Below are 68,102 nucleotides of genomic sequence, written 5' to 3' on the forward strand. Positions count from 1 at the left end.
TTCCAGGACCCTCCAGGCACTGGGGTTGGAATTGCATCTTCCAGCTGTGAAAAAAGGTTGCAGGGCCACTCTCGCTGGCTCAAGTGTGCTGACCAGCTGACGCCATGCGTCCTCTGCTGGCTTCAGGCTCTGCCCTCTCTTGGCTGCATTTGGAGCCAAAGTTCCCACGGGAGGCTGAGTTAGCAGATTGCCTTTACCAGCGTTCCTGGGAGCCTGAATGTTTACAGGCACAAAGGCCTGCATTCTGCTAAAGTAAAACCTGGAAGTCTTCGCATTTCCTGGGTTCACGAACAAGGTACAGTGAAGAGAAGTGCTTGGCAGGAGGTGTCAGCTGCCCCAGGCCTTTACTGATTAATCCTAAAGCGGGCAGGGCCGAAATGGGGCTTTGTACACTTAGGAAGGAAGCCTGAGATTCTATCTGCTATCAAGGGACCCCAGGAATCCAGGAGAGAAAGGCAGAGGAAAGGGCTTGGGGCAGTTCTGCAGAGGTAAGGAGTAAGGGAGGGAGGTGAGGGAAAGGGAGTCCTGAAGCTGCAGCCACCACCCCCAGCCCGGCCCCCAAGGGGGCTGGTGGCCACACAGGGGCTGAGGTCTAGCTTTCTGGGAGGTGAGACTTGGAAGTCACTTTTCCTCTCCATGCCTCACTTTCTTTATCTGTAAAATAGAGAACATAACACATTACACAGTTACAAGGATTTAAGGAAGTAACATTTATAAAGCACTTTTCAAATGCTCAAGAAAATGACAGTTATTATCACTTTTCTTGTTATCCTGGCACATTATTATTGTTGTCTTAGTCATTTGGGCTGCTATACAAAAATACCACATACTACGTGGTTTAAACAACATTTGTTTGTCATAGTTCTAGAGGCTGGATAGTGCAAGATCAAGGCACCATGGGCAGATTGGTATCTGGTGAGGGCCTATTTCCTGATTCATAGTTCTAGCCTCAGCAAGCAGAAGGAAGGAGGGAGTTCTCTGGGATCTCTTTTATAAGGGCTCCACCCTCATGACCTAATCACCAATCAGCAGCCTCACCTCCTCACACCATTACATTCGAGGTTAGGATTAAATTACATATTGGGGGAACACAAACATTTAATCTATGGCAGTTATTATTACTGCATTCTATTATTATTACTACTAAGAGGAACTTGGCAGAAAGGAAATGAATCTGGGGATATAGTCCTGTGCCCACTGCTTCACTTCTTAAACTTTAATGTGCTCAGCTGGCCTGGGGTTCATGCTGAAGTGCAGATTCTAACTCCACAGGTCTTGGGTGAGGTCTAAGGTTCTGCCTTTGTAACCTATTCCCAAGTAATGCTGATGTCACTGGTCCATAGCCCACACTCTGAATATCCAGATACTAAAACTATTCTGGTCCAATACAGTAGAGACTAGCCACGTGTAGCTTTTGCAGCATTTGAATGTGGCTGGTCTAAACCAAAGTATACCTGTAAATGGAAAATGCACATTGGATTTCAAAGACTTAAGAACAACAGAACATAAAATATCTCTAATAATGTCTTCTGATATTGATTACATGTTTGAAATTAGTGTCAACTGAAAAATTAGTCACAATCTGAAAGTACAGAATTATTTTATTTGGTGGGAATGTTAAGGACTCCCAGCCTAGGAGGCAGCATCTCAGGAGCCCTGAGAAAATTGCTCTGAGGAGGCAGGAAAGGGAGTCAGGCTATATACAAGTTTGGAACAAAGCGGGGAGGCAGTCTGAACATCAAAGATAAGCATGGAAAAGCAGATAATTCATTCCTTTCATATGCCCCTCTGGAGGAAATGGCAACCCACTCCAGTAATCTTGCCTGAAGAATTCCATGGAGAGAGGAGCCTGGCAGGCTACAGTCCATGGGGTTGCAAAGAGTCAGGCATGACTGAGCAACTCTCATTCACTGACTCATATGCCCCTCAGCTATCTGGGGCCAAACCCTGTTTCTTGATTGTTTACATCCTTAATTCCTTGTTCACCGTAAGGAATGGCAGATGTAGTGGATGGTTGCTTCTTGCATTTCCCACCCCTCCCCCAGCTCCTCAGCAATCACCATAGGGAGCATCGAATCTCCTGGATAGCAGGCATTGCATTCCCTTTGGGGAGCCCTCATTCACATTTGGAAGCCCCAAAATCACCGATGACTGTGACATTTCTTGCCCACTGATATGGCAGGAAGTATTCCATTCCACAAGGGCTTCCCTTGTGGCTAGCTGGTAAAGAATCTGCCTGCAATGTGGGAAACCTGGATTCAATCCCTGGGTTGGGAAGATCCCTTGGAGAAGGGAACAGCTACCCACTCCAGTATTCTGGCCTGGAGAATTCCATGAACCATATAGTCCATGGGGTTGCAAAGAGTCAGACACGAATGAGCAACTTTCACTTCACTTCATTCCATTCCATTCCACAATAGTTAAATAAAATGTATTCACCTGTTTCTTTTTATTTATTTATTTTTTCAATGAAACTGCCAGAGAATTGTGCATTACAGGAGGAGGTGTGGTTCATATCACATTTCTTTTGGAAGGTGCTGCCCTGGAGCTTTCTTCAGACTTGTCAGGCCAGTTCAGGATTTGCCAAAGGCTTTTTGAGGGATTTAGTTTGAAGGACTGAGCCTTGGGAGGTGGGCTCTGAGTTCCTGCCCTCCACAGAGATCCAACAGGCCGTGAAAGGTGGAAGAGATGAACCTCAGGCCCAGAGAGGAGAAATTATCAAAATCACACCATGGAACTCAGATTAAAACCCAAGACTCGGCTCTACAAGCCAATATGTGCTACATTCATCCTATGGCTGACCACAGGTTTCTCTCCAACCTCAAGGGTCTCTCTAAAGCCCAAAATTCATGATGACATTCTCTCTCTTCTTTGATGACAGGCAGGAAGCAACATGAGGCTATGGCTAAGAGAACTGGTCCTCCAGGCACTGAGAAATGCCCGGGGTACCTGTGGGTCTCATGGGCAGCCACTGCCTCTTCCTGTCCCTCAGAAGATTGTGGCCACCTGGGAAGCCATCAGCCTGGGCAGGCAGCCAGTGCCTGAGTATTTCAACTTTGCCCATGATGTGCTGGATGTGGAGTCAGCTGGAAAAGGTGAAGCTCACGGTGTCCTAGGGTCCAACTTGGGCATCAGATTCCACCTTCACAAAACCCCACTGAGACTCGAGGCTACAAGACATGTGTACATTTTGGCTTGAGAGTTTTCCAAGTCTTAAAATGTAAACTGTGGGCATTTAAGCCTTAAAAAAGCTATTATTACCAAGGATTTGAGCCTTAGATACCCCTACCTAATCCCTAGTATTTTCACATTCCTAAGCCCAAATTACACAGGGAGAGAGTTACGCCCCAATTAAATCAATGATTAGATGTCCTTCAAATCATTCTGAGCAAGTGAAGGGGAAAGTTTTGTATTACTCCTAATCTGTTTTTAGTATCTTCCTCACGTTGGGCCCGTCCCTTTTAAATAAGGAGAGAGCTTGGCTCAGGCTCAAAGCTTTTCACTGCTGCTGCTGCTGCTAAGTCGCTTCAGTCGTGTCCGACTCTGTGTGACCCCATAGACGGCGGCAGCCCACTAGGCTGCCCTGTCCCTGGGATTCTCCAGGCAAGAACACTGGAGTGGGTTGCCATTTCCTCCTCCAATGCATGAAAGTGAAAGTGAAGTCGCTCAGTCGTTTCCAACTCTTAGCGACCCCATGGACTGCAGCCTACCAGGCTCCTCCGTCCATGGGATTTTCCAGGCAAGAGTACTGGAGTGGGGTGCCATTGCCTTCTCCAAAGCTTTTCACAGATCACAGCAAATACATAGGATTGACTTCAGATGATCTTGATTTCCTTGTGTATCTCAGTGCATTTGCTTCTTTCTTTATCCTCCCTTCCTTGTGTGTCTATTGTGCCTCTCCTTGTACTCTATGTCAAAGATACCTTTTGTTTATAGGAGAATATAAACTTTGTCTCAAAGAAATTTATTTATGTTAATTTTAAGAAGAGCTTGTTTAAAGAAAAAAGATGAAATAAGTAATATTGTGAGTAGATGTAGTAATAGTCTACTGTTAGTGGATATGGTCAAATGTATGGGGGTGGTATGAGAATGACTGAGGTGTAAAAGTAAGTTTTGCTGTCAGATAGATGTGCTTTATCTGCTTGAAGCGTGACCTTGAGCAAATCGCTAGGTTCCTTGGATCTCAGTTGTCTCATCTATAAAAATGGAGTCATACAGTATGCCAACTGGAGCTGTGAGAATTAAATGAGAAGAGATGGGGTCAGAGTGCTCCTTTACTATCTACAAAGTGTAAGATTTTTTTTAAAAAATAAAACCACTCTAAGCTCATCCAGTGCTTCCCTGAAATGACCTTCCTCCCAGGCTCTACAGTCCCCTGGATTTCATAAGCCCACAGGCTATGTGTACAGCTAAAGTGGCCCCAGCTCCTTGCCTGTAAGGTGGGGATGACAGCAGCTCCCTCCTGCCTTGGAGAAGGCAATGGCACCCACTCCAGTGTTCTTGCCTGGAGAACCCCATGGACAGAGGAGCCTGGTGGGCCACAGTCCATGGGGTTGCAAAGAGTCAGATGGGACTGAAGCGATTTAGCATGCATGCATGCAAGCTCATCCTTAGAAGACTTCTCCTAATGAAAACATCAAACAAAGAGGGCTAAGTCAGCAAAAATGAAGGAATAAGGACTTTCTGAAATTTTATTCTCCATAAAAGCAAAACAAAAACCGTAGTCATAATCAACTTTTCAGAACTCTAGAAACTAACTAAAGATTAGAGTAATCCAGGGAATGTATACTAAAGACACTCTGGTTAACATCTGGGTGTATCTCAATGAGAATGCCCCAGAGATATTACCTCATTATGCAAAAATTACATATCCTCCGTGACTATTCTGAAAATGTTAAAATACATCTGATGAAATTTAACTTTCGGCAGCCAATAGCTACCAGAAAATAATTATGTATTACATTATGCATACATTTAAAAGCTTACCTGAAGTCTCTTTTATAAAGGAATAGTATGAATAAGTTGATCCGTATGTTTTAAAAACTAAATTGTTATTAAGGCAGAAATTATAAAGTAGCAAAAAAAAAAATGACAATATATACCAAATTGATCTACATACTCAATGTAAGCTTTATCAAAATACCAGTAGACTTCTTTGCAAAAATGTACAGTCTTGTCCAGTCATGTGGAAATGCAAGGGATCCATAATAACCAAAACAATCTTGAAAAAGAAGCACAAACCTGGTGGACACTTTCTTATTTCAAAACCTACTACAAAGTTACAGTAATCAAGACTGTGTGGGAAAAAAAGAAGACAATCTGGTACTGGCATAAGGATAGGCATAAATAAATGGGATAAAACTAAGGATCAGAAATATACCCATAAATCTATGGTCAATCAGTTTTCAACAAAGGTGTCAAGAAAATTAAATGGGGAAAGAATTGTCCTTCCAATTAATGGTGCTGGCACAACTGGATATTCACATGCAAAAAAAGAAGGTGATCCCTACCTCACACCACATACAAGAATTAACTCAAAAATGGATCAAGGACCTAAATGAAGGAGAAAAAAAACTATAAAATTCTTAGAAGAAAATATAGGTGCATATCCTGGATTAGGTAATGGTTTCTAAAGTATAAGCAATGAAAGAAAGTAGATAAATTGAATTTCATGAAAATTTCTAGCATTTGTAGGTCAAAATGAAAAGACAACTGACAAAATCACATATCTGAGATATATAATTTGTGTATATACGTGTGTGTGTTTATATATATATATATATATATATATATATATATATATGTATAGCACATATCTGCAATGTATAAAGAACCCAATTAAATATTGGCTAAGTATTCAAATAGGGATTTATCTAAAGAATATAAACAAATTGCCAACAGACACATGGTAAAATGCTCAACATCTTTATTCGTTAGGGGAATGCAGTCCCAACCACAAAGTGATACAATTTCACACAGAGTAACATGGCTAAAAACAAAAACAGACAAACAAGTGTTGGGCAAGAAGAAATAAACAGAAAAAATAGGAAAAAAACAAAAACCAAAAAGTGTTTGCTAAGAAGTGTTAACAAAGATATAGAGAAATTAGAAACCTTATACATTACTGCTGGGAATGTAAAATGGTACAGATGCTGTAGAAAACAGTTTGCAGTTCCTCATAGAGTTATCATATGACCTAGCACTACTCTCATAGGTGTATATCCCAGAAAAGAGAAAGCACATGTTCACACAAAAATGTATGTACAAATGTTCATAACATTATGGAAGTGGAAGCCACCCTAATGTCCATCAGCTGATGAATGGATAAACAAAATATGGTCTATCCATGCAGTCGAATACTATTCGGCCATTAAAAGGAAGGTAACACCAATACATGCTACAACATGGATAAACCTTAAAAATATGCTAAGTGAAAGAAACCAGACACAAAAGGCCGCATATTGTATAATTCCATTCATGTCAAATATCCAGAATAGGCAAATCCATACAGAAAATAGATTAGTGGTTGCCAGGGGCTTGGTAAGGAGAGAATAGGGTGTGACTACTAATCTGTAAAACGTTATTTTTAGGATAATGAAATTTTTCTGGAGTTAGATGGTAGTGATGGTTACATAACTTTGTGACTATACCAAAAACCCTTGAATTGTGTGCTTCAAAATGGTAAATTTTATGGTAGGAGAATTACATCTCAATTTTAAAAAGGGGAGGACACAGAATAGTGTGAATCTTAGGATAGGCACAGTGTGGAAGAAGCCTTCTCAACGTGTATCTTTTCATATCATTTTGATTTTTTAACCCTGTGAATTTAATAACTATTGTAAAACAAATAAATTTTGAAAAAGAAGAGCAAGCAAACAAAATTCCTCACCCATGGTGGGGATTTTTTTCTTTTTTGCCTGTACAACTCTCTAGGCTGGGCACCGGCCCCCAATCCCTGCCTTCTGGTGCGTTGATGGTACAGGAGCAGAGGTCAAGTGGAGCTTTGAAGAGCTGGGAGAGCAATCCAGGAAGGCGGCTAATGTGCTGGAGGGTGCCTGTGGCCTGCAGCCTGGAGACAGAATGATGCTGGTGCTCCCGCGGCTCCCAGAGTGGTGGCTGGTCAGCATGGCTTGTATGCGGACAGGTCAGTGAGCAAGGCTGAGACTCCCAGTTGGGGCTGATACAACCTGCCCGAGTTTCGGCAGCATCCACAATGTCTGGGAGATGGAGCAAGTCGAACCTCATGTGGAGTTTTGTTTACTTCCCCATTACCCACCAATCACAACATGATTGTGTGCAGGGGCCAGATAGCACCGTAATTAATCAAAGCAGTATGTGTTTTGCTGAACACATTTCACTTTTCACTTTTGTCTCAGGCTCAAAGGATTTGTTAACAAAATAAGCCAGTGGTTAAATGCAAATAAAGAATACAGATATGTATTAAAGAATTATCTAGCTTACTTTCAACATACCAACATTAAAAGAAAAGAAAAATAGAGCAGAGAATACATCACCAAATTGGGTTTTGACCAACATCCAGACTTAAACAGCACTGGGAAGCGCCATGTCACAGCACATTTGGAGTCCCAGTTGGGAAAGGGTCCCAGGCAGTGTGTCAACCCCATGGGTGAGACTTCGAAGATTGCCGTTCAGTGTTCTGCTTATAATCCCAGGACTATGAAAACTGATATCATCATCAATCTGTGACCAAATTGCAAGCCTGGTTTCATGTTAAAGCTGTTTGTTTTGTCTTGTAAAACTTAGAATGTTGCTAAGCCTGGGGTTTGGTTGGCCAGACCCCCCTCCAGGGGCTCAACAATCTCAAGATTTGTCCCCCGTCTTATCTTTGGTGCTGCAAGTCTTGCATTCACAGCAGGCAGTCACTCCCAGTCAGTGCAGTGTCCCAGAAGGTTAGAAGCAAGGTCAGAGGACTGCTCTGCTTTGTCTCTGAAGCCTAAACAAGACTATTCATTTAATTTCCCTAACAGTGTGAGGCATCAGGGAGTGCTGAGGACTGTGGTGAACTGGAGCTCACATGCCTCACCCATCAGGGATGACTGCTATTTTTAACATATTGATCTTCAGATGCTTCTTTCCCCAAAGGAGGGGAGGCCAAAGGATATAGCCCTCAGAGCCCCAGAAGCCTCTGCTGGCTCTGTGTTATGCGCATGTTGAAAGGGCTGGAGTTTTTAGGCTGATTTTTCAAAAGCAAGACATCTGCTTTTGGTGGAGTGCTAGTTTCTCCATCCCCTAGGAACTTTATACCACTTAGAATGTCATCCACTCCCTTCCAGTCATATCTGTAGAACAATCTACCTAAAATTTGTTGTCACCAATGTCTGCAAATCAATACAAACTCATGTCAGAAAATTAACCTTCCCGTATGATCAAGCTTCATCCAACCATTTTGTGAATAGGTTGTCCTCCCCAAAATTTTATTTTTACATATTTTTGCACAATAAATAAAAGTGAGCACCATTACAGAGTATCCAGCTCTGAGGAAAAGAAACAGGCACACAGGTTTGGGGACCTCTCCATATTCTGCCATGAATATAAAATCCATTGAAATGAGGACTGAGGTAAGGGAGCTCCTGAGGACCTGCTGTGCTCCAGGCACTGTGTTAGGCGCCTTGCATGATCAAAACTTCTCTTTGCAGTATTATTATCATTTTTTTTCTGGAATGATAACTGGAAAATGTCTTCAATGTCCCCAGTTATACACATACCCTATTTCTTTGATGTCCAAGTAGCTCAATACCATGTTCTCCATCGCCACATCAAGTCTAGCATCCTGTTCATTTCCAAGGCTACACAACCTGAATGACCTAACATTCTCACATCCTCACATCCCCACGTTCTCCTGATAAGCACTTGTCATTTTTCTTCCAGGCTATGATATTCACCTCGTTTCTCTTGCTGACAGCTCCAGCTGTCCACCATCTGCCTGGGCCGCCAAAGCTCCAGATAGAACAGACTTGTATTAGAAACAGCTAAAACAGAGAGGTGGAGTGAAGAGCCAAACTGCTCAGCTCCTAAAGTGTTCATGCTGGGCTTTAAGTCCTGTAAAGTTTGGAAGATAGAGAGAAGGGAAATGAAGGTTTTGCTTGGACTCCACCCTATTTGGGATTGGCCCTTTCCTCTGTCTTCTATCCTCACTCACTGGGTGGCCGATTATTTTAGGATCTCTTTCTTCTCGTTTGTGAAATGAGAATGTTGGTCTCGGTGGAGTGTGGAGTGTTTACAGCCTGCATTCTGAGATGTTCAAGTGGTTTTTCAAGTGTCTGATTAAAATTTGCCTGCTTTCTGCTTCCTTATCACTTCCCCTTAAGAGTAAATGAACTCAACTACTAGAGAGTGGTTTTGTTTGAAGTAATATGGGGCCATGGAGTCCCCACTGCTATACCCTTGCCCCCACCCCAAGTGATCCACACCCAACGCTAAGATTCACTATAGTCTTTTGTTTGAAAGGCCTGAAAAAGCATAGGTAATCTCTGCGTGTATGCTTGCTAAGTTGCTTCAGTCATGTCTGACTCTTTGAGACCCTATCTTGCCTGGAGAATCCCAGGGATGGGGGAGCCTGGTGGGCTGCTGTCTATGGGGTCGCACAGGGTTGGACACGACCGAAGCGACTTAGCAGCAGCAACAGCAGACTGTAGCCTGCCAGGCTGCTCTTTCCATGGGATTCTCCAGGCAAGTATAATGGATTGGGTTGCCATTTCTTTCTCCAGGTAATTTCTAGGACAATGTAATACAGTGTTGAAGATCATGGAGAGTTAAGTCTAATAACTTAACCTTAACTGCCTGGGTTCACAGTCACAGCTCTACAACATTTTAGCTGTGTGATCCTGGGCTAGTTAATTTATTTAAGGCATAAAGGTCTAGGTCTTAGTGTTTTGAATCTGCCAAATGGGTTTAATGATAACATCTACTTTCCAGGGTTGTAAGAATTAAATGAAATAATGCATGCAAAGTTCTTAGCATGTGTAAATGCTCTGTAAATAGTCTCTGAATTTCAATATTTTATCATTAATAGTGCCTTTCCCAGTTCAGGCATTCTAAGTATCTCTGGTCCTTCCTGCTTCTATCTGGGAATATCTGGTCTGGACCTGTTCACAGGGGTCTTCCCTGTCTCCCAGTCAACATCCCCTCTCTTGTGGTATCAGGGGCCATCATGATTCCTGGCATCTCTCAGCTGACAGAAAAAGACCTCAAATTTCGGCTGCAGCATCCAGAGCCAAGGCCATTATCACCAGTGACTCCTTGGCTCCACGGGTGGATGCCATTAGTGCCGACTGCCCTTCCCTTCAGACCAAGCTGCTTGTGTCAGACAGCTTTCGGCCAGGCTGGATGAACTTCAGGGAACTCCTCTGGCAAGTTGGAACTCTCGAGAGGAGAGCATAGAATGAGGCCAAGGCATTTCCCCCTGCGTAAAAAGAATGCATTTCTAATTGCACATGGAGAGAGTGAATCATTTTGGAAGCCAGACAGACCTGAGACCTAATCCTGGTGACTACCTGAAGTTCTTTCAGTGTTACTCACTTAGTACTGGGCTTGTCACTAGATTTTTTTGTGCATTTGCCTCTATGATGTGGTAATAAATACAGATTATCAGCTGGAGTAAATGAGATGATTTACATGATGCACTTAGTACATAGTAGGTGGTAAATTAATAATCTAATTTCTTCCATGTATTGAATGTTAAATGTATTCTGAGCTGTGGTGTTGGAGAAGACTCTTGAGAGTCCCTTGGACTGCAGGGAGATCCAACCAGTCCATCCTAAAGGAAATCAGTCCTAAATATTCATTGGAAGGGCTGATGCTGAAGCTGAAACTCCAATACTTTGGCCACCTGATGCGAAGAACTGACTCATTAGAAAAGACACTGATGCCGGGAAAGATTGAAGGCAGAAGGAGAAGGGGACGACAGAGGATGAGACGGTTGGATGGCATCACCGACTCAATGGACCTCAGTTTGAGTAAACTCTAGGAGTTGGTGATGAACAGGGAGGCCTGGCGTGCTGCAGTCCATGGGGTCACAAAGAGTCAGACACAACTGAGCGACTGGACTGAAATGAACTGAATGTATTCCAGGTGTTGTACTGGGTTAGCATGCACCTTCATTCAATCTTGCAACAAAAATTTAGCGAACACCTGTTTTGTGACAAGCATGGTATTTGATACTCGGACAATAATGAATTAGCATTGTCTTATTTAATCCTTGAAAAACCTTATAAAATGCACTTTACCCTAATTTTCCAGATGATGAAACTGATACCTGGAAAGATAAAATGATGTGTTTGAGATGATGATAAGTAATGAAGTCAAGGTTGGGACAGAACCAAAGCCATTTGCCTTTCAGTAAGGACTCATGGAAATCTAACTGGGCATTTGAGACTTTGTCTTGACTGGAGGCCAGAACTAAAATGGGTCCCTCACCCAGGCCTGCACTGTTAAGTCACAAATGTTTGTCTTCATAGATCAGGGGCATCAGATTCACATGCTATTTCACTTTTTTTTTTTTGACTAATCTCAGTATTTGTGTCTTGTCCCTAGCTTAAAAGAAAACTTTGTGTCACTTGCATTTAGTTGTATTATCATTTTTAGAACTATAAGACTCACAGGCTTAGGTTATAAATAGTGTATCCTGTATTTTATAAAATATTATATTTCCAACATATGGCATTGTCTATACTTTCCTTATATTCCAATATAATCATAAGCAGCTGAAAGTTGAACGGCAAATCATCAATATATGTAAGAAATATGGTTAGATACAAAGATATATTTTCAAGTTTGAGGACATGGTAAATGGTGTTTTGAATGTCCTTTCCTACACTAGAATACAAATTTTCCACCATAAAATTATGGGAATTTATTTATTTATTTACTTGAGTGTGTGCTTAGTCACGTCCATTGTGTCTGACTCTTTGTGACCCTATGGACTGGAGCCCACCAGGCTCCTCTGTCCATGGGATTCTCCAGGCAAGAATACTGGAGTGGGTTGCCATGCCCTCTTCCAGGGAATCTTCCTGACCCAGGGATCGAACTCTCATTTCTCATGTCTCCTGCATAGGCAGGCAGGTTCTTTACCACTAGCCACCACCTGGGAAGCCCCATTTATTTATTTATTTTAGAGTGAAGTTTGAAATACAGATTTTAAGGTCCCACATCTGACCTACTTAACCAGACATAGCTGAACAAGAGCCCAGATCCTTATATTCAGTGATCTGCCCATGTGATTTTGATGAGATGTCAGGTTGGTCTGAATCAGCAGGCACTCAATTTTGGCGGTCATTAGAATTACGTAAGGAACTTAGAAAAATTAAAAAACAAACAAACAAAAAAAAACAGTGCCCAGGCCCACCAACAAAGATTCTGACTCCATTTTCTTCAGCTTGGAGCCCAGGGAATAGTATTTCTTTCAAAAAACCTATCGGGTGATCCCAAGACTCAGCCAGAATTGAGAAATGGTGAGTTAGAACATTATCCAGATCACAAAACTTTTAGGAATTACCCACATCTCAAAATTCCAAATTTAGGGAACACTTAGGAAAACAACTCTAAATTACTAGGAACTGAGGTAGAACTCATAAATGCTGGTTCTACCAGAAGGTCTCATGCCTTGATAAAAGCACAGGTTTCTTTTGAGTGAGTCATTTAATTATTCTGAGCCTCAATTTCCTTATGTGCAAATGGTTATAACCCCATGACATGATTGTAGGGGTCAGAGATAACTCAAGCTGGAGCTTCCAGCATGTACCTCTCACATGGTATTTATCAAATGTAGCCTTTCTTGTTGTTATAGATATTACTGTGACTGTTACAGATATTACTTGTTGTTATAGATATTAATGCTGGCCCTGTTAGCAGTACCCCTGTAATATTTTTATATTTTACAGGGAGGCATCCACAGAACACAACTGTGCAAAGACCAAGAGTCAAGACCCAGTGGCCATCTACTTCACAAGCGGCACGACTGGGACCCCCAAGATGGTCGAGCACACCCAGGCCAGCTACGGACTGGGTTTTGTGGCCAGTGGGAGGTACCAGGGGTTAGCTTGCCTGGTGGGTCCAAGGAACCGAAAAGTAGGTGGGTGAGCTGGAGGAGTGTGGGTGAGGGGGAAAGTGGCAGGAGTCGAAGTTAGGCGCTAACAAGGGGGCAAATCAGGTAAGGATCAGAAGGTTTGGGCTTTACTTTGAGTGAGGTGAGACGCGATTGGAGGTGTTTCTGTTTTTTTTTTAAGTGTGGTAAACTACATGTACCATTAAATTTACTGTTTTAACCATTTTAAGTATATAGTTCAGTGTCATTAAATAAATTCACATTTTTGTGCAATCGTCCCCACCGTTCAACTGCAAAACTTTTTCATCTTGCAAATCTGAAACCCTGTACCCATTGTACAAAAGCCCCCTAAAGCTTCCTATCCCCAGCCCTGAAACAACCATTCTACTTTCTGTCATAAAGAATTTGACTCCTCTGGGAACCTCATAAAAGTAGAATCATACAATATTTTTCCTTTTGTGTCTTACTTATTCTACTAAGCATAATGCCTTCAAGGTTCATTCATGTTGTAGCCTATTTAAGAATCTTCTTCCTTTTTAGAACTGAATAATGTAACATTGTATCTATACTAATATTGCTTATCCATTGCTTATCCACTGATGGACACTTGGATTGCTCCCACGTTTTAGCTGTTGTCCATAGTGCTGCTATGAACATGGGTGTACAAATATCTGTTCAATTCTTCTGGATATATAATCAGAAGTAGAATTGCTGGATAATATGGTAAGCCTATGTAATTTTTTGAGGAACATTGGAGTATTCTGAGCAGAGGAGTAACAAGATCTGATTTGCTTTTTTTTAAAAGGATAACTCAGAATATTGGGTTAAGAATAAACTGTAGGAGGCAAAGGTGAAGCAGAGGGCCACTTAAGAGGCCAGTGCATTGAGAGGCAAAGGTGGAGGCTTGCCTGGGGGAATAGCAGTGGAAGGAGCGAGAGGAAGTGTGATCCTGAAAGTATTTTGAATGCGGACCTAATAAGATTTGATGAGAGGTGAGAGACAAACCTCAAGGATGATGCCAAGTTTATGCTTATACTTACTAAACTATAAGCCCCTCCAAAAAAGATAAATCATTCATTTTTCTACCTCCAATGGTAAGGGCAGGATAAATACTGAATAAATATTGACTGAATAAATAAAGTGCCCTTCCACATTATTTTGAGATTACTTGTTCCCTTATATATCACTCTCAGTAGATTGTGAAGTCTTTGGAAGCAGCATATTTGTCTTTTTGAGTCTAGCCTAGGACATAGGAATATAGAAGATCCTAAATAAATGCTTTGGAGGCAGTTTGGCTTTATGGTTCTTATACAGATATGACAAGTGTAAGTGAGTGAGTAGGGCTCCAAATAGGAGAACAGACTAATATAATTCTTTTTAAAGGTAGAAACTTTGCTGAGGGTTCTGATTTTCTCCCATTTTTGGCAGGAGGTGGGTGGCCTTGACCGAATCAGACATCTTCTGGAACACAGCTGCCACTGGCTGGGTGAAGGCAGCCTGGACTCTCTTCTCTGCCTGGCCTAATGGATCTTGCATTTTTGTGCATGAGTTGCCCCGGGTTGATGCCAAATTTATCCTAAATGTAAGAGACAAAAACACCTCTTCTGTGTCGGGTATAAATTAGATGAGTGGATTATAGGTTTTGAGTGGGATATAGGTTTTGAGTGTGCAGGATAAAAGGCATGAATCAGTGACTATAAAGTTTCTTTGATGTTGACATTAACCCCAAAGTCTCCCAGAACCTTCCATAATCTGGTTCATGCCCTCCTGGTTGTCTTGCATCATTGCCCATCCTCTAGCTATATTCCTAGACATAAGACCACTTAACATCTCCAAACCTTTGCATGTTCTATTTGTTTTTTTGTGGGGTGCCTTTTCTGGTACTACTTTCTTCCTTGTACTCTTGTCGAAAGCAGAGTTATTTCTCAAAATCTTGGGGGAAAATTATAACCTACTCCTTGACATTGTGTGCTGCAGTCCATGGCATAGATAGTTCACCCCACCCTAGACTCTCCAGCCATCCTTCCAGGGTTTTCTCATAATCAACGTCCCCAGTGAAGATATAGGGCATCTTTCTGCTGCCCTGCACATCCTAACCACAATTTTTTAAAATATCAGAGAGACCATCTGCCCATGCTCTTTGCATTGAGGCAAGCTGTATAACATGGTGGCTAATACAACAGGCTGGGCCATTAGTCAGACCTGGTCTTTGATCCTACATCTTCCACTGTGTTTTCTTGGAAAAGTCACATAATCTCCTTGAGCCTCATGTTTCTCATTGGAAGGGAAGAAAGGGATAATATAGTTCTAGAGAGCTGTTATGAGAATTAAATAATATTAGGCATATGGCCTGGCATGTAGTAGGTTCTTAACATATATTAATTATTTTATCATCATCATCAAACTCACCATCATTATTACTCATCCAGGGCTTGACAGACCAACGTATGCCTTCTCCCTCCACTTCCCCCAGCTCTGAAGTAGTATGTTAGTCATCTACTGCTTTGTAGTAAATTACTCCAAAATATATTAATTAAAAAGGGGTTTTCCTGGTGGCTCAATTGTAAAGAATCCACCTTTCAAGGCAGGAGACACAGGTTCAATCCCTGAGTTGGGAAGATCACCTGGAGAAGGAAATGGTAACTCACTCCAGTATTCTTGGCTCAAAAGAGTCAGACATGATTAGTGACTAAAACAACATAGAAATTTAAAGCACAAATATTTATTACCTCACAGTTTCTGATGATCAGGAATCTGGGATCAGCTTCCAGGTGGTTCTGGATCTGGGTTTCTCAAAGGGTTGCAGTCAAGAGGTCAGAAAGCTATACTCATGTTGATAGTGGCATTATTCATAATTGTCAAAAGGTGGAAGAAATCCAAGTTCTATCAACCCAGATAAAATGTGACACATACTTGCAACGGATTATTATTCTGCCTTAAAAAAAAAGGAAATCGTGCTACATACTACATCATGTTGAAAACATTGTTAGGTGAAATAATATATAGGACAGAAGGACAGATAATATATAAATACCTAAAGTAATCAAATTCATGGAAACAAAGTAGATGGTCAGAGGATGGAGGGGAGGGAAAATAAGGAGTTATCATGTAACAGGTAGAGAGTTTTAGTTTGGGAAGATTACAAAACGTTCTAGAGGTGAGTGGTGGTGATGATTGCAAAAGAGCATGAATTTACTTAATACCACTGGACTGTACTTAAAAATAGTTAAAATGGTAAATTTTTCATTATGTTTATCACAATAATAAGACAAAAGATGCCAGCTAGGGCTGCAGCTATCTTGAGATTTGACTGGGATTGGAGATTATGTTTTAAACTGCACTTATGTAGGTTTTAGAAAATTCCAATTCCTCACTGGTTCTTAGCCAGAAGCTTCATTTGCTCACTACAAAAACTTGTCCATTGGACGACCAGAGTGTACTCACAACACAGCAGCTTGTTTTTCCCAGAGTGAGAGAGCCAAGAGACAGAGAGACAGTGACAGTGCCCAAGGCGGAAGCTGTAGTCCTAATACCACATCTGGGTTAGGCTATTGGTCACATAGACCAAATTTGGTTCATTGTGGGAGGGGACTCAGTTTGAATACTGGTGGGTGGAAATCATTCCAGGCCATCTTGGAGGCTGGGTACCACATGGCGTTCTCAACTTTTCTCCTCTGGTAATGGGAATATAAAGACCTGATTCACCCACTCCCCCTCCATGAAATCCCACCCTTGTAACTCTAAGAAGATCTCCACACTTTGTTTTTGTTTAGACTCTGTCCAGGTTCCCGATCACCACCCTCTGTTGTGTCCCCACCATCTTCCGTCTGCTTGTGCAGGAGGATCTAACCAGGTATGGCCCATCTTTTTGGTGCTTTGGTGCTTTTAGATACCCAAGTATCTAAATAGATAGCACAGGTACCCCTTATAACACGTGTCCCCTCTTATTCCAATTTTCTTTCTCTCAGTGTCTCTCTTTCTGTCTCTCACACACACATGTACACACATACTCACAAGCATATATGCCCATATCCTTTGTAGACACCTCTTAGGAATGAACTTCTGGCCCCCAGGAATTTGCAACCAAATGGAACTGAACCGAGTAGAACTAAACAGTCTGAAATTTTGGTGCTTACACCCATATACCCATAGGCCATTCCCTCAGCAATGAGATTAGAAAAAATGATGGATAATTGTTAATCACCTGTGGAATAGGTTTGTGGCCAGAGCCTTAGGTCTGGTGGGTCTAACAAGTCCACACAATAGAAGCTCCATCCATCGCATACTAACTCCAGCCAGTCATTCTCAAGTGAATGCTACTGGGCACCCAACAGAGGGTGACAAGACCCTGCAGATGGCTCCCATCTTGGGTGAATCCAAAGCAACACCTTCTGATGGGGCAAGTTTCACTGCTGGGTTGGGAAGACAGAGGCCCATCCCCATTGGTAACCTACTGACCCTCATCTCTGTCTCCCTTGTCTATTCTCTCCCAAGTAATGGGAGTTGCCCCAACCCCCTTATCTTCCCTAATCCCATATATCTGGTCATAAAGTCCCTAAGAGAGTGAGTTCTTCCATGATTCTCAAGGTTAATTCTTCTATGATGTAAGAATTCTTCCTATCTGTCGATATATTGTGAATATTTACACAGCATGATTTGATCAAAAGCAGGCTTTGAATGATTTGTTTAAGCAGAAAGTGATCGAAAGATATTAGGTAATAGACAAACCAATTTAATCCAAAGGGCAAAATGATCATAAATTTATTTACAGTCTCTGATCTTTCACATGTTGAATAATTTGTTGAATACTTTTGCAACAGACTTAATATCTGTCAGAATTTTGGGGTTTCTAAAGGGCTACTTTCTATCTTCTTAGTTGTTAATTAATTTCTCTTTTTCACAGGTGGTTGTCCTAACCAACTTATTATCAATCAGTTTGTTTGCAACTAAATAATTTTGACCAGTTCATGTGGAATTCACCATTGTTATGCCAAAACCTACTGTATGAGGTTCTGATTTTATTTCAAACTCAGATAAGATTTTTAAAAAAATTTTCTGTCCATGCCTGCAAGGTCAGGGCACTTGGGGCAGATTTGTAATCTTTATAAATATGGGAGCCTATGCTTTAGTGCCTCGAGGTGTCTTCCAGCAGTGCTAGAGTGTGGGGTTGGGCATGGGGATTCTGACACATGCGGCCTTGTTTTTTGGTTGAGAAAGGTACCAGTTTCAGAGCTTGAGACACTGTGTGACTGGAGGGGAGGCCCTGACTCCTGATGTGAGGGAAAAGTGGAAGAGCCAGACGGGCCTGGAGCTGCACGAAGGCTACGGCCAGTCTGAAACCGTGAGTGCTGCCAGGCCAGTCCCTGACCAGGTCACCTCCATCTGAGCTCTCCGCCAGTCAGTAGGGATAGCTGGTCTGCAGAGCCTCCTGCATTTCTGCCTGTTGTCACTGTGACATCTTCAGGGACTGCCCTGTCCACAAGGAGGAGAAGTGAAGTCGCTCAGTCATGTCCAACTCTTTGTGACCCCATGGACTATAGCCCACCAGGCTCCTGTGTCCATGGGATTTTCCAGGCAAGAGTACTGGAGTGGGTTGCCATTTCCTTCTCTAGGGTATCTTCCCGACCCAGGGATCAAAACTGGGTCTCCCACATTGCAGGCAGACGCTTTACCATCTGAGCCACCAGGGAAATCCATTCTCCATTCACAAGGAGGAGAAGCTATTAACAAAACACTAGCTTTTGTTAGAAACACAATCAGCCTTTCTTCTCTTTTGTTTTAAAGGTAATTTAATTTCACAATGACACCATAGCCAGCAAACTAACGCTCATGGCTGAGGTATTTGTCTCCACCAGGACAGCCCATGTCGGTCTCTTGTCAGCACCCAGTCTTAAACAGCATTCTCCACAGCCACCTGGGCACAGACTTGGTGATCAATTGAGTCTTTTATCTTCATGACCGCTTAAGCTCTTTATGTGTGAGTGTCCATTTGAGTGTTCAATAAGGGTTTGTTCTCTATGGAAAGAATTGAAGGATGAAAGGAAGCAAAGGGAGGGAAGGAAGAAAGGAAAGATGAAAGGAAGGAGAGAGGAAGAAGAAGAAAGAAGGAGACAGAGTTTGAAGGCAGGGTGAAAGGAAAGGCACGGACCAGGAAGGAGACTAAGGAGATAAGCCTCCTCCGTATTGGTGCTGGTTTCTCTTCAGGTTGTAATCTGTGCCAATCCAAAAGGGATGAAAATCAAGTCAGGATCCATGGGGAAAGCGTCCTCACCATATGATGTGCAGGTAGGCAGCCTCTCCCAACTGTTGATAAGGCTTGAATAAGAGAGCAAACACACATATCTGGATTAGCAATAGCAGACAGTTGGCAGGGTGGCCTGGCTGTACAGACATCAAGACACCCTCCTGTGATCTCTCTGCCAGGTTGTAGATGAGGAGGGCAATATCCTACCTCCTGGAGAAGAAGGGAAGGTTGCTATCCGTGTCAGACCCACCAGGCCCTTCTGTTTCTTCACTTGCTATTTGGTAAGTAACAGGGAATGGCCATTTTCACAGCAATTGCACTATGCCAAGCCTGGTGCTCCATGCTTTATAAGTATTTATTTGTTTAACTTTTGCAATAACTGCATGAGTTGGCACTAATATTGATAAGATGTTGTTATCAATAAGGAAGCTGTTATAGAAAAATGAAGTGACTTGTCCAATATCGATCACTTACTATTAATATGTACAGGACATGGGATTTAAATGTGGTATGTCTAAGGGCACATACCATCATTTTAATGATGAGATAAGGGCAACTCAATCATTTTAATGATAAAATCAAGGTTCAGAGAAGGGAAGGGACTTATCAAAGGTCAAATTAAAATTTCTTATAAGAGCCTAGTTTTCAGGACTCATTGCCTTGAATCTTGTTGGATAAGGGTTTGCTGTCTGGGCTTGTGTCCTGGGTTTCCAGTGCAAGTTTCTGTGATAATCCAGTAATTAATTCTCCCTTATACCCACCTTGGGTGGTATTTATGATGGATTCTGTTTTCTCCAAACTCTTCTCTACAAAACTCTGCTGACCTGGTTCTCAATCCTGGATGCTCATTAGTAGCAGCTTGGAAGCTTCATACATACTGATACTCAACTTCCAAGTCAGTGAGAGGCAACTTTCTGAGAATGGGCCTCAGCTCCCAGGTGACCCATATGTGTGGCCCAAATTTATAGGAACTCCATCTGCTGTGTATACTAGGTCATCAGTCAGCAGCAATATTGGAAGAAGCAGATGAAAAACAGTCCATTTGTTTTTGAAATGCTGTACATGTATTTTGTGACTTTTCTGTGATTACAAGAGGAAAATCTTTCATGATATTCCATCTAAAGTCATAGAAAGCTACCTACAAAACAACAACAATAATAAGATAGTAATTCCATCAAGCAGAGATGATGTGAAAATTTAAATGTATTTCCTTCTAATCACTTTTGTAAACAAAAGTAAATCCTTGACTTTCCTGAAGAATTTATTCCGTATTCACTGAGTACCTACTTCATGCCACTAAGTATTCAGCACTGGACAGCAAAGATAAGACCCTTGTCCTCATAGGGCTTCCATATAGGACCTTTGTGAGTCTGTGATCATGCCATTGAGAGTCAATGTAAAGTTTTTTCCTAACAAGAACATTTCCTTTCTTCAACTTTTTCATTTCATCCTAGCACTAGCTGTTAGTTTTGTTTCTGGGTGATTTTTAGCAAAGAAAATTCTTAAGGCATTTAATCTCTTCATGAGAATCATGGAGCATTGAAAATTAATAGAGGTTGTCAGGCCAGAGTTGCTCTGTGAATGCTGAGTTGTCGGTATGACTAACCAGGTAAGCTCATCCCCCTTCATTAGTGCATACATTCCAAATAGCTGAGATTGTACTTGTCAATTAAACCAATGTGCCCATGTCAATTTTATGCCCAGTGTAAGGAATTTACTTATTTTCCTATGGGGAAGCAAACTGTCAAATGCCAGATGTTCATTAGAGAGTTGTTTATAACAGACAAAGAAATGTGGACATACTATCTGAATTTCTAACAGTGGGAAATTAGTTACATAAATGATATTATAGCACTCCATATTAAAAAAAAGAAGAGATAGAAAGAAAGATAGAAAAAGAAGAAAAAAAGAAAGGGAAAGGACTAAAAAGAAAATGAATCCAATTTCTAATAACATAAATTGTTTAAATAAATAATATTGCAGTCACACAGGGGAATATTATGCAACTATTTTGTATTTCATTAGACTTTTTATTCTTCTGAGGAGATATTCATGATATATTGTTAACTAAAGTAAAATTGGATTTTAGAAATACATAGAACAGAATATTTTGTATTCACACAAATGTGTATATGCATAGAATCACAGATAACCCATGAAAAGGTCCCATACACAAGATCAAATTTTTAGCCTTAGTTATCTGAATAGTGAGACTGATCTTTTGTCATCCTTCATCTTTATTTTGTATTTATTCTATAAGAAATATATGATTATATAATATAGAAATATAGAAATGATAAATTTTTTAAAATGAAAGGGTCCTCAAGTACAGTTTCACATATAATTGGCACTGCACCATACCACAACTTTGTACTATGTACTTTTTAACATTATATCATGAGCCTTTTTTGTGGCACTCAATATTTTTGGAAAAATTCATTTTTTTAATGACTACTTAGAGGTCCCCCACTTTGGGAGTAATATGATTATTAAGCTTTGTGAAGCACATTCCCTTCTGAGGGCCTTGGCTCTGATGGCAGCACATTGAATACATCTCTGTGCCCAGCCTGACAACAAGCATCATTACCCTGAGAAAGAGACTTATTCACCAAAACATTATTATAAGTGTCAATATCTAATAGAAAAAATTTCTCCTTCTTACTTAATTTCTTTAGAAATGTTTTACCTACTTACTCTTATTTCTCTTTTCTTTCATAGTCAGTTTAGAATCAACTTGCCAGGTTCTCTGAAAACTCTTAGCATTTTAATTGGAGTTGCATTGCTTATAGATCAATCTGTGGATAATTAACATCTTTATGATATTAAGTGTATTTTTCTAGTTATGCATATCTTCTTTGATGTTCTATAGAGTTTTACCTTTTCTGTATATGCTTCTTACAGATTTAGTGTTAGATTTATTTTTAGGTATTGATAGTTTTCTTTGCAGCCAAAGATGGAGAAGCTCTATACAGTCAACAAAAAAAAGACCGGGAGCTGACTGTGGCTCAGATCATGAACTCCTTATTACCAAATTCAGACTTAAATTGGAGAAAGTAGGGAAAACCACTAGACCATTCAGGTATGACCTAAATCAAATCCCTTATGATGATACAGTGGAAGTAAGAAATAGATTTAAGGGCCTAGATCTGATAGATACAATGCCTGATGAACTATGGAATGAGGTTCATAACATTGTACAGGAGACAGGGATCAAGACCATCCCCATGGAAAAGAAATGCAAAAAAGCAAAATGACCATCTGGGGAGGCCTTACAAATAGCTGTGAAAAGAAGAGACGTGAAAAGCAAAGGAGAAAAGGAAAGATATAAGCATCTGAATGCAGAGTTCCAAAGAATAGCAAGAAGGGATAAGAAAGCCTTCCTCAGCGATCAATGCAAAGAAATAGAGGAAAACCACAGAATGGGAAAGACTAGGGATCTCTTCAAGAAAATTAGAGATACCAAGGGAACATTTCATGCAAAGATGGGCTCGATAAAGGACAGAAATGGTATGGACCTAACAGAAGCAGAAGATATTAAGAAGAGGTGGCAAGAATACACAGAAGAACTGTACAAAAAAGATCTTCATGACCCAGAAACCACGATGGTGTGATCACTGACCTAGAGACAGACATCCTGGAATGTGAAGTCAAGTGGGCCTTAGAAAGCATCACTACGAACAAAGCTAGTGGAGGTGATGGAATTCCAGTTGAGCTATTTCAAATCCTGAAAGATGATGCTGTGAAAGTGCTACATTCAATATGCCAGCAAATTTGGAAAACTCAGCTGTGGCCACAGGACTGGAAAAGGTCAGTTTTCATTCCAATCCCAAAGAAAGGCAATGCCAAAGAATGCTCAAACTACCACACAATTGCACTCATCTCACACGCTAGTAAAGTAATGCTCAAAATTCTCCAAGCCAGGCTTCAGCAATATGTGAACCGTGAACTTCCTGATGTTCAAGCTGGTTTTAGAAAAGGCAGAGGAACCAGAGATTAAATTGCCAACATCCTCTAGATTATCGAAAAAGCAAGAGAGTTCCAGAAAAACATCTATTTCTGCTTTATTGACTATGTCAAAGCCTTTGACTGTGTGGATCACAATAGACTGTGGAAAATTCTGAAAGAGATGGGAATACCAGACCACCTGATCTGCCTCTTGAGAAATCTGTATGCAGGTCAGGAAGCAACAGTTAGAACTGGACATGGAACAATAGACTGGTTCCAAATAGGAAAAGGAGTACATCAAGGTTGTATATTGTCACCCTGCTTATTTTACTTATATGCAGAGTACATCATGAGAAACGCTGGACTGGAAGAAACACAAGCTGGAATCAAGATTGCTGGGAGAAATATCAATAACCTCAGATATGCAGATGACACCACCCTTATGGCAGAAAGTGAAGAGGAACTCAAAAGCCTCTTGATGAAAGTAAAAGAGGAGAGTGAAAAAGTTGGCTTGAAGCTCAACATTCAGAAAACTAAGATCATGGCATCCGGTCCCATCACTTCATGGGAAATAGATGGGGAAACAGTGGAAACAGGGTCAGACTTTATTTTTGGGGGCTCCAAAATCACTGAAGATGGTGACTGCAGCCATGAAATTAAAAGATGCTTACTCCTTGGAAGGAACTTTATGACCAACCTAGATAGCATATTCAAAAGCAGAGACATTACTTTGCCAACAAAGGTCCATCTAGTCAAGGCTATGGTTTTTCCTGTGGTCATGTATGGATGTGAGAGTTGGACTGTGAAGAAGGCTGAGTGCCAAAGAATTGATGCGTTTGAACTGTGGTGTTGGAGAAGACTCTTGAGAGTCCCTTGGACTGCAAGGAGATCCAACCAGTCCATTCTGAAGGAGATCAGCCCTGGGATTTCTTTGGAAGGAATGATGCTGAAGCTGAAACTCCAGTACTTTGGCTACCTCATGCGAAGAGTTGACTCATTGGAAAAGACCCTGATGCTGGGAGGGATTGGGGGCAGGAGGAGAAGGGGACGACAGAGGATGAGATGGCTGGATGGCATCACTGACTCGATGGACGTGAGTCTGGGTGAACTGCGGGAGTTGTGATAGACAGGGAGGCCTGGTGTGCTGCGATTCATGGGGTCGCAAAGAGTTGGACATGACTGAGCAACTGAACTGACTGACTGATTGCTAGTTTTGCTTTTTCTTCATTTTTCAGAATACATTTTTTAAATTAAAGTATAATTTACATACAATGAAATGTCCCTGTGTTACGTGTACAGATCAATGAATTTTGACATGTGTATTCACCTGTGTAACTACTATGGCAATTAAGATATAGAACATTTTTTATTTCCCCCAAAAGTTCTGTTGTGCCCTTTTGCAGTCAACTCCTAGACTCCAGTCAATTGCTAAATTGCTTGTCATCATTGAAGAATAATTTCCCCCTTTTTAAAAAAAAGAACTTGATGTAAATAGAATCAAAGTATTAATTTGTGTGTGTCTGCTTTCTTTTTTTCAGCACATGTTTTTGAGATTCATCTGCATGTGCCAGTAACTTGTTCCTTTTACCTGTTGAGCAGTAGCTTTTACTTTAAAGCTTTGAGAATCAGAATTTGATGTTTTATTTCTTTCCTCTACCTTTGCTTTTGCCAACCATCCCCTTTCTATTTTCAGTGATTGCTGAGCACAAAGAGTATCAGTGTGCTCTTTTATCCTGAAAAAACAGAGCTCAAACCAGGGCTTTGAAGCAACCTAGAGGAGTGGGATGGGGAGGGAGGTGGGAAGGAGATTCAAGAGGAAGGGGACATATGTATACCTATGGCTGATTCATGTCGATGTTTGACAGAAACCAACAAAATTCTGTAAGGCAGTTATCCTTCAATTAAAAAATTAATTCATTAAAAAAAAAAGAGCTAACAGCCCTGTGCCCACCCCCCTGCCCACAAGTATGCTGCCTAGACACTTCTAGGGATGGTAGTGAGTGTCTGTCCTTAATCATTTTCTGGCAGCTTCCTTTCAGTTAAAAAAGGGAAAACCCACAGATTCACAGTTCCCTGTCCAGTGGGGATCTGGCCACTGGATTTCCTGTTGAGGGGTCCTCAGACATCTGCAAGGGACTGCTCAGGCCTTATGTACTGAGTGACTGTGTTCAGATGGCCCTTAATGGACTCACTGTGTCTTTCAGGACAACCCTGAGAAGACAGCAGCATCAGAACGAGGGGACTTCTACATCACAGGGGACCGAGCCCACATGGACAAGGATGGCTACTTTTGGTTCATGGGAAGAAATGATGACGTGATCAATTCCTCAAGGTCAAGTTGTCTATACTTTCCTTCTTCCTTTGAAGCTTCATAGGAGAGAGGAGGACCCTTGAAAGAGTTTTTTTTCTCTTCCAGCTACCGGATCGGGCCTGTTGAGGTGGAGAGTGCACTTGCTGAGCACCCAGCTGTCCTGGAGTCTGCTGTGGTCAGCAGCCCAGACCCCATTAGAGGGGAGGTAACTAGTCCAACCAAGAGCATTCCCTCCTGGTTCTGTACCTACCAGCACCCAGCAGAGTAACCTGAAAGGCCCAGGTTCCCTCATATCTCACTCCATCCAGGTACTGCAAAGCCTGAAATGCCACCATCAGACAAATACACATGTCTCTTGGTTAAGCATTGCCTTCATGTCTTTGAGGATACAAATACTCTCCAGAGGGACACCATGGGAAGATATAAACACTTTGGTGTCAACTGGACATGGAACTGGATCCAAAAGGGGCTATTAGATGGAGATGTTGGTGGCAGGTGCAGGCTTTGTCATTCACCCTGTCCAATAAAAGGTCCTTTTCCATTTGCAGATGAGAGTATAGTGAGCACGCCAAACATGGTCACTGCTGGCTGTGACCTGGTAGGGATAGCCAACTTGAGGGATGACAAACTAAGTATCCCAAGTGACCTTGATATGTCAGATGTGCTCAGTCACTCAGTCATGTCCGACTCTTTGCAGCCCCATAGACTGTAGCCTGTCAGATTCCTCTGACAATGGAATTTTCCAGGGAAGAATACTGGAGTGGGGCACCCTTTCCTACTTCAAGAGATCTTCCCAACCCAGGGACCAAACCTGCATTTCTTGTGTCTCCTGCATTGGCAAGCAGATTCTTTACCAGTAGTACCATCTGGGAAGTCCATGATATATCAGAAAGATGAGCCAATTTTAATAAGCTGGCCTTTCTCAGGAAATATGCAAATACCTTCCAATGGGTCCCAGAAGAAGGGACAGTATGAGAGAAATAAACTCATAGGCAGACCTATGAACTTTTCAGTGGCTATAAATCCAGCATAATCCTAAAGTATAATGTAGTTACTTTATGAAAGTTAGTACAAGATCAAGCTACATCCTCAGAAGCCTCAGGAGAGAGGAGTGATTTGCAAAGTCTGGACCCCGGACTGCTCACAGCTGCATCTTCTGGAAGTTTTGTTTAAAATACAGATTTCTAGACTTAAAGTGAGACTTGTTGAATCAAAGTGATTGGGATGCAGCCTTAAGGAGTCTTCATTTTGACCAGAAGCCCCTAGCCAAGTGATTCTGATACCCACCAAAATTTGAGACCACTAATAAACAGTGAAGGAGATGAGAGTCCCATCTATGAGGTACAGAAATTGTACCTGGAAAAGTATGCCTAGTCCTGCATGCCCCAAATTAACTGGGGCTGTGACAAATGCCTGTGTGTTCAAAGTTAAGCCAGGTATAGTGCTCAGACTAAAACCTGGCACATAGAAACTGTTTGATAAATGCTGGGTAGTTTTAACAGTAAGAGAAGGCCCTTCCTAAAAGCCAGATCTATCTGCAGCTGAAGTGGTATGAGATGCCCACCACTGGAATGTGTGTAAAGACAATGACCCACTGCTGAGGGTATTGTTGGCAGAGTTGTATGCTGGCCTTTGAACTCTTCCATGAACTCTTCCATGGTTTCTATCTGAAACCATGTTCTGTTGTGTCTGAGTTTGGGACTGTTTCTTGTCCTTAGCAAGAGGCAACCTGCAAGAAAGATATGGGCAGAGAGAGCCAAGGTGCAGAATGTCCAGGATGTTTCAGGATGCCGGAAACAGCTGTGCAGCAAAATGCTTGCTGATTGCAAATACTCATACATGCAGTCTCAGAAAGACCCACCACCCCTTGAAAATGGTATAAAATTTCCCCCAGTCCTGCCTCTCCAACCCTATTCCTAGCTGCCTTCCTAGTTAGGAAAAGACTTCCCTGATGGCTCAGATGGTAAAACAAATCTGCCTGCAATGCAAGAGACATGGTTTCAATCCCTGAGTTAGGAAGATTCCTGGAAAAGGGAATGGCTATCCACTCCAGTACCCTTGCCTGGAAAATTCCAGGGACAGAGTATCCTGGTGGACTACAGTCCATGGAGTCACAGAGTCAGCCACAACTGAGTAAGCACATACAGGTACACTATGAGCCCTAAGGAGTCTGTGAAACTCCTCTCTCCAAAGTATTGTCATCTTAAGAGAAGCATGTTGGCTTCTAACAGTGTCATTTCATGTATGGGGAAGAGTTTTGTAAATAGGACTCTAAACCACTCTATAAAAGCCATAATTCCCAATAATTACTCCCAATAACTGATCCTAAAAAGGCAGACAACAGAAAAAAATTGGTGTCCAATTTGCTGGCCAACTCAAAGGCACTGGTAAAAGTTTCATGTTGAGCTGGTAAATGTAAGCACTTATTCACAAGGCTAGGTTAAAGAGAAAAGAGTTGTTATATGGGGACTGATTCTTTGTTTTTTCCTTTGGTTTTGGTTTTTTCAACAGGTGGTAAAGGCATTTATAGTTCTTTCTCCAGCCTATTCCTCACGTGACCCAGAGAAACTAACCCAAGAACTCCAGGAGCATGTGAAAAGGGTGACTGCTCCATACAAGTACCCCAGGAAGGTAAACATCTGGAAGTTCTAGGACTTGAAAAGCTGGGAAACCAAATGGGTATGTGCTCCCTGCACTCCTACTCAGGGCCAGGCACTAGGAGTGTGAAGACTGAGTAACTCTGGCTGCTGCTTCATCCATTTCTCCCTGTTTCTTCACTGGGCCTTCCTTTTAGCACACTGTGTGCCCTCCCTAAGAATTGGCACAAATAAGATTCAATGGGTGGCACCGAAATGCTTCTGGAAAGTGCCTGTATTCCAGGCCAGCTGTTTTTATTGTTGCCATTTGGGGAAAACAGGAATCATGGATGCTTTCCAATGACATGTCAGAGGGTAATGATTCTTTCAGGACAAAAGTCTTGCTGTGAAATGATAATTGTAAAAAGTTTTTTGTTTGGTTTTTTTTTATGGTCACTAGATGGCCTTCATTTCCGAACTTCCAAAGATGGCTTCTGGAAAGATTCAAAGGAGTAAATTGAGAAGTCAAGAGTGGAAAAATGAGAAGCAACCCCAGGAAGGTCCCACAAGTCACTGAAACTTCCAAAGGAAGTGGTGGGATCGCTGGTTAATCCCCACTTGGAGCAACATCCTTTCAACCCTACTGAAATCAAAGGCTTGTAGTCTCCAAATGGGCATCCTTAGCATCATTGGATGACCCTGGAAGAAAGCAAAGAACATCATTAACCACCAGTTCAGAGCCACTGCCCTGTCTAGCAACTGTTCGGTGGCTTAACTTCCTCATCTGTCTGGAGGTATCCTCAGTAGCTGCCCACTGGTCTTACTTCCTAATAAGCTTTTAGCTAGCCCTCCAAAGGACAGGTCACCAGAGTGTTGGGAGCACTTGTGATCTTACTGCCAGGGGCAGTGTAACCACTTGACCCTTTTGATAAAGCTATTTGGTAATCATATCCAGGGCCACAAAATTTAATCATATCTTTAGTTCAGAAACTCCATCTTTGGAAATCACTACAAAACAAAATACTCAAGAGATAGTTACTGTATAATTGTTTAAGACAGTGACAAATTGGGGGGAAAATTAATGCCTAAGTAATAGGGTAATGATTAACTAAATTGTGGTAGATTAACTCAATAACATGTTTTATAGCTGGCCATTAAAAATATGTGTTGGGAAAAACTTGGGCTACATTCATTTTGTCAGAATAAAAATAATATATGTATAGTGGGGAACCACAACTTTCTATGATATAGGAAAATCTACAGAAGAAAAAAGTCTGGAGGAAGATACACTAAGTGTTAACAGAAATTTTCTTCAGTATTGAAAATAATGGATGATAGATTTTTCCTTTCCCTGCATTTCTTTATTTTCCAAGTTTTTCAGTGAGTATATTTAAATCTTTTAATGAAAAAAATTATTTTACAGAAATGATCACTGAATATCACACTCTGCCTCATATCTTGTTCTTCCTCCGTATACAAACACATCAACTCCAAATGCTAGCATGCTGTCTCACCCAGGAAAAATACAGGGACCTGAAGTCATGTCTCAGAAGCCCAGAAATGGAAAGGGTGGCTCTGGGCAGCTGAAACCAACCATGCAGAGAAGAAGCAGGTGGAAAGTGATCCTAGTGCTGCTGCCTGACTCTCAGCACTTTCATTCACTCATTGATCAATGTTTATTGAGTGCCTACTCAGTCCTGGACTGGGGACACACAAGGATGAGCAAAGCCAACTGGTCGTCATCTGTATTAGTCTGCTTGGGCTTTAATAACAAAGTACCATGAGCTGGGCAGCTTTAATGAAAGAGATTTATTTCCTCAGTTCTTCATCCTGTAAATCCCAGATCAAGGTGTTGGTAGGATTGGTTTCAGTCTGAGGCCTCTCTCCTTGGTTTGTAGATGGCTACCTTCTCATGGGTCTTCACATAGCCCCTTCTTTGTGCATGTCTGTATCCCAATCTCTTCTTATAAGAACAATAGTTGTATTGGATTAAGGACCCAAATTCATGACTTCATTTTAGCTTAATCACCTTTTTAGGCCCCCATCTGTGAATACAACTACCTTCAGAGGTCTAGGGGTTAGGACTTCAGCCTATAAATTTTAAGGGGACATAATTTGGCCCATGACACTGTTGTAGCCACACGTTCCAGGAAACAAAATCACTCAGAAGGACAATGAAGATAGTGGAGTGCAGTTTATTACACCGGCGGGCCCAAGGCAGAGTCTCCTCTTAGCCAAGGACCCCGACCAGTTTTTGTGAAAACCTTATATACCCTAAGTGTACATGCCCAAACCCACCTCCCCAAACTCCCTGAAACTGGTCTGAACAAAGGAAAAGAAAGATACAGTCAAAGATAACCCGTGATTCATATGCCTTAGGCCTAGGTAGTTAACAGTGGACAATTATCAATAGGCCTGTGGTCATACCCCAATAAGCATAATAGAATTTATGATTCTATTTGGTTACACAGATAATTAGGGTATTCTTTTAGATGATGGAGAGTCTAGGTACGAGCCCTGGGGCTCTTCCATCCAGGGGGTCTGGTTTTCCAGTTGGTATGTCATTTCCATAGATACTGGGCATATAGATCAAAGTCCATAGTCCAGCCCAAGATGGAGTTCTGCTTTCAAGACGGAGCCTGTTCTGTCTGTTTCCTCCTTCATTCCCCTCTCTTGATGCTCTTAACTCATAGTATGATCATCATTCATAGGTATATATTGCACCCTAGCTCTCCGACCACCAATTTGGGAGAATGATACCAACCTTTGGGTTACAAAGTTCATAATACATTGTAAAATGCAGGGTCCACAAAGCAGAACTATCAGGGCAACTATAACAATGGTAAATATAGTTTTCCACCAATCACCCTTCACCCAAGATAGGACCAAAGTTCAAAAAGGAATATTATCATCAGACATAGCTTTTACCTGACCTTTCATGTCATCTAGGGTGGCTGATATATTGTCAGATAAATCAGGAATATATACACAACATTCAACTTTAATTATAGCACAGGTCCCTCCTTGTGCCGAAACTATGGTTAGTCTCAAGATGATACTGGCAAGTCCTTGTAGCAGCAGTTGATTGTAGCGCTTCATCTCTTTTTCTTCTTTAAGGTGATCTTGGTTTCACGGGAATCAGTGGGGTACTTATGTATAGTCTACTTGGCATCCTCGGGGTCTGCATGGTATGCTCTCTACACCCTCACATGGTGGATCCAGGGAGTGACACCTGCAACTTTACTTGCTGTAGGGGTGGTTAGAACAGTATATGGACCCTTCCAATGTGGGCCACCTGATCACCAGGCACAAATTCATGAATCTGTTCCCCAAGGGGGAATGGCACATTTTCTTGTACAAACTTAGTTACCTGATTTATTACGTTACCCAGTTGTTCCATCTGCTGTGAAATCTCATCCCCCCTTACCTGAGGCAAATTTGTTGACACCTCTTTTATCATGGGAGGGGATCTCCCATACACAGTTTCATATGGAGAATAGCCATGGGACCATGGGGTCATCCTGAGTCTGAGCAGAGCCATTGGAAGCAAGTCCACCTAGTAGCAGTCTCTATGATCCATTTGGAGAGCGTCTCTTTAAGTGTCCGATTGGTTCATTCCACCATCCCAGAACTCTGGGGCCTATATGCAGTGTGTAGTTTCCATTTGATATTTAGAGTTTACAGACGTGTTGAATTAAGTCAGCTACTGTTGGGACCAGACAATGGCCCTGCCTTAGTAGCCGACTTAATTCAACAGGTATGTATGTAAACTCTAAATATCAAATGGAAACTACACACTGCATATAGGCCCCAGAGTTCTGGGATGGTGGAATGAACCAACCGGACACTTAAAGAGATGCTCTCCTATACTGGTTGGGTGGAGAAGGCAATGGCACCCCACTCCAGTACTCTTGCCTGGAAAATCCCATGGATGGAGGAGCCTGGTAGGCTGCAGTCCATGGGGTCGCTAAGAGTCAGACACGACTGAGCGACTTCACTTTCACTTTTCACTTTCATGCATTGGAGAAGGAAATGGCAACCCACTCCAGTGTTCTTACCTGGAGAATCCCAGGGATGGTGGAGCCTGGTGGGCTGCAGTCTATGGGGTCGCACAGAGTCGGACACGACAGAAGCGACTTAGCAGCATACTGGTTGGGAACCCGAATCTGGGGATTATTTCTTGAAGCAGACAGTGAGCCACTTCATTTGCTTTTTCAGTTCAGGTGGGGAAGGCCTCCACCCATCCTGAAAGGTAAATACCATGACCAGTAAATAACGATAGTGTCTGCGGGGTTTCATCTCAGTAAAGTCCACTTCTAAATGTTCAAAGGGGAGAGTGCCTTTTAACTGTATTCCTGGAGGCTTTTGTTTATGTCCAGGGGCAGCATTGACCTGTGAGCAAGCAGAACAGCTCCAGGATTCCATTCTACATAAGGAGGAACGTCGTAGAATTAAGAAATATTTTTAAATTAATTCTTCCATTCTGTCATGTCCCAAGTGAGTTTCCTGGTGTACCTGAGATACCAGTGTGGGGACTAATGCCTTGAGTACCAGTAACCTGCCATCCTGCAGTTCCCACCAACCTTTTTCATTTTTGGTGGCCCTTTCTGCTTCAGCCAGCTGGTCTTGGGCCAGGGTATACTGTGGGAGAGTCAGAGTTAACTCAGGCATTGTTGAGAGTACAAAGGTTCTAATAGATCTCCCACCAGCAGCCCCAAATTTCTCAGCCGTATGTTTTGCAGCTTTATCTGCTAGTCAGTTTCCCCATGTTTGTGGGGTGTCTTCCTTTCGGTGACCCCAACAATGAATGCATCGCTGCTACCTTTTCAGGTTCCCATACAGCATCTAACAGAGTCAAGATTTCTTCTTTGTTTTTAATATCTTTTTTCACTAGATGTCAAAAGGCTTCTCTCCTTATATAGAGCCCCATGTACATGTAGAGTGGCAAAAGCATATCTGGAGTCTGTGTAAATGTTTGTCTTCTTACCTTTTGACAGCTGGAGGGCCCAGATTAGAGCATATAGTTCAGCCCATTGAGCAGACCAGTGTGATGGCAGAGAGCTAGCCTCAATGATGGTTTCTTCCATGACTACAGCATATCCTGACAGTCACTGTCCTTGTTTTACCAGGCTGGTGCCATTGGTGTACAGGACCAAATCCGGGTCTGGGATTGGCTGGTCTCTCAAGTCAGGTCTGCTGGCATAAACTTCTTCTAGTATTTCCTTGCAATCATGTGAGGGCCTTCCACAGGAAGGAGAGTGGCCAGCTTCAGGGCCTGACAAGGCTCAATAGTAACATGGGGGTTCTCACATAACAGTCTCTGGTATTGAGTAATCCAGGATGTCAACAGCCATTTAGGGAGGGTCCCCTCGCAAGAGAGTGTTGACCTCATGCAGGACTTTTACAATCAAATCTTGGCCCAAAGTCAGCTCGGTTGCCTCCCGGACCAGTAAGGCAACCACAGCAACTGCCCACCATCCTGGCCACCCAGTGGCAACATTGTCCAGCCAATTTGAGAGATAAACCATGGGTCTGTCCCATGTCCCCATAGTCTGGAAAACACTCCCATAGCCACCTTGTCCTTTTCAGTCACATAAACAGTGAATGGCTTAGCAAGGTCTGGCAGGCCCAAGACGAGTGCTGATGTAATTGTACTGGGCTTGAGTTGTAGTACCACTGGGACTTGTTGTTCTGCAAGCCCAGGGGGATTGTCTTCCACCCAGACCTCAGGGAATTGTTGAGTTAACTCTCTCTCTCTCTCAACTGTTTAGCCAGTCCAGTTTCCCTTCCGGGAGGTTGTGCAACCTCCATTCATCTCGAGGGGTTACTGAGAGGGAGAGTGAATAGGTGGTTGAGCCCACTCGAAGAGTGGATGTTTCACTGGGTGGGGGGTGGTCAATTGTGCCCCCTCCGTACCCCCCCCCACCCCGAAGTTTAGACAGCAAGTCTCTTCCCAACAAAGGTACTGGACATTCAGGGATGTATAAAAATTCATGTCATTTGGTGTCCCCCCATCTGACATTTTTGGGGTAGGCTTGAGACACAAAGTCTGCATTTATCACCGTCTGAGACCCAGTGGCCTCCGGATCTATTGGCGTATAAAGTCTATAGGCCTTGCACAGTCTTTCGTAGAATTCAGAGGGTGATTCAGTTTCCCTTTGAATCACTTCAGAGGGTTTTGCCATATTCATAGGTTTTCAGCCCCCCCTTTTGAGGCCTTGTAAAATAACTGCCCGTTATCTCTCCAGGTGGTCCCTCCCTTCCTCTGTTTTACAATCCCAATTGGGCCTCTCATTGGGGGTGGCTAGTTCTGCCCACCACTGTGGGTTCGCAGTACCCCTGATGCCATTTCTCTTAACCATTTTCTGGCCTCAGTTAGGATCCTGTATCTTTCCTCAGTGCTGAAAAGGGAGACTAGTAGTTGGATTATATCATCCCATGTAGGGCAGTGGGTTCGAAAAATAGTCTGCATTAGTCTAATCATGGCTTGTGGCTCCCCCGAGTATGGTGGACTGTGTGTCTGCCAGTTTAATACATCCGTGGAGGAAAATGGCTGGTAATAATAGGCTACAGGGGCTGATGGTAGTGCCCGCATGCGTCCTGACCTGGAGCTGCTGTAGCTCTCTGAGGGGCATCTGTAGTGGGGTTCTTTCCCCCTGTTCCTTGGTGGAGCACAGCCTCTGTCTAATTCCTGTGTTTTCTTCCCCCTTCCCATAAGTACTCACTGGGAGAGGTGAATACAGCCTAGGAGGTCTGGCTGAGGTGGAATCCTGGGGGTGTTGACCAGAGGTCTCCATCGCTGGGATCAGAGCCTGCTGAAATGGCAGCTCTACGATCTCTGGGAGAGCTGGTGGAGGAGCAGCAGCTGCTGCAGGAACTTCACCTGGCCCTGGATCGGGCATTAAGGCAGCCTCCGGTCCTGATGGAGCACTGGGCGGCAGGGGCGTCATTATCCAGTATGGGGGAGGGGGCAGGTCATCCCCATCCAAATCCTATAGAATTTACTTTTTTATCATCAGTCAATTTTTGTGCCATTAATATTTTCCCTTTCCCTTCTGGATACAGAACCTTGTCCAAGTAGGAGGGTCTTGAGCTAACCCTAGCCATGAGTCGGTATATGGATATTGATCCAGGTGTCCTGGCTCTCCTGTGACTACTGAATAGACTGCTTCCACTATTTTTAAGTTCATGGTGTCTTCTGGTGGCCATCACACTCCCATAGGGGGCTTTGACCTCACAGAGTCTGTGGAGGTGGTTAGGTGTCATCTTCACCCCATAGTCTCCTCCAAATCCCTTCTTTAATTTTTTAATCATGCACTCCAATACAGTTGCCTTAGATTCACGTCCCCCCATCTTGCTTACCTTCTCAGACCTTCTTCTACTTTTCCTTTTCATTCTGTCTACAAAGTTCTCTGTACCCTATGTACTTCTGATAGTTCCACTCAATGAAACACTTATATTGCCATTCTGCCTCCTTCCTAATTGGGGTGAGAAGAGCCTTACCTGCCAGATCCCAGAGGGAGAAGGGGGATTGGCATGTCTTCACCTGCCAGTTGGCACGGCCAAGCCAGAACACCACGTGGTCCAAGACTGTTTCTCCCTTAACTTTTAAAGTCCGTTCTGCCTTGGTGGGTTTGATCAGGTGCGGATGAAAACATAGATGTGTTTAATATCCCACATCCCAGGCCATCTCCAGAAAAGCCAATTCGTACTCATTTTTGTATCCCCCACCTTCTAGCCTGACAATTCCGAGGGGGTGAAGAGTTTCACAGCAGATGGGACACCTCCTTGGAGAGGGCAGAATACGAGCACGCAAAGACCAAGTTTCTTCTCCTAACAATCCCCTGGTGATTGCTTGGTAATAATTTTCCCTAAGACAGCATGGACATCACCTCCTAAATGACATTCACAAATTTCCTTCCTAAGCCCTAACCCGCTCATCAACCTGTGTACAAGCAATTGCTGCCACCTACCTCTTCCAGTCTCCTGTGGGTCTGTGCCCCTTCTAGTTCCTCCCAGGGGGTTATCAGGCCCCCTCTTCCACCCTGATGGGTAGGTTCCTCCTCACCTGAGTGCTCAGTTCCCCTGCTGCCATCCACTACCTGCTAACATGAAAAGTCTGGGTGTTGAGAAGCAGAATCCTTTCAAAAGGGCGAGGCGCCATCCCCCTTCTAGAAGATTCGAGCCACAAGGCCTCGGAGTACTCCCAAATGGGAGTTGTCTCCTCAAAGTGAGGAGTTTCCCGGCCAATGCACCAAATGTTGTAGCCACACGTTCTGGGAAACACTCACTCAGAAGGACAATGCAGATAGTGAGTGCAGTTTATTACACCGGCGGGCCCAAGGCAGAGTCTCTTCCTAGCCAAGGACCTCGACCAGTTTTTCTGAAAACCTTATATACTCTAAGTGTACCTGCACAAACCCACCTCCCCAAATTCCCTGAAACTAGTCTGAACAAAGGAAAAGAAAGATACAATCAAAGATAACCCGTGATTCATATGCCTTAGGCCTAGGTGGTTAATAGTGGACAATTATCAATAGGCCTGTGGTCATACCCCCAAAAAACATAATAGAATTTATGATTCTATTCGGTTACACAGACAATTAGGGTATTCTTTAAGGCGACAGAGAGTCTAAGTACGAGCCCTGGGGCTCTTCCATCCAGGGGGGTCTGGTTTTCCAGTTGGTATGTCCTTTCCCTAGATACTGGACATATAGCTCAAAGTCCATTGTCTGGTCCAAGATGGAGTTGTGCTTTCAAGATGGAGCCTGTTCTGTTTCCCTCTTCAACACTACCCTTGTGGAATTTACAGTCTAATGGTGAGGTTGATGTTACCCATCAAAGAATAATGCAAATAAGGCATGGATATGAAAAATGTCATGAAGCAAAGAGTACTGTTAAAACACAGATTGGGAGACTGATCAAGAATAGAGAGGACTCAGGGTTTCAAGATCAATTTCCATAAGGAAGTTCCCAGTGAGCTGGTATCAAAGGAAAAGTGGAAGTAAACTAAGAAAATTAGGAATGAGCTTTCTGAACACAGGATACAGCATGTGCAGAGAGCTTGGTTTGGAAAAGACAGGTTTCATGTTTCTAATAACAGCTCACACTCAGCTCAATTCTAAATTTTTAAATTCTCAACCATCCTGTCGGGCAGGTATTGTTAATACTCTCATTTTATAGATATGTCAATTGAAATAAAAATACATGTAAAAAGTGTAAATTTCAGTTTTATTTGGAGGCTTACTGAGGACTATAGCTCAGGGGCAGTCTCTCAGATTGTTCTGAGGAACTGCTCAGAAGAGGTAGGGGGGAAGTCAGTATATATATGATTTTTGTGAAAGGGTATGTGCACACAAGTGCACATCTCAGCATAAGATTGCTGCTAGTCATGAAGGAAAAATATCTCAGTTACTGATTCACGATTGATTCAGGATAGCCTGGTTTAGGAATTTTGTTCTTCTATGAGTGCTAGGGAGACACTGAAGGTTTACATCAGAGAAACATACCTCCTAAAATTTCAGTAGTCCTTAAAAAAGAAAAAACTTGTTTTTATATCTTTTCTTTATGACATTCCTGGACTGGGCAAATTTGCTTTATTATTGTATGAAGGTGGAAGTTCAGAGGACTGGCAATTTGCACAACAGCTAACAGGAGGGGTCACCAGAGGCAAAGAAAACATGCATGTCCAACTCACATCACCAGTGCTCTAGTACTGAGGCTTGTGGTCTTGGTTGGGTGCTCCTGGAATTCCTAATAAGCTCCAAAATGTCAGTTCCCTGAAAGCCTGGGAATCACACCTGGGGAGGCAGCACCTATCATTTCTGTCACTGTAGTTACACTGCTTTCTTCTCTAAGCCTCAGCTGCCTTGCATGCCAGGCGGACTTTCTCTGGGCTCCACTTCCCTACACCCTGGGCTGAAGCAATGTGTTCTCCACTTGTATTCAAAGCTCTCCACCCAGGGCCCTTTTTCAGACTTCAGTCTTAACTAGGCAAAGATAATAAAGGGTGGAGGAAACCCAGTTCCCTTCCCTTCCCCTTAGGACCACTTGCCCTCCCCCTCCTCCAACACAATGAGCCCCTCAGTTAATTCTCTCACAGTAGCCTCAGCCCAGTTCAGCTCCAAAAAATAAGAAGCAAAGCTCTCAACTGCCTTACCATAGGGAGTCACCAGCACACTAACTCAGAAATCATTGGTAGTGACACGATAGCAAATTTTATCACTTTATCAGCAATTTATTCCATGCTGAGCATTGTGCTAGAGGCTCTGCTGAAATCCTCACCTCAATCTTTACTCATTCCTATTCTACCATCAGGATTGAAGCTTTAGCCACACACCGTCTGTGCTGGAAAAAACTCACCTTTCAATGCCCACATCTAAACCCTAAGCAATATACTATGCATTAAAAGAGGAGTCTGTAGTTCTGTTAGCTTTTTTTCTAATGCGGATTGTCAACTACAAATTGGCATTTGCTGTCTACTTCTACAAGGGTTAAATCATGTGCTGCTGTGGCTGATGACCTTCAACAAGCCCAGGAGGGAGTTTAGAGTGGAGATGAAGACTGAGACACTCTGTGCATTGGAAAACTGACAGAATAGGCCTTCAGAGAGTTTGATACTTTTAGGAGATTTTAATGAGCCCAATTCTTGCATCTCCTCTTATCTGGAAAAGCACTAAATTCCTTTGTTGCAGGGAAAACCCCATTCTGGCTCCATGTTGGAACTGTTTCATTGACTTGTTTTCCTTTGCTTTTGTTATTATAATCATACAAAATGTCCTGCCTCAGAGAATCCTGCCCCTCTGCCTGACTGTGGAACTAAAGTGCCTTTTTTCAGCTCACAGAGAAATAATCTGACCCTGCCACCTGTGAATAGCTGCAAGAAAGAAGAGATTAATACATCCCTTCCCTGAGGCTGGCTGTTCCCAGACACGTTTCGCAAGACTTATTGACTTCCCTGGTGGCTCAGAGGATAAAGCGTCTGCCTGCAATCCACAGGACCCGGGTTCGATCCCTGGGTTGAGAAGATCCCCTGGAGAAGGAAATGGCAACCCACTCCAGTAATTTTGCCTGGAGAATCCCATGAACAGAGAAGCCTGGCGGGCTACAGTCCACGGGGTCGCAGAGTCGGACACGACTGAGCAATTTCACACACATACACACATGGCCCTTTCTACTTTCTCATTGTCTCTCTATTTTGCCTTTTTATTTATTTTCTCACCTCCCCCCATCTCTGTTCTATAAAAGAATCTGGTATCCAGCCTCTAGAAAGATAGCTATTTTGAGATACCACTCTTCAATCTTCTCATTCAGCTGGCTTTCCAAAGTCATCTTCCTTGCCCCAATACCTTGGGTCTCAGATTCATGTGGTGAGCACAGTGAGCTTGGACTTGGTAACACTTCCATAGTGACATCAGCTCCTCATGACTAACTAAATCTTTTGCAAAAATATGTGCTTGATTACATGAACTTCTTCTTCACCAAAATCACATATATATATCGACCTTTCCCTGCTTACCTCTTTGGAGCAGTTTCTCAGAGCTGTCTGAGGTGCTGTCCTCAGACAGCTCTGAGAAACTGTTCCAAATGTCGCAGAGAAGAAGCCAATTCTGACTTTATGTTGGAACCTGTTTCTTTGGCTTGCTTTTTGTTGCTTTTGTGGTTTTATAATCACACATGTGAAGTGAAGTGAAGTCGCTCAGTCGTGTCTGACTCTTCACAACCCCATGGACTGTAGCCTACCAGGCTCCTCTGTCCATGGGATTTTCCAGGCAATAGTACTGGAGTGGATAATCATACATAGAGGCTTGCTTAAAAGGACCTTACCCCTCTGCCTATTTGTAAACTAAAGTGCCTATGTTCACCTTATAGGGAGATAAAGTGACCCTGCCAAACTTTGAATATAGGAGCTTAACACACCCCTTCCAAAGACGGGCCATTCCCTTGGAGATGTTTTGCAAGACTGAAGACCCTTTCACTTTACTTCCCCACTGCCTCTCCCTCTCTCTTCTGCCTTTGGACTTTAGTTCCATACTGCTTCTTTCTCTCTGACTCTACCAAAGGACTTGGCATCCAGACCCCAGCAAGATGGGTATTTTGAGGCACTAGCCTGCTATTTCTCAGTCAGTGACTCCCCGAATAAAGTCTCTTCCTTGCCTCAACCTCTCATCTCTCAGATTTATTGGCCTATAATGTGGTGAAAAGAGTGAACTTGGACTCTGTAACACAAAGAGGTGAGGGAGTTGCATGCAATCAAGTATTTTTTTTACAAAAACTTTTATGTTACTCAAGAGGAGCTGGTGTCACTGTGAAATGATTTAGTGCTTTTCTGAAGAGGAAAAGTTAAAATTTTACATAACCTCCCACTTGTTCTGCCTCTGTAACTCAGCTTACTCCTGTCTGGATCACAGAGGTCACATAGTCTCAGAAAGTGGGGACTTAGAATACTAGGAACTGAAGCTTATCTTATTCACCCTCGTCCTGCTCTTTGCAATTGCCAGCCCCTGCAAACCTGTGTAATCATCCCTGTCCATGTAAAGGTCAGGCATCCCCCTCCCCATCTTGACTGTGGGAGAAACCCCTTAGTTTAAACCAGCCTATTAGCAGCTAGTGTTGCCCACTATAGTCTGTCTATAAAAACGCTTGGTTCAGGGCTCAGAGCTTGGAGTGTTAACTCCTCTGGGCCCACCAGCATAATAAACCTGAGTTCTCCAACTCTCCGAGTGTGGTGCTTGGTTTCTTGATTACTGGTTTCTGCAACATTTCTAGATGTAAGAAGACAAAAGGATTAGTTGCCTCATTCTCCACTTTGAACTCCCTCTAGGTCTTGTTGAAGGTCAATAGCTGCAAGAGCACAGGGTTCAATCTCCACAGGGGCAGATGGCAAATGCCCTTAGCAAGTGCCAATTTGTCGTTAGTTGACAATACAAACAAAATAATCATGACCATGAAAATTACTTATCTAAAATCCCATTGTGAAACCCACTTTTGAGAAAACTGATCCAATCCAATTTGAACTATTATAAGAAGAAAGAAAGAAAAGTATTATAATCTCCTAAGAAGAAAGTATTATAATCTCCATTTAACTGGTAAAGAGACGGAAAAGTAAAAGTGAAAGTTGTTCAGTCGTGTCTGACTCTGTGACCCCATGGACTATATAGTGCATGAAATTCTCCAGGCCTGAATACTGGAGTGGGTAGCCTTCCCCTTCTCCATAGGATCTTCCCAACCCAGGGATTGAACACAGGTCTCCTGCACTGTGGGGGGATTCTTTACCAGCTGAGCCCTACTATTAGTTGTTCAGTGACTCAGTCGTGTCCAACTCTTTGCCACCCCCATGAACTTCAGCATGCCAGGCTTCCCTGTCTTTCGTTATCTCCCGGAGTTTGCCCAAACTCATATCCATTGAGTTGGTGATGCCATCCAACCATCTCATCCTCTTTCACCCTCTCCTCCTCAAGCCCTCAACCTTTCCCAGCATCAGGGATAGCAACCTGTAGAGTTGCATAGCAGCCCCTCACTGTTCCCACCCCTTTTCCTGTAAGGAATTGGGAAACCCTGCCAAGATCTCTTCAAAACTTTCCAGCGGGAAAACAAGACTTTTTAAATTCTTGTTAAAATACAAAGTTTAACCAGGTACATTTGAAGATCTAATTGGCTTTATTCAATGATTCATGAACAGAGCACAATCTCATCTAGCAATCTGGACGGTGCTCCCAGGGTAGCACGAAACAGGTTTTTATAGGAAAAATGGAGGAGCAAGGGAGCTATTAGCAAAAGAAAAGAAAGGATTATTTTTAGACCAGAATATCTTTTAGTGGAGAAGGAAAGGCAAAAGCAAGGGTTTTGAGAGTGTTAATAGCCTCAGTAGGGAGGCCAGACAGAGGTCCCCAAGTGACAGGAGGAAATAAACTGCAAGTGGCAGACTTCTTTTTTTTTCTCTTTTCTAATCATGTGTTGTCATTGGTGACACCTGGTCCACAATATCTTAGCTTTATCTCAAACCTTGAGCTAACCAATGCGTTTTTCTCATGGAAATGTCTTCCTTAAGCTATGTTAATGAACTATGTATTTGCTTGGAAATCTGCCTTTCTTCAAGATTCGCGTCAATGGCTTTTTGGCTCCGGATGACTCACCTTGAGTGAGTCGATGCTATCTCAAAATGCAAGTTGGAGGTGAGAGGCCGGGTGCCAGTCTCTCAGTTTTGAGGCATTTCTTTTCTCTAAGTAGCAGCTTGCTAATAGGTTTATAACTCCTTGCTAAAAATTAGCAAGGGGGCACTCTTTCTGTCCCCTTCTGATGTCTACGTCAGAAGTTTTCACCATCTCTTTTATACTTTAATAAAACTTTATTACACAAAAAGTTTTGAGTAATCAATCCTTGTCTCTGGCCCCAGATTGAATTCCTCTCCTCCTTAGGCCACGAATCCAAGTGTTCATGGCTTGTGGCAGCAACCTTTCAGTTTTATCTGCAGAGGCTCTTCTTTCTCTGACAGGTATAGAAGGTCCATCAAATTACCTCATTGGTGCTGATAAAAAAATTCAAAACTCATTGGTTAAGATTACATTTCTGGTAAAGGCTGAAACTATAATTAGCCCAGGTATTAAATTTAGGTTTGGCATCATGGATTTAAAACAAGTGATGCCATTTGGGGCCTGTGGTTTTTCCCTTTAACAGCCTCTTCCTCCCTCTCAGAGTCTGCCCCTGCCTTTTTCCTACTAAAATTCCCTTTGTTCTCCACTTTTCCTCTTCCTCTACTGAGAGCTCAACTGAACATGTGGTTCAGCTTTTAAAGTCATTCCTTTTGAAAAGCTCCCCCGGACCTGCCCCTGTAGGAATCTTCTGGGGATCCCAGAGGACCCTACCTAACCTGATGGTGGCAGAAATTATGATCAAATCCAAGCTTGCTCTGCTTGCCACACAACAGGCCAATAAATTTGGAGATGAGATTTTGAGGCAAGAAATAACTGAAACAGGAGGGAAGAAGACAGGGGACACATTTTAAAAGAATGACAGAGCCTGAGGACATGACATAAAGTGACTAGAACCAAATCAGTCAAACATGACAATTAGTCTACTTCCACTACACTTTGAATCTCAGTATACTCTCATCATAAACATCAGCAAGCTAAGTGACACAGCCATCTGCACCATGACATTTCCAAGGCTATCAAAGACCAAAAAACAGGCAGTGGGTGGCCCAATTCCTGGAAATCTCCATCCTCTCCCCAAAATAACTGGAATAATTCTCTCACACATTAGCCTGTGAAGTTACCCAGCCCATAAAAGTTAATCATGCCATATTTCAAGGCCACTTTTACCTTCTGAGATGGCCCACATTCTGTCTGTGGAGTGTCTGAATTCTTTCAGTGATGAGACATCAAGAACCTGAGCTTCATTAAGTCCTTAAACCAAGTGTGTGATCTCCGTTGAAAGATGGTCTTAACTGAGTTTGAGTCCCTGTCAAGTGGGTTCAAGTTCCCAATCTGAGGTGAACAGTGTCAGCTGATGACCACGAAGGGACTTGATAAGGTTAGAAAAGGTGTAGAGTTAGGTCTCAGTCCTTAACAGGCCTGTGGGATGCCATGAACCAGGTGTACTGGGGAGGACACTCTGCCAGTGTCTGCTCATTTTTGACCAGTGGGTCAACTCCATATGCTTATGCATATCCAACAGCATGTCCAGGACAGAACTGTTACTTCTATACTCTTCTACTTGACTCTCAGATTTTTCTCTTACATTCTTGCATTGTTGTTCATTCCTGCTCGCTTTCTTTCCTCCCTTCCTTCTTTCCTTCCTTCCTTCCTTTCTTTCTTTTGTTAACCCTAGAAGATCTGTGTGACAACCAAGATGTACTTTTTGATTGCTTTTATTCCCCTCCCTCTGGCCCTTACAAATGCTGACTCTTTATTTCCAACTTAGAGCTAGACCAACTCCTGCTCATCATCACTGGGAACGTCTTCTGTGCCATTTCTTTGTGACAATATTTCAGGCACTGACACCTGGTTGGGAGACTACTTTGAAAAGAATAACATTTAAGATTGTAAGTACAAATTTTGACTGAATTGCATGGTGGATTTTGAATTAATAGTGAAATTTTAGATAGCACAGAAGTTAGAGACATCATCTCAGGGTTGGGTCTAAAATGGGTCAGGCTTCATCAATCCTGGCCAATACCTCTCTGGACCATATACTCCAGGATGGGGAAAGAGTCAAACAACAGGAATTTAAAAAGAAAAAAATAAGTATTAGGTTATGCAGTCAAATTTTACCATAATCAGTTAGGAAATTTAAATAGAGTGAGGTATTATATGTCCAAATTATCATGACCTTGCATATAATGTTGGCAATGGAACCCAAGGGAAATTTAAAGCATGTGTAGCTTAGAGGGATAATTCAAGAAAAGACACAGAGAACATTTTAACCCTATGGGGACACCCTATGGACCATACATTACACTGGGTGGAAAGAAAGTGTTAGTCACTCAGTCAAGTCTAACTCTTTGTGACCTCATGGACTGTAAGCCCACTAGGCTCCTCTGTCCATGCAGTTCTCTAGGCAAAAATACTGAAGTGAGTTGTCATTCCTTTTTCCAAGGGATCTTTCTGATTGAACCCAGTTCTCCTGCATTGCAGGCAGATTCTTTACTGTCTGAGCTACCAGTGTACACTGGGTGCAGAACATGACATCCCTGAGACAACCCACAATGGAATTACCAGTTAATCCTATTGATAGAGACAGATGGGGCCATGTGACCAACTGTTTAATAGGGGGTATGAAGAAACTTATGGTAAAGTTTACTTATGTAAACTTATGGTGAATTATTAATTATAAAAAATGAAAGGGATCCAACAAGGACAAAATGAAAATCCTGCAGTCTTCTGAGAGAGATTAGTATAAATTTTTAGGAAGCATACAAATTTGGAGCCTTCCTCCCCTGAGGGATAGCCCCTTTTGGCTATCTATTTTATAGCCCAGTCTGCCACAGACATCAGGCCCAAAATTTAGAAAGCATCTGCTGATCCTCAGACTCCAGTGAATGATTTCTTCCAATTGGCTTATTTAGCTTTCAATAACAGGGATATGACTGAAAAGACTGAATGCAGCCAGAGAAATATGCACGCAGAACAAACACCCTTATCTTCAAAGACCTTTCTTTACAACTCTTGTGTGATTACCTCCGGACCTCCAGGAGACATTTCTGAGAAAACATGGTTCCCACAATTCCCCTCTTCTTGTTTCCTTTAGTGAATGCTTCTTTGATCTTCTTGTCAGAGAACAGTGTTAGCATCGCCACAGTGTGGATGAGCTGAGAAAGTAAGGTAATCAATGTTCTGACTAGAAATAAAACACAAACCAATATTATGAATAAGATGAAAGAAAAACAACAACACAAGATTTTAGATTTAGTGAGGAGAACCAGTTTTTTAGGTTGAACCATGCAGCTATATCTGAGAGGGATTGAATAGAAACATCTGAAGAGTGTTGTTGAAGGGATTGAATCCATTTATGAAGGATGTCTTGTAAATGTAGGACAGAGGCATTAAGTATAGCCTCTGATTTTGGATCTAGTCGTTGACGCAAATTATTCCAGGTTTCAGAATAATTATGAGCAAAATAAGGTGTTACACACACACGAGAAAACATGCTGTCACAGTCTAACTGTGATTGAGTCCAAAGAGCACATTGATGCTCACCAAGCCTAAAACTGCAGCTTCCAAAGCTGCAAGTTGAGATAAAACCATTTGATCAATTTCTACCTGTTTAGTAAAGTCAGGAGCTATATTAGTCATAAAAGTCTATAGCTGGTTGACAATTTTTAAGGAAATAGAAAAGGCAGTGGCAGCAGTTGCTGCAATAGCAGCTGCTGTGGTAATGATAGTTTACGGTGAATGATGTCGGATTCATGATCTCAGAAGAAGATTTAGCTTCAGAACCAAGAACCAGGCTTGATCACTCAAGAGCTTTTGTGTAGCAGAGTTTTATTAAAGTATGAAAAGAAACAGAGAAAGCGTCTGACATAGACATCAGAAGGGGTGCAGAGAATGCCCTCCTCACTAGTCTTAGAAAAGGGAGTTATATACTTTTTCAATTGGCTATTACAGTAAATCAAAAGAATATCTCAAGGTTGCAGAGATCTTACTAGGCCCACTCTAATAATTTACACTTTAAGATAACAAGATTAGCCATAAGCTTTTCAAGAAGAAGAAACTGTCCTCAAGCAGGATCCCTAAACTGAGTTGTGTTGTTATGTAATCATCAGCTCCAGGCTTAAAGAAAAAAATGTTTGTCCTTTTCTCCTCCTTGAGAACCTCAGACCCCTTTCTCCTCCTCAAGAGCCCCAGACCCCTCTCTCCTCTTTGGGGACCCCAGACTTCTTATCAACCTACCTAGGAATTGCTCTCTCAGTAACAACTATTACGGAAACTTTTAGAGCACCGAAAAAATGTTTTTTATGCCAAACTAGATTGGAAAGAGTTTGAACAATTTGAGCTAGGAGAGAACCGCCATGCCAGGGTTGATCTAAAGTAACAGGTATCCAAGTTTGGGCTTGTCATTTCAGAATAAAAATATATGAGTGATTAACTAAGGGGGAGTAGTTATAACATGGAGTGAGAACAGTTCCAGACGGTAGAGTTAAGGAAAAATTAGAAAGGGTAAACTTATAAGCAAGTGCAAAGACGTATGGTCTGGTGGTACAGATATTAACACAGGCATTCAAGTCTGTAAAGTATCAAATGAAATGACTATTGTTAAAGGTTGCAAGGCCTTGTCATAAAACCTGTGAGAAGAAAAGAAGTGTAAGATGTCACATGAGGATCTTAGTAGGAGAGTATTGGAGAAGGAAATGGCAACCCACTGCAGTATTCTTACCTGGAAAAATCCATGGACAGAGGAGCCTGACAGGCTACAGTCCATGGGGTTGCAAGAGTTGGACATGACAGCAACTAAACCACATTGAAACAGTGCATATTTTAATAGAAGTACAGGTCCTGCAAATCCAGGATTCCATAAAGGATCAGATTTGTTATAGTAAAAGGGAAGAAACAATTCCAAATCTGACCATGCCAAGTTCTGCTACTATCTTGAACTAATAATCCTTGTGGACCCCAATTTTCTATAGTATAACTATCAGTCAGGAGGAGCTGTGTGGAAATACTGCTAGATCGGCAGACATGCCAATTAAATCTGTCAAACTGTCCCGTATCAACCCAGGCTTGAGTACATAATGGGACTGATGGTTTAGGGTGAGACATTCCAGATGTTAAGTTTCCTAAGAAGCCAGCAGTAAACATAAAGGTCTCATGTTTAATGGTAAGGATTCGAGATCCTGTTTTGGGGGGGTCTTATCATATTATTCATATACTGTTGAGTGCTGACGTAAGCACATATCTGTGCATTTGTTGAATTAGTTATACCTAAGGGTAGATGTGATGCATTGATGGTCCAAGAGAATCTAAGGCGTGCATAGGTAAAGGAGATGTGGGAGAAAGCCATTCTCCCCCAGTAATGGTGGAGTCATTGTTAGAAATAGGAATTTCTGGATCTTCCCATGTGACAATAGAGAATTAAAGGGGGGTTCATTAAGTGAGCCCAGTATGTATAGTTATTATTAGGTAGTATATGAGCAGGAAACCTAGTGAAAAACAGAAGTAAAAAACTAACCCAAAACAGCCATACCTTGTGGGCAGAGTGAGCAGCTATAGTGGCTAGAAGGGAAAGCAACATATTTTCAGAATAATAGGTGTGCCAGTATTAACAAGAGCTATTTCAGCTCTTGAAGTAAGACGTTTAATATCACCCTTAAGTAATGTCAGCGGCTGGTGGATGATTATCCCTCAGTCTTTTCAGAGGAGGCATGCCAGAAGGAGTCATCTGGGTGTCAATAGACAAAACTCTGGTAATGGATCTTGAAGTCCTTGGCACCAATTCATGATAGGATTTCACACAACGGTCAGGGATCCAAAGTGAACCTAATGAAGACAAAACAGCAACATATCCTTTTCGCCATATTAGTAACTTAACAGGTCCTTGCCAAATAGGAGAGGGTGGTTGTTTAGAAAGTATCAGAGGGTATTCTTGAGAATGTGGAGGAGCAAAATGTCTAGCAGCAGCTAATTATGAAGAATTTTTGGATACTGACAAGTGATTGAGTGAATAAGGCAAATATAATCATTCCCTGCTGCTGCTGCTGCTGCTGCTGCTAAGTCGCTTCAGTCGTGTCTGACTCTGTGCGACCCCATAGACAGCAGCCCACCAGGCTCCACCGTCCCTGGGATTCTCCAGGCAAGAATACTGGAGTGGGTTGCCATTTCCTTCTCCAATGCATGAAAGTGAAAAGTGAAAGTGAAGTCACTCAGTCGTGTCCGACCTTCGCAACCCCACAGACTGTAGCCTACCAGGCTCCTCTGTCCATGGGATTTTCCAGGCAAGTGTACTGGAGTGGGTTGCCATTGCCTTCCCTGCTGCTGCTGCTGCTGCTGCTGCTGCTAAGTCGCTTCAGTGTTGTCCAACTCTGTGCGACCCCATAGACGGCAGCCCACCAGGCTCCCCTGTCCCTGGGATTCTCCAGGCAAGAACACTGGAGTGGGGTGCCATTGCCTTCTCCAAATGCCTTCCCTAGGAGGAGTTAATTCTTTCCTTTTCTGTTTATTTAAAGATAATTTCAGTAGTCCATTTACACGTTCAATAATGGTTTGCCCAATAGAGTTGTGAGGAATACCTGTGATGTGTTTAATATCTCACAGACAAAAGAAATCCTGAAGTTTATGAGATATATATGATGGAGCATTATCAGTTTTAATGGTTTGAGGATGTCCTAGAATAGCAAAACATTCAAGAAGGCAGCTCGCACATGATGTGCTTCTTCTCCTTGTTGTGCAGTAGCCCACAAAAAGCCTGAAAATGTTATCAGTAGTTACACAGACAAAGTGAAATGGTTTAAATGGAAGATAATGAGTTACATCCATTTGCCATAACTCATTAGAAGAAAGACCGTGAGGGTTAATGCCAGCTTCAGAGAGAGAACGAGTTAATAATTGACATGTGGGACAGGCTTCTCTTTTCTCTTTGGCTTCCTGTAGGGTTAGAGCACAGAAGGCAATGGTACCCGACTCCAGTACTCTTGCCTGGAAAATCCCATGGATGGAGGAGCCTGGTAGGCTGCAGTCCATGGGTCTGGAAGAATCAGACACAACTGAGCGACTTCACTTTCACTTTTCACTTTCATGCATTGGAGAAGGCAATGGCAACCGACTCCAGTACTTTTGCCTGGAAAATCCCCGGGATGGAGGAGCCTGGTGGGCTGCCGTCTATGGGGTCGCACAGAGTCGGACACAACTGATGCGACTTAGCAGCAGCAGCAGCAGGGTTAGAGCAAATGGTTTATGTAGTGCCTTGGCACCCTGGTGGAAGAATTGATGTGATTGAAAGGCCTCAGTAAACAATGATTCTACAAGGTGAAGAGATGAATCGGCTTGCTGATCCCCCAAACAAGAGCTCCAGGAAATTGTGTATGTCCTTGAATATGAGCTGTAAAAAAAGGATGTTGTCATTTAGTTAAAAGAGTTTGAACAGAAACACAGAGGGAGAGTACCGGTTTATCTATTGAAGTATTTAAAATAGAATTGGGCATCTTGTCGAATGATATTGACAACATAAAAGGAATCTGTTGAGAGATTAAAGGAAGTTTGCAAGGTTTGTAAAACAAGCAAGACAGCCGCTAATTCAGAACATTGTGGGGAAGCTTGGGGGCTGGTAAAGATCTTTTTTCATCCTGAGGTTTCCTTCCAGGTTACTGTTCCTCGAGCTTGATTGCCATTTGTATAGAGGGTAAGTGAGTTTGACTGCCATTTGTATAGAGGGTTAGGAATAGGATGCTTAGAAATAATAGGATGTAAAGAAAAGGGCACTAATCATAAAATAGAAATTATTTTATCCATCAGCAAGTTATAAATAAATTCCCCTGTAAAATCTGATATGGAAATTTGAAATTGTTCATTAGTTTGATGTAATGATTCCACATTTTCTCTAGATAATCCCATATAAATTGTTTGTGGATCTGAGCCAGTAAGGCAATGGAGATGTAAGCGTCTTTGCTGTAATAGATGTAGTCTTGCCTGCAGATAAGGAAGAATGCAGTATTTTGGTTGATTAATGTATCCATTCAATGATGTTTATCTCTTTAGGTAAGATTTGAGCAAGTATTGCTGTAGGAGTATGTTTTGTAGAAAGAAGAATCTGTGAAAAAGGATGTGAAGGAACACATCTGTCAAGAAAATGTTTGGCATAAGCAGTGCTGAATTGTAATAAAGCATAATGTTGAGGAGAAAAACAGCAGGGTGAAGTAGGGTCTTCATTTCCCTGTAATAATTGAAATAAAGGAAACATTGCATATGTTGGGATGCCTGAGCTAGGTTGTACCCAATTTAAGTGACCCAAGAACTGCTGTAAAGAATAAACTGTTAATGCTTCTGGAACCATGAAAGAAAATTGTAAAGGAGTAATTGTTTTCTGTAACATTTGAAAGCCAAGATATTTCCATGGGGGCATGCTTTGGATTTTCTCTGGAGCTATAATTAATCCCTGTGAATTCAAATATGTCTGTACTGAAGAAAGAATTTCTGTTAATTTTTGTGGTGAAGAGTGAGCTAAAAGAATGTCCTCCAGATAATGATAAGTATAGGCATCAAGAAATTGTTGTTGTAATGGTTGCAGAATTAGATCTACAAATCTTTGACACATTGTGGGGCTATTCACCATACCTAAAGGCAAGTATTTCCATTGACATCTTTGTAAAGGACAATGACTATTTATATTAGGAACTGAAAATGCAAATTTCTGTTTATCTTCAAGATGTAAGAATATGGTAAAAAAAAAAAAAAAAAAAAAAAAAAAAAAGCAGTCCTTAAGATCTATAATTATTATAGCATGATCTTCTGGAATTAGAGAGGGATTTAGAATACCTGGTTGTAATGAGCCCATTGGTTGCATCTGAGCATTAATTGCTCTTAAATCATGAATTAAAAGCCATTTTCCTGATTTGGGGGGATAATAAAGATGGGAGTATTCCATGGACTCAGGAAAGGCTCTATATGTCCTGCATATAACTGTTCTTTAACCAATTGTTCTATATGCCTATTTTTTCCTTAGTCATGGGCCACTGCTCTATCCAGACAGAGGGGCAATCAGTCCAGATAATGTGTAATGGTGGTGTAATAGCAGTGGCCTGTAGGATAAATTTGTTTGCAGTTTCAGTGGACACTGTTGTAATATATCTCATCCCCATAAAGTTGTAAGAATATTCATGACATAAGGATGGTTAATAGCAACATGCCCTTCTGGATCTGTACAGATTTTTGAAAAGGTGCTTTGATAACCTTCTTGGAATCCCCCAACACCTATCATTTGTCCATGGACCTTTTTTAAAGGCCAGTGGGAGGGCCATTCCTGATTTGTGATGATAGTTACATGAGCTCCTGTGTCTATTAAACCCTTGAAAGAAAGGTCTTGAATTTTTAGAGTTAATGTGAGGTGGTTTGAGCCAATTAGCATAGTCCAGTAAGCCACATTCATAGATTTAAAACCTCCTTTCCTAACTTCTTTTCTGTTGAGGGCACAAAACAAGGCAAGAATAATAATTGTGCAAGTTTTGCCCCTTTCTCTACTATCTGATAAGTATGTGAGAGAGCCATAATTTGCCTATTGCCTGTGTAATCAGAATCAGACTCCTGGCAAAATATGAATATCTTTCATAGTTATGCTGGAGCATAACTGGATGTCCTTGCAGTCCAAGGGACTCAAGAGTCTCCTCCAACACCACTGTTCAAAAGCATCAATTCTTCGGCGCTCAGCCTTCTTCACAGTCCAACCCTCACATCCATACATGACCACTGGAAAAACCATAGCCTTCACTAGACAGACCTTTGTTGGCAAAGTAATGTCTCTGCTTTTGAATATGCTAGGTCCACATAATAGCCTCAGAATCTGTTTTTCGGTTTCTTTTCCTCTTTATCACCGCTGCTTCTGTTTAGTTATGTCTGACTCTTTGTGACTCCATGGATTGTAGCCTACCAGGCTCCTCGGCTCATGGGATTTCATAGCCACAGTCATGTATTGTCCTTCTCCCATAAGCATATCTACATTAATAGGGATGCCATTTTGAAGATTATTTAAAGCTAGAGTAGTACAATAATCTCTATATCCTTGTAATTATAAGGAGTATTGAGCAGTAGGTAAAGTCATTTTTATAAGTGCCTACTAATCCCAGGGAGTCATTTGGTATCCACCACCTATACTTTCTATAATCCCTTTAGTAAATGAACTAGAGATACCATTGTCATGAATACTGCGTTTCAGTTCCTTAAAAATAGTAAAGGGAAGAGATTCATGATAAGGAGGTTGCCCTGTCCTGAAAAGGACAGGGAAAGCATCAATAGTCCCTTCTGTCTCTACACCTTCACTAACCATGTTTTCTACCAGAGAACACTGGGAAAGGTTAGGAAGTGATCAAGCAAGTCCTTGAGTAAATTCATGAACTGGTAAAGTAGTCTTTGTTGATTCTATAGAGTTAGGTTTAGACATAATATGAGGAGGTGGTGGAGATGCCTCTGGCAGGGGAATAAGATCAGCCCAGGGGCTGGAAGAAGCACAAGCTGGAATCAAGACTGCCGGGAGAAATATCAATAACCTCAGAAAAGCAGAGACATTACTTTGTCAACAAACGTCTGTCTAGTCAAGGCTATGGTTTTTCCTGTGGTCATGTATGGATGTGAGAGTTGGACTGTGAAGAAGGCCGAGCGCCAAAGAATTGATTCGTTTGAACTGTGGTGTTGGAGAAGACTCTTGAGAGTCCCTCGGACTGCAAGGAGATCCAACCAGTCCATTCTGAAGGAGATCAGCCCTGGGATTTCTTTGGAAGGAATGATGTTAAAGCTGAAACTCTAGTACTTTGGCCACCTCATGCGAAGAGTTGACTCATTGGAAAAGACTCTGATGCTGGGAAGGATTGGGGGCAGGAGGAGAAGGGGACGACAGAGGATGAGATGGCTGGATGGCATCACTGACTCGATGGACGTGAGTCTGAGTGAACTCCGGGAGTTGGTGATGGACAGGGAGGCCTGGCATGCTGCGATTCATGGGATGGCAAAGAGTCAGACACGACTGAGCGACTGAGCGACTGAACTGAACTGAGCTGATGCTTTAAAAACTCTAATCATTGCCCCTGAAAAAATTCAAACCTCTACACCTTACCATTACTTGGGGTTCGTTGTTAATAGGCAACGCATTACTCCCCAAACAACTCAGATCTATACTCAACCAGGCCTGTACAGGTTGTATTTATCAACCTTAAATGATTTTCAAAAGCTCTTAGGTGATATTAATTGGATTAGACCTTTTTTTGCTGCTGCTGCTAAGTCACTTCAGTCGTGTCTGACTCTGTGCGACCCCATAGATGGCAGCCCACTAGGCTCCCCCGTCCCTGGGATTCTCCAGGCAAGAACGCTGGAGTGGGTTGCCATTTCCTTCTCCAATGCGTGAAAGTGAAAAGTGAAAGTGAAGTCGCTCAGTCGTGTCCGACTCCTAGTGACCCCATGGACTGCAGCGCACCAGGCTCCTCCGTCCATGGGATTTTCCAGGCAAGAGTACTGGAGTGGGGTGCCATTGCCTTCTCTGAGACCTTCTTTAAGCATTGCCAGTTATCAACTGAATAACCTATTTAATACTTTAAAAGGAGATCCTGATTTAAATAGCCCTCATTCACTTTCTCAAGAGGCATGAGAGGAACTCTGTTTGGTGCAAAATAAATTACAAAAACAATTTCTTACTCACATCAAACTAGATTTACCTCTAGAATTGTTTATACTCTCCTTTCCTCATTCTCCCACAGGACTTCTTGCCTGACAAAAACACCCAGTAGAATGGATCTATACCCATTTTAGGGAAATAAAGTCATTTACATCCTACCTTGATCTAATTGCTCTAATCATTATCAATGAAAGAAATAGGAATAAAACTCTAATCGGCTCTGATCCTCATAAAATTGTAATACCTATCAATAAAATCTCAATTTGAGAATGCTTTACAAACTTCTACTGATTTCCAAAGAGATTTTTTGAAATATTTTGGAAAATTTTCATTTCATTATCCATCTGGTAAGCTGTGAAATTTCTTCAAAAATACTGAATTTATTATTTCTCACGTTATCAGCTCACAGCCTATACCACAGGCCAAGGTTTTTTATATAGATGGGACTAAATACACCAAAGCTTCATTCTGGTCTCTTAAAGAATATAAAGTCTTTTATACTAAATTTCATTCTGCTCAACAAAATTAATTATATGCTCTTATTCAAGTTATTTGCCTACATCCTTACCCCATTAATATAGTCTCTGACTCTATATATTCTGTTTTTGTATTAAAAAATATAGAAACCTCCACCATAAACTCCAATCAACCTATTATTCAACAACTCTTTTTTAAACTACAATCTGTTGTTAGAAACCGCAATTCTCCCATTTATATTACACATATTCGAGTACGTTCTTGTCTTCCAGGCCTGATGACTTATGGTAATGAGCAAGCTGATAAACTGGTTTCCTTTGCTACTCCAGAGTAACAGCATGCTGTGTTGCATAACAATGCTGGCTCCCTACACCAGCTATGGAAAATCCCATACCGCCAGGCTAAAGAAATTATTAGTAATTGCTCTATTTGTAGACCCCTACATCTTCAACCCATTGCACAAGGTATCAATCCTCACGGTTTACAACCTAATGAACTATGACAAATGGATGTAACTCATTGCCCTGAACTTTCTCCATTTTCTTTCCTACACGTTTGTATAGACACAAATTCCTCTTTTATCTGGGCCACACCTCTTCCTGGTGAAGCTGCACAACATGTTATACCCTGTCTATATTTCTAGACACTTAACACAGATCAGATCAGATCAGATCGGTTGCTCAGTCGTGTCTGACTCTTTGCGACCCCATGAATCGCAGCACACCAGGCCTCCCTGTCCATCACCAACTCCCACAGTTCACTCAGACTCACGTCCATCGAGTCAGTGATGCCATCCAGCCATCTCATCCTCTGTCGTCCCCTTCTCCTCCTGCCCCCAATCCCTCCCAGCATCAGGGTCTTTTCCAATGAGTCAACTCTTCGCATGAGGTGGCCAAAGTACTGGAGTTTCAGCTTTAGCATCATTCCTTCCAAAGAAATCCCAGGGCTGATCTCCTTTAGAATGGACTGGTTGGATCTCCTTGCAGTCCAAGGGACTCTCAAGAGTCTTCTCCAACACCACAGTTCAAAAGCATCAGTTCTTCGGCACTCAGCCTTCTTCACAAGACATAGTCAAACAAACACATCACACACTAAAGTTATAAATAAAAAAATTAAAAAAGGGGGAATACACAGGTACACTACTGTCTTCCTTATCTAAAGCAGACTTTACTAGATTCCAACATATTTTCTAAACCTATAACTATTAATACAGCTTTATTTGTTTTAAATTTTTTAACCTCTTCTTAAGATTCGACCCAAGGGGGCCCCCAGCATTCAAAATGGAGATGAAACAAGAACCCCAAGAAGAAGAAATTTCAATACAGGCTATGTCTGCTCGAAAGATCTCCAGAAAGCACTGCCCTTGGCGGCATCACCCCGATGATCTCCCCACTTGGGGACAAATAAAAACCCTTACTAATCAAGCTGAAAATTTGGTCTCTCAACAGAGATTGCCTCCGAGTCCTGAATACATTCTCCTGGCAATGCTCAGTCTTTTGGCCTGTACCTCCCCCAGCTCGAGCTCGGACTAATACCTAACCCCCCTCTATTACAGGAGGTCGAATGGACAGAGAGAAGACCAATCGTTTCAACTAATGACTCTATACATATGCCTCCTCCCTAGTACAAAGGGCCCTCACACCCTGGGCAGGAAAGAAAACTAATTAACATTCTTTAGGCTATGAAGTCCTTCCCTTGTGCATGGGCCCCGCAAAATTGTGCATAAACCTCAGCCGACAAACTTGGGCTTTCATCCTGCCTCCAAAAGAAGACTTTCAGACATTACTAGGATTATTTACTGCCCTTTCTTTGTCTGTAAACCATGTTTATACTACTAAGACTTTAGGGAAAGAGTTAGGGAAAGAACAAAAAACATTATGCAAAGGGTTTTCTTATAAAAACTTTACTTATACTCCCGTTTGTTGGGACAAATGTCAAACCAAATCAAGAAAATCAATGTTTGTGGCTAATCATACAATTGTTGATTGGGAATCCCATGGTATGTGGTTATCTGACTGCTCAGAGGATATTAACAACACTGTGTGTCATATGGAAGGTCATTGACACTACGATGGAACATTACTATGACAAAGGACTTCTTGAGTGGCTTGACGGTGGATTAGCCCCACCTCGTCCTAGGATCGTCCTTGATAAACAGAGTGGGCCGGAACAGTGGGACATTTGGAAACTTGCTGCAAGCACCAGAGCACAGAAAAATTTGGGACTTGGACTGGACATTTCATAGGGACCAGTCGTGGTACCCCTCGTCCAAGGTAAGGAGCAGCGGCTGCGCTTTGCTGGAGCAGCCATGAAGAGATACCCCACGTCCAAGGTAAGAGAAACCCAAGTAAGATGGTAGGTGTTGCAAGAGGGCATCAGAGGGCACACACACTGAAACCATACTCACAGAAAACTAGTCAATCTAATCACACTAGGACCACAGCCTTTTCTAACTCAATGAAACTAAACCATGCCCATGGGGCAACCCAAGACGGGTGGGTAATGGTGGAGAGATCTTGCCGGTGCCAGCCGGCAAAGTCGATCAGGTCCCGAGAACATGCACGGCGGGGCTGAGAAAAGAAACTAAAGCAAGAAAAATCTACAACAAAGATGGGGTCGAGAGGTTCAGACACGTCTCCACGAAGGGACGCAGTCTGACACCAACTTTATTCAGCATCTCATATTTATACAGAAGAGCGTGAGAAAGACAAGACAGTTAACATTTTCTTTGTCTGACCTACACATCTTACAAAGAGTCACAAGAAATCTTGAGAGCATGGGAATGGCACCCTGTTATTATTTCTTACACCAGATAACATTTCTCTGTGCATGATAAGTTTGCACAGAACTCCAGGTGTCTGCAGTAAATAAGCGCCTAATCTCTGGAGTGGCGGGACAGACAGCTATGTTTGCAAGCAAACCCTCAAGGACTGAGGCAGCTCCCAGAGCTGTGTCCTTCAGACAAAGGACCCCGTTCTCACGGGCAGCTCCCCGCAAGATCTGACAGAATGTGGTCCACTGGAGAAGGGAATGGCAAACCACTTCAGTATTCTTGCCTTGAGAACCCCATGAACAGTATGAAAAGGCAAACTGGTAGGATACTGAAAGAGGAACTCCCCACATCAGTAGGGGCCCAATATGCTACTGGAGATCAGTGGAGAAATAACTCCAGAAAGAATGAAGGGATGGAGCCAAAGAAAAAGCAATACCCAGCTGTGGATGTGACTGGTGATAGAAGCAAGGTCCGATGCTGTAAAGAGCAATATTGCATAGCAACCTGGAATGTCAGGTCCATGAATCAAGGCAAATTGGAAGTGGTCAAACAAGAGACGGCAAGAGTGAACGTCGACATTCTAGGAATCGGCGAACTAAAATGGACTGGGATGGGTGAATTTAACTCAGATGACCATTATATCTATTACTGCAGGCAGGATTCCCCTAGAAAAACTGCAGTAGCCATCATGGTCAACAAAAGAGTCCGAAATGCAGTACTTGGAGGCAATCTCAAAAATGACAGAATGATCTCTGTTCGTTTCCAAGGCAAAACATTCAATATCACAGTAATCCAAGTCTATACCCGAACCAGTAACACTGAAAAAGCTGAAGTTGAACGGTTCTATGAAGACCTACAAGACCTTTTAGAACTAACACTAAAAAAAGGATGTCCTTTTCATTATAGGGGACTGGAATGCAAAAGTAGGAAGTCAAGAAACACCTGGAGTAACAGGCAAATTTGGCCTTGGAATACGGAATGAAGCAGGCAAAGACTAATAGAGTTTTTCCAAGAAAATACACTGGTCATAGCAAACACCCTCTTCCAACAACACATGAGAAGACTCTACACATGGACATCACCAGATGGTCAACACCGAAATCAGATTGATTATATTCTTTGCAGCCAAAGATGGAGAAGCTCTATACAGTCAGCAAAAATAAGACCAGGAACTGACTGTGGCTCAGATCATGAACTCCTTATTGCCAAGTTCAGACTGAAATTGAAGAAAGTAGGGAAAACCACTAGACCATTTAGGTATGACCTAAATCAAATCCCTTATGATTATACAGTGGAAGTGAGAAATAGATTTAAGGGACTCGATCTGATAGAGTGCCTGATGAACTATGGAATGAGATTCGTGACATTGTACAGGAGACAGGGATCAAGACCATCCCCATGGAAAAGAAATGCAAACATGCAAAATGGCTGTCTGGGGAGGCCTTACAAATAGCTGTGAAAAGAAGAGAAGTAAAAAGCAAAGGAGAAAAGGAAAGATATAAGCATCTGAATGCAGAGTTCCAAAGAATAGCAAGAAGAGATAAGAAAGCCTTCCTCAGTGATCATTGCAAAGAAATAGAGGAAAACAACAGAATGGGAAAGACTAGAGATCTCTTCAAGAAAATTAGAGATACCAAGGGAACATTTCATGTAAAGATGTATTGATAAGGGACAGAAATGGTATGGACTTAACAGAAGCAGAAGATATTAAGAAAAGGTGGCAAGAAAACACAGAAGAACTGTACAAAAAAGATCTTCATGACCCAGATAATCACAATGGTGTGATCACTGACCTAGAGCCAGACATCCTGGAATGGGAAGTCAAGTGGGCCTTAGGAAGCATCACTACAAACAAAGCTAGTGGAGGTGATGGAATTCCAGTTGAGCTATTTCAAATCCTGAAAGATGATGCTGTGAAAGTGCTGCACTCAATCTACCAGCAAATTTGGAGAACTCAGCAGTGGCCATAGGACTGGAAAGGTCAGTTTTCATTCCAATCCCAAAGAAAGGCAATGCCAAAGAATGCTCAAAGTACCGCACAATTGCACTCATCTCACACGCTAGGAAAGTAATGCTCAAAATTCTCCAAGCCAGGCTTCAGCAATATGTGAACCATGAACTTCCTGATGTTCAAGCTGGTTTTAGAAAAGGCAGAGGAACCAGAGACCAAATTGCCAACATCTGCTGGATCATGGAAAAAGCAAGAGTTCCAGAAAAACATCTATTTCTGCTTTATTGACTATGCCAAAACCTTTGACTGTGTGGATCACAATCAACTGTGGAAAATTCTTCAAGAGATAGGAATACCAGACCACCTGACCTGCCTGTTGAGAAATCTGTATGCAGGTCAGGAAGCAACAGTTAGAACTGGACATGGAACAACAGACTGGAACAACAACTTTCCAAATAGGAAAAGGAGTATGTCAAGGTTGTATATTGTCACCCTGCTTATTTAACTCATGTGCAGAGTACATCATGACAAACACTGGACTGGAAGAAACACAAGCTGGAATCAAGATTGCCAGGAGAAATATCAATAACCTCAGATATGCAGATGACACCACCCTTATGGCAGAAAGTGAAGAGGAACTCAAAAGCCTCTTGATGAAAGTGAAAGAGAAAAGTGAAAAAGTTGGCTTAAAGCTCAACATTCAGAAAACGAAGATCATGGCATCCGGTCCCATCACTTCATGGGAAATAGATGGGGAAACAGTAAAAACAGTGTTAGACTTTATTTTGGGGGGCTCCAAAATCACTGCTGATGGTGGCTGCAGCCATGAAATTAAAAGATGCTTACTCCTTGGAAGGAAAGTTATGACCAACCTAGACAGCATATTCAAAAGCAGAGACATTACTTTGCCAACAAAGGTCCGTCTAGTCAAGGCTATGGTTTTTCCTGTGGTCATGTATGGATGTGAGAGTTGGACTGTAAAGACGACTGAGCACAGAAGAATTGATGCTTTTGAGCTGTGGTGTTGGAGAAGACTCTTGAGAGTCCCTTGGACTGCAAGGAGACCCAACCAGTCCATTCTGAAGGAGATCAGCCCTGGGATTTCTTTGGAAGGAATGATGCTAAAGCTGAAACTCCAGTACTTTGGCCACCTCATGCGAAGAGTTGACTCATTGGAAAAGACTCTGATGCTTGGAGGCATTGGGGGCAGGAGGAGAAAGGAACGACAGAGGATGAGATGGCTGGATGGCATCACTGACTCAATGGGCATGAGTCTGAGTGAACTGTGGGAGTTGGTGATGGACAGGGAAGCCTGGGGTACTGCAATTTCATGGGGTCACAAAGAGTCGGACACGACTGAGCTACTGAACTGAACTGAACTGAACTGTCGTGGTCATAGTAACTCTGTCTCTCACTATAATCAGTCATATTTTATACAGGTCTGTATCCCACTCCCTTTTGTTATAGCCATATAAAATTTACAATTTAATAAGACTTTTACGTTCTGTAACTTGTATTAATTGCAAACTATATACTTGTCTTAACTCCTCTATTTCTTTAAGCTACTCAATTTTGTGTTACTCCTGTTCAATTCATTTATAGGGCCTACAACTGGGAACAAATCAAATTTCACTTACAAAATTTACATGATAATGCCTCTCTGAATGTACAATTACTGTAAAAGAAAATCTTTAAAACTTTTTCTAAAAATCTGCCCTCTTCCCCTAATTTGGAAACTTTAGCTGAACAAATTATCCGGGCTAGACCCATGAGGATAGTTTCAAAGTATTACCCACAGTATCAGGTCTGGAACTGTAAATTTGGTGATTGTCTTGATAATTATATTTGTTATTTACTTTCGCCTTTCTATAAGGTTGGTTAATACTAACCAAACTCATTTGGTCAAGACCTTTTTTACAAATATAATAAAATAGGGTGAATAGTCAGGAAGCATTTAACAGGAGGCTTCCTGTGTGCTGTTTTGGATCTGTCAAGAATTCTCTGTTCCTTATTAATTCCTGAATATTCAGGAATTAAGAGGAGAGGCAAGCCTCTCCAGGGACTGAGGAATCCAGGCATTTCCTTCATTAGTGTTTCTATATGGTGATAAGTACCCTCTTCCTTCTTGTGAACCATACGGTAAAAGTGATTGTTTATGACTCTCTCTCTCTTTAATATAGATCGCCTATGTTTTGTAAGTCTGGAATTTTAATCTTTATCTTTGCTGAAAATAACTACCTTGTATGACAGTGTATATGCCCACACCATGTTGATTAAAACACCTTTGCTCCATCAGAGCTCTGGTCCCCGTGTCTTTCTTTCTCTTTGTCTCTCTCGTCCTCTCTTTTTCACCCTGATCCCCTGGAGTGCAGAGGCTCTCTGAGTTCACTGTCCTTCCCAGGCTTCTAAGACCCTCTCAAGAAGGCACTCCTCTGCACCTTCACCCCATTGAGAGGGCGCCTGAGGCCTCCGTGAACAAAGCAAGCCCCGTGCCAGGGGCTTTATTGGCTTTCTGTATAAACCAAGGAATATCAGCCTCTTTCTCTCCTTTACTTTCTTATCGTCAACTCTGGACCACCAGGTTCCGGTCCATTAAAGGACTTCAGCACCTTTTCAGGTCCCTGTTTGGGCACCAATTGTGGCCGTTTGACACTGAATAATTCTCACAAACACACAGGATTATGACGGACAGCGCAGGGAGAGCTCCCGGAGAAGCAACTCCCAGAGAACTCGGGCTGAGTACATATTTTATTGGTAATTTATCTTGTAGTCTTTAACTAAGAGCAGTAAAGCAAGACAGAGACCCAAACTTAGGATTAAGGAGACTTCCTCCTGGAGGTCCAGAGGTAATCACACAAGAGTTCTAAAGAAAAGTCTTTGAAGATAAGGGGTTTTTTCCTGCGGGCAGAACAGCATCTAACTAATGCTGACATGTGAGCCAGAACATCTAACTCAAGGGTAAGGAAGAGAAATCAAGGAAGAGGGAATGAGTGCAATTAAATTCCAGGAGACATTTCTGAGAAAACAGTAAAACATGGCTCCCATAGTGTTGTATTAATAGATGTATGTTGCTGCCAAAATTATTATTAATTCATAAAAGAACACTATTCAGTTGGCTGAAATGAACTCAAATCCTTATATCAGTTCAGTTCAGTTAGTCGCTCAGTCTTGTCTGACTCTTTGCGACCCCATGAATCGCAGCATGCCAGGCCTCCCTGTCCATCACAACTCCTGGAGTTCACTCAGACTCACGTCCATTGAGTCAGTGATGCCATCCAGCCATCTCATCCTCTGTCGTCCCCTTCTCCTCCTGTCCCTAATCCCTCCCAGCATCAAAATCTTTTCCAATGAGTCAACTCTTCGCATGAGGTGGCCAAAGTACTGGAGTTTCAGCTTTAGCATCATTCCTTCCAAAGAAATCCCAGGGCTGATCTCCTTCAGAATGGACTGGTTGGGTCTCCTTGCAGTCCAAGGGACTCTCAAGAGTCTTCTCCAACACCACAGTTCAAACAAATCAATTCTTTGGCACTCGGCCTTCTTCACAGTCCAACTCTCACATCCATACATGACCACAGGAAAAACCATACCCTTGACTAGACAGACGTTTGTTGGCAAAGTAATGTCTCTGCTTTTGAATATGCTGTCTAGGTTGGTCATAACTTTCCTTCCAAGGAGTAAGCGTCTTTTAACTTCATGGCTGCAGTCACCCTCTGCAGTGATTTTGGAGCCCCCAAAAATAAAGTCTGACACTGTTTACACTGTTTCCCCATCTATTTCCCATGAAGTGATGGGACCAGATGCCATGATCTTCGTTTTCTGAATGTTGAGCTTTAAGCCAACTCTTTCACTCTCCTCTTTCATCTTCATCAAGAGGCTTTTGAGTTCCTCTTCACTTTCTGCCATAAGGGTGGTGTCATCTGCATATCTGAGGTTATTGATATTTCTCCTGGCAATCTTGATTCCAGCTTGTCCTTCTTCCAGCCCAGCATTTCGCATGATGTACTCTGCACATAAGTTAAATAAACAGGGTGACAATATACAGCCTTGACGTACTCTTTTTCCTATTTGGAACCAGTCTGTTGTTCCATGTCCAGTTCTAACTGTTGCTTCCTGACCTGTATACAGATTTATCAACAGGCAGGTCAGGTGGTCTGATATTCCCATCACTTTCAGAATTTTCCACAGTTTATTGTGATCCATACAGTCAAAGGCTTTGGCATAGTCAATAAAGCAGAAATAGATGTTTTTATGGAACTTTCTTGCTTTTTCGATGATCCAGTGGATGTTGGCAATTTGGTCTCTGGTTCCTCTGCCTTTTCTGAAACCAGCTTGAACATCTGGAAGTTCACTATTCACGTATTGCTGAAGCCTGTCTTGGACAATTTTGAGCATTACTTTCCTAGCGTGTGAGATGAGTGCAATTGTGTGGTAGTTTGAGCATTCTTTGGCATTGCCTTTCTTTGGGATTGGAATGAAACCTGACCTTTTCCAGTCCTGTGGCCACTGCTGAGTTTTCCAAATTTGCTGGCAGATTGAGTGCAGCACTTTCACAGCATCATCTTTCAGGATTTGGAATAGTTCAACTGGAATTCCATCACCTCCACTAGCTTTGTTCATAGTGATGCTTCCTAAGGCCCACTTGACTTCATGTTCCAGAATGTCTGGCTCTAGGTCAGTGATCACACCATCGTGATTATCTGGGTCATGAAGATCTTTTTTGTACAGTTCTTCTGTGTATTCTTGCCACCTCTTCTTAATATCTTCTGCTTCTGTTAGGTCCATACCATTTCTGTCCTTTATCGAGCCCATCTTTGCATTAAATGTCCCCTTGGTATCTCTAATTTTCTTGAAGAGATCTCTAGTCTTTCCCATTCTGTTGTTTTCCTCTATTTCTTTGTATTGATTGCTGAGGAAGGCGTTCTTATCTCTTCTTGCTATTCTTTGGAACTCTGCATTCAGATGCTTATATCTTTCCTTTTCTCCTTTGCTTTTCCCTTCTCTTCTTTTCACAGCTATTTGTAAGGCCTCCCCAGACAGCCATTTTGCATGTTTGCATTTCTTTTCCATGGGGATGGTCTTGATCCCTGTCTCCTGTGCAATTTCACGAATCTCATTCCATAGTTCATCAGGAACTCTATCTATCAGATCGAGTCCCTTAAATCTATTTCTCACTTCCACTGTATAATCATAAGGGACTTGATTTAGGTCATACCTGAATGGTCTAGTGGTTTTCCCTACTTTCTTCAATTTAAGTCTGAATGTCCACTGGAGAAGGGAATGGCAAACCACTTCAGTATTCTTGCCTTGAGAAACCCATGAACAGCATGAAAAGGCAAAATGATAGGATACTGAAAGAGGAACTCCCCATGTCGGTAGGTGCACAGTATGCTACTGGAGATCAGTGGAGAAATAACTCCAGAAAGAATGAAGGGATGGAGCCAAAGCAAAAACAATACCCACTTGTGGATGTGACTGGTGATAGAAGCAAGGTCCGATGCTGTAAGAGAAATATTGCATAGGAACCTGGAATGTCAGGTCCATGAATCAAGGCAAATTGGAAGTGGTCAAACACGAGATGGGAAGAGTGAATGTCGACATTCTAGGAATCAGAGAACTAAAATGAACTGGAATGGACGAATTTAACTCAGATGACCCTTATATCTATTACTGCGGGCAGGAATCCCTTAGAAGAAATGCAGTAGCCATCATGGTCAACAAAAGAGCCCAAAATGCATTCCTTTGATGCAATCTCAAAAATGACAGAATGATCTCTGTTCGTTTCCAAGGCAAAACATTCAATATCACAGTAATCCAAGTCTATGCCCCAACCAGTAACACTGAAAAAGTTGAAGTTGAATGGTTCTATGAAGACCTACAAGACCTTTTAGAACTAACACCCAAAAAAGATGTCCTTTTCATTATAGGGGACTGGAATGCAAAAGTAGGAAGTCAAGAAACACCTGGAGTAACAGGCAAATTTGGCCTTGGAATACGGAATGAAGCAGGCAAAGACTAATAGAGTTCTGCCAAGAAAATGCACTGGTCATAACAAACACCCTCTTCCAACAACACAAGAGAAGACTCTACACATGGACATCACCAGATGGTCAACACCAAAATCAGATGGATTATATTCTTTGCAGCCTAAGATGGAGAAACTCTATACAGTCAACACAAACAAGACCAGGAGCTGACTGTGGCTCAGATCATGAACTCCTTATTGCCAAATGCTTATATAAATACTCAGAAATATAATATTAGCCAGTATAAGTTTACGGTCAACCAGAACTAGGAGATATTCAGCATTAAACTAATACCTGATGTTGAAGGTGGCTTAAGCTTGCTGGTTTGGTTAATATGGATTCACTAATGTTAAGTTACTTCTACAGTACCTAGGTTTTGTAGAAGTCAAATAATACTTTATTATGTCCATTGAAAAACTGTTAGCAAGAAAAGTAATTTGAAATGAAAAAAATAAGCTCTTTAGAAAAGTGATGAAACTGGCATCTGAGTTCTTGTTCACAGAGCTGAAGAATAAACTTCACAAATACACAAACACTCATGGTAGCCAGCAAACAGGGTTTATTTCAGACAGAGAAAAATACAAAACTCTCAGCATAGACACTGAGAGAGGGTGAAGTGCCCAAAAAGGTGGGAGTTGCCGCAGTTTATATCCTTACTAGTAATGATTAGTATACTTTTGATTTGTTCTTACTTTCAACATATGTCATTTGTAACCAATCAGCTTAAAAGTCACAGTATTTAACTAGACATTTTTACAGCTTCTCTAATCCTTCGATTCTTCATTTTCTTAGACATTAAGTCACCATCCCATGACCTTTTGTCATGACCCCCCCCAGCCATTTTACAATGGACCAGATGTATGGGGTAAAAATTAAAGATCACTAGTTGTTTTTCCCTCAGGCGTATGGAACAGAAGTTAATTACTACCCATTCCAGGATTTGAATGCTGTTGATTTATCAGACCATGGACACATTCCTCTGAGAGACAGAAAATTGGGACAAAGGGTATAATTTAGGTTAATGGAGTAGGATTTTTATTGAAACAGGCCGATTTCCTACAGTAACTGCCTAATAATGTCTACCTCAGTAAGATGTATGTTTTCAATAAATGAAGGTGGGAGGAATTCTAAAAAATACAAAAAAAAAAAAAAGTTGTGAATGATCAGGATTTTCTAAGATTGGGTTAAATTTATTTGGGTAAAGGGATTTTGTTGGGACTGGGCTGAGATAAGACTGGATTTGCTTTCTTCCAGAGTTTTATTGAAAGATTGCTTTTAATAACAGATATGTATGGGAAATAGATGGGGAAACAGTGGAAACAGTGTCATATTTTATTTTGGGGGGCTCCAAAATCACTGCAGAGGATGACTGCAGCCATGAAGTTAAAAGACGCTTACTCCTTGAAAGGAAAGTTATGACCAACCTAGATAGCATATTCAAAAGCAGAGACATTACTTTGCCAACAAAGGTCCGTCTAGTCAAGGCTATAGTTTTTCCAGTGGTCATGTATGGATGTGAGAGTTGGACTGTGAAGAGGCTGAGCACCAAAGAATTGATGCTTTTGCACTGTGGAGTTGGAGAAGACTCTTGAGAGTCCCTTGGACTGCAAGGAGATCCAACCAGTCCATTCTAAAGGAGATCAGCCCTGGGTGTTCTTTGGAAGGAATGATGCTAAAGCTGAAACTCCAGTACTTTGGCCACCTCATGCGAAGAGTTGACTCATTGGAAAAGACTCTGATGCTGGGAGGGATTGGGGGCAGGAGGAGAAGGGGACGACAGAGGATGAGATGGCTGGATGGCATCACCAACTCGATGGACATGAGTTTGAGTGAACTCTGGGAGTTGGTGATGGACAGGGAGGCCTGGCGTGCTGCGATTCATGGGGTCGCAAAGAGTTGGACATGACTGAGTGACTGAACTGAACTGAACTGAACTGATTTTCTCATAGTGACCTATGATTTTATTTGATCAAGTTTTAAAACTTTTTGGCAAATCTCCCACATACCAAATTTTAATTAAATTTCTTTTGATTTCCAGCTAATTTGGGGATGCTTTAGATGGCCCTTGCAGGCTCTCAAAGAGAAATGTTTAACTCTGTTATTTGATATGTTCAGTTTGGTTCAGTTACTCAGTCATGTCTGACTCTTTGCGACCCCATGGACTGCAGCATGCCAGGCTTCCCTGTCCATCACCAACTCCTGGAGATTGCTCAGACTCATGTCCGTCAGTCGGTGGATGCCATCCAACCATCTTATCCTCTGTCATTCCCTTCTCCACCTGCCTTCAATCTTTCCCAGAATCAGGGCCTTTTCCAATGAGTCAGTTCTTCACATTAGGTGGCCAAAGTATTGGAGTTTCTGCTTCAGTATCAGTCCTTCCAATGAATATTCAGAACTGATTTTGGAGCCCAGAAAAATAAAGTCAGCCACTGTTTCCCCATCTATTTGCCATGAAGTGATGGGACCAGATGCCATGATCTTAGTTTTCTGAATGTTGAGCTTTAAGCCAACTTTTTCACTCTCCTCTTTCACTTTCATCAAGAGGCTCTTTAGTTCTTCTTCACTTTCTGCCATGAGGGTGGTGTCATCTGCTATCTGAGGTTATTGATATTTCTCCTGGCAATCTTGATTCCAGCTTGTGCTTCCTCCAGCCCAGAGTTTCTCATGATGTACTCTGCATATAAGTTAAATAAGCAGGGTGACAATACACAGCCTTTCCATACTCCTTTTCCTATTTGGAACCAGTCTGTTGTTTCATGTCCAGTTCTAACTGTTGCCTACTGACCTGCATATAGGTTTCTCAAGAGACAGGTCAGGTGGTCTGGTATTCCCATCTGTTTAAGAATTTTCCACAGTTTGTTGTGATCCACACAGTTAAAGGCTTTGACATAGTCAACAAAGCAGAAATAGATGTTTTTCTGGAACTCTCTTGC

The 68,102-nt window shown here is 42.1% G+C and overlaps 1 protein-coding gene across 1 annotated transcript; it reads left to right on the forward strand.

Annotated features, from left to right (window-relative positions):
• Positions 1-305: 305 nt before the first annotated feature.
• Positions 306-29,701, forward strand: ACSM5 (acyl-CoA synthetase medium chain family member 5). Its single transcript, XM_055561540.1, is given in 16 exon segments — positions 306-488; positions 2,882-3,075; positions 3,077-3,095; positions 6,934-7,144; positions 10,164-10,223; positions 10,226-10,374; positions 12,904-13,043; positions 14,492-14,645; positions 16,837-16,916; positions 18,281-18,404; positions 19,268-19,348; positions 19,487-19,588; positions 25,457-25,584; positions 25,669-25,768; positions 28,075-28,194; positions 28,600-29,701. Coding segments are annotated over 15 exon segments (1,767 nt in total). The 5' UTR covers positions 306-488; positions 2,882-2,893; the 3' UTR covers positions 28,717-29,701.
• The last annotated feature ends 38,401 nt before the right edge of the window (positions 29,702-68,102 follow it).

This window comes from Bubalus kerabau, chromosome 23, assembly GCF_029407905.1.
Source record: "Bubalus kerabau isolate K-KA32 ecotype Philippines breed swamp buffalo chromosome 23, PCC_UOA_SB_1v2, whole genome shotgun sequence".
Taxonomy (NCBI): Eukaryota; Metazoa; Chordata; class Mammalia; order Artiodactyla; family Bovidae; genus Bubalus; species Bubalus kerabau.